The 68918-nt window shown below is 52.9% G+C and overlaps 3 protein-coding genes across 6 annotated transcripts; 2 read left to right on the top strand and 1 right to left on the bottom strand.

The window, feature by feature from the left end:
• Window positions 1-4007: 4007 nt before the first annotated feature.
• Window positions 4008-17820, bottom strand: MRPL14 (mitochondrial ribosomal protein L14). 3 transcript variants are annotated; one of them, XM_046004065.1, is made up of 3 exons: window positions 17715-17820; window positions 7066-7144; window positions 4008-4474 (listed from the first exon to the last, which is right to left on the bottom strand). In XM_046004065.1, exons 2-3 carry the CDS (start codon window positions 7134-7136, stop codon window positions 4108-4110), a joined length of 438 nt encoding a protein of 145 aa, XP_045860021.1. In that variant the 5' UTR covers window positions 7137-7144; window positions 17715-17820; the 3' UTR covers window positions 4008-4107. The 3 variants fall into 3 exon arrangements, with proteins under 3 accessions (XP_045860021.1, XP_045860022.1, XP_045860023.1); XM_046004066.1 differs by lacking the exon at window positions 17715-17820 and adding an exon at window positions 10007-10121; XM_046004067.1 differs by lacking the exon at window positions 17715-17820 and adding an exon at window positions 10034-10082.
• A 115-nt stretch (window positions 17821-17935) lies between these two features.
• On the top strand, window positions 17936-40146 carry TMEM63B (transmembrane protein 63B). Of its 2 annotated transcripts, XM_046005165.1 has the most exons (24): window positions 17936-18067; window positions 23952-24134; window positions 24420-24499; window positions 24736-24777; window positions 25697-25787; window positions 27246-27283; window positions 28213-28355; window positions 28463-28514; window positions 29001-29109; window positions 29712-29782; window positions 31644-31724; window positions 32106-32229; window positions 32836-32969; window positions 33090-33227; window positions 33345-33498; window positions 34482-34588; window positions 34836-34922; window positions 35126-35191; window positions 36420-36582; window positions 37184-37289; window positions 38285-38452; window positions 38721-38836; window positions 39017-39097; window positions 39355-40146. In XM_046005165.1, exons 2-24 carry the CDS (start codon window positions 23976-23978, stop codon window positions 39544-39546), a joined length of 2502 nt encoding a protein of 833 aa, XP_045861121.1. In that variant the 5' UTR covers window positions 17936-18067; window positions 23952-23975; the 3' UTR covers window positions 39547-40146. The 2 variants fall into 2 exon arrangements, with proteins under 2 accessions (XP_045861121.1, XP_045861122.1); XM_046005166.1 differs by lacking the exon at window positions 24736-24777.
• An 11159-nt stretch (window positions 40147-51305) lies between these two features.
• On the top strand, window positions 51306-62948 carry CAPN11 (calpain 11). The gene is made up of 21 exons (XM_046006030.1): window positions 51306-51542; window positions 51900-51969; window positions 53737-53855; window positions 54830-54963; window positions 55149-55317; window positions 57629-57712; window positions 57810-57895; window positions 58103-58177; window positions 58349-58509; window positions 58634-58809; window positions 59757-59768; window positions 60074-60285; window positions 60581-60620; window positions 60718-60786; window positions 60869-60926; window positions 61059-61123; window positions 61381-61449; window positions 62043-62121; window positions 62216-62332; window positions 62763-62821; window positions 62922-62948. The coding sequence occupies exons 1-21, from the start codon at window positions 51315-51317 to the stop codon at window positions 62946-62948; spliced, it is 2109 nt and encodes a 702-aa protein (XP_045861986.1). The 5' UTR covers window positions 51306-51314.
• The last annotated feature ends 5970 nt before the right edge of the window (window positions 62949-68918 follow it).

Genomic DNA, 68918 nt, shown 5'->3' on the forward strand with positions numbered 1-68918 from the left:
CAAGGAGCTTGTGCCCAGGCAAGACCTGAGCCCATGGGCCCCACAGGAGGTGCACCCTGGGGCTCTTCCCCACCCCTCAGGCCTCAGATGAATTCTGCCTCCTGATGGACTGACTCTCACTGCCCGCCCTTGCTAAAGCGAGGCTGGGCTGGGGTCTCAGAAGGGACCTGCCTGTCACCTAGGAAGAGGCCACCCTGCACAGGGGCTCAGCCTGTCTTCCAAGAATGCTGGTGGTAACAGGACGATCTCTGCACATTCTTTGGCCAGGCCCCACCTGCAGCCAACGGCACGTCCTTCAAAGTGGCTGGGGCAAGGGCTACAGCCAGAAGCATGCCTGGACTACTCCAGAGGCCCCCCCACCAGCTGGGTCCCCTGAGCACCCAGCCCCCGTGCAATTCCACTGAGGCTGTGGCTTGTCCAACACAACTAGGCAGCAGCACACGCCCACCGGGCACTCAGGCCTCCCGGCTACAACCACGGACCTACTAACCCTCCACCACATTTCTGTGGCACTGCCGAAACAGAGAGAGGAAAACTACAGGTAGAGCCGGACACCACAGGAGACATGGCGGTGAAGCCTATGAACGGAGAGACACACGGCGCTCTGACCTGTCGGGGGCAGCTTCTTAAGGGTGCAGAAGGGAAAAAACAAAAGCCAGCTTAGACTCATAAGGAAACATAATCTGTGATTATAAATATTTCATGAGCAAAGAAAGTGGTACTGGTTGTGACACTGGGCGGGGCGGGTGGACAGCAAATTAGATCCCAGTTTGCAAAGTGATAGGGCAGCTGGAAAAGCAGCAAAGCTGAGGCTATTCTGGGCTGTGCGCTGGGAAGGCCTGCGTCATAGACGGAGAGCAGGCTCCAGCCACTCGGCTTTGTGGAAACCACAGCCTTCCAGTGGTCAGCAGAGAACACCTTGGGAGGGGTGTTTAACCCCACGGAAGACAGAGGGGGGACAGTGAGGACAGTCATTTGAAAGACGTGGGTAAGCCTCAGTGGCATGGGTGGCTCAGAAAATGCGGCAGAGAGGCAGGACCCCGCTTGCTCTTGAAAGGATCCACACGCTGTATGCTGACTAAAGGCACAGGAAGGCAAGTGACCCGCCATGCAAGAGGCAGCTCAGGAAAGAGCAAAGGCCCAGCCCTTGAGCAGGTGGTGCCTGGCTGAGAATCACAATTGTGCCTGCTTTTCCAGGACAAGGGCCTCTTCCCCCTGAACCTTTGGGAAGCAGCCTGGAAAGCAGAGAAACGAGGAGCCTGCTAAGTACCAGCCACTGCAGCTGGACAGACACTCACCACTGACAAAGGAGGTCCTGGTATGGGTGGGAGTCCTCCTCCTCAGCCACAGTCAGCCGCTGCAGCAGAGCGGGCCAGCCACAGACTCCAGCAGCCCTTCTGGAGGGCCAGATGGAGAAGGACATTAGCTCCTGAAGCACCCAGGCTCTCTTGACTCAAGTTTAGTTGGATGAACCTGGAGCGGGGGAAGCAGCGCCCGCCTCACCCGGGAAGAAAGAAAACTACTAGCCCTTGCTTCCTTGCAGCCAGGACTTAGCAGGCAACGGGCCCTGGGGGGTAACCCACCGACTTCAGGAAACTCAAATTCTCTTCTACGATCACAGCTGGACAATCAATTCAAGGTGGAGAGGACTCATCAACCTCAAAAGACAGACCCCATAATCTTGTGGGAAGACCCCTCAGGATCTGACTTCAAGGCCAGCTTTACCACCTATTAGTTTTAAGACTCCATGAAATTACATTACCTCGGAAACTCAGCTCCTCATCTAAAACACGGACCAGTGCCTACCAAACTTAAGGGCTAGGAGGGACCCAAATAGAGACAGATACATAAATACTTTCAAAACAGATACTAAATGCTGCTCCAATTATGAGATCATTTGCAGCCAGCTACCTACTTGATACCTCTTGGAAGTCTCAAAGGCACCCCCATGCAGAGGCCCCTAACTGCTCCCTGCCCCACCCAGACCTCTCCTAGGGCCCTACCCCCTCGATGCCTGGTAGGAACAACCATCCACGCATGGAAGCCAGAAACCTGGGACCCATTCCTGGCCTTCCGCACCATCTAAATGCACCGCCAAGCCCAGGGAACTGCGCCTCCTAAATACTTCAACTCCCCTCCCTCACCACCACGCCCATCCAACTCGTCCTCATCTTCATAGATCTGTTGCAAAGCCTATGCTACCCATTCTGGCCTCCCTTGGCCTCTGTCCACAGAGCAAATCTAAGCAGATGTCCTCTCCCACCACCTCTACCCCACATGCCAAATACCCCACAATAGTATGCCAATGCCCACAGGGACTAGCAAAGCTGCCTGGGGCTTACAAGGCCCTAAACAGCCTGGCCCTGCTTCTCTCCTCCCCTCATCCTACACCATGCTCCAGCCACACTGGCTTCTTCAAGTCCCTGGTATATATCCCATTCACTGCTGCCACAGGGTTTTTGCACATGCTCTTCCCTCTCCCTGGAATATTTTTCCCTCCTCTCTTGCCTAACTAATGCTTATCCATTTATTTTTGCTAAGGTATAAGGTACATAGAGAGCACTCGTATACACTCCCTAAGTCCCGCCTAGATCTAGATTGAGAACATTTCCAACACCCTTACATTTTCCCTTTTCCGCTTTCCAGTCTGTACTCCTCTCCAGCCCCAGGTCACCAGTATGCTTCTGTCACTTCTATTCATTCCTCAGAAAGCAGCCGATGAAACCCTTTCTGGGGGAAGCTGCCTCCAATCCCTCAGGAAAAAAAGTCTAATCCTGCTATTGCAGGCACTTTCCCACTTGAAGATGTGCATCTGAGTACTTAGACGATCTGAGTGATTCTCCCTGGGAACACTACAAGCTCCAAGAGGGCAAGGACCTTATCTGCTTGCATTCTCCACTATTCTTGGGGGCTGGCGCATGCAGAGTAATAACAGAAATTAGCTAATACCTCCTGAGTGCTTATTACTGCCAGGCACTGAGAGATACTAAGCATCATTCCTACCAAGTAGTGCCATTATTATATCCCCATTTTACAGAGGAGGAACCAGAGGGACAGAGAAGTTAAAAAACTTGCCCAAAGTCAGTAAGTGGTAAGTGGTGGGAGTCAGGATTCAAACCCAGGCAGTCTGGCTACAGAGCCTGTGTTCTTAATCATTATGCTACTTTGCCTCTCAGAGGCCACTGGAACATACACAGGATATTCTGAATGAATAAAATATTTTTTAAAAAAGATTATTTATTTATTTGACAAAGAGAGAGATCACAAGTAGGCAGAGAGAGAGGGGGAAGCAGGCTCCCTGCTGAGCAGAGAGCCCGATGTGGGGCTTGATTCTAGGACCCTAAGACCTAACCTGAGCCGAACACAGAGGCTTAACCCACTGAGCCACCCAGGTGCCCGAATGAATAAAGGATTTATAAATGAGTTGATGTGATCTCATTAAAGAACTATGGGAGCCCCCAAGTCTCCCCCAGATCGACAAATAAATGGACTCACCTGCACAGGCCCAAGATCAGGTCATCTGCAAAAGAGAAAGGCTAATCCATTCCCCCAGCAGTCCTTCCACTACTGAACACACAGGAGTGTTCTGGTCCCTAGCAGAGAGTACTTCACAGCAAAGAAAGGATCACTGCCTGGGCTCCACAGAAGCCAGAAGGCAATATTCCACCAAATGAAATTAGTTCCTCTGGCCTTATTCGTGCTAACCTGTAATCTTCATACCCATTTAATATCTCAAGCCCTCTGACACAGAAAGAGGATACTCTGAATGGCAAGAAATTAAAATAAAAAAATTAAAAAGTTCGCATGGTTAGAAAGTGACAGAGTCCAACTTCACATTTATGAACTGGCATTTGGTTTGTACCTCCATTTTCCAGAGCCTGATAATCCTGGATGAGCTCACAGGCTACCTCATGCCATTGGTGTGACCAGACAAGAGTCAGCCGCCTTTTAACTGCTTCAGTGCCATTTACCTCATGACCACATCCCAAAAAGCTCAGGAGGAAACATACATGAAAGGGTTTATTTTTTCACCGGACACTGTTCCCCAGCCATGAGCCCCGAGTTCCCTCCCATGATTGCCACCGCAGCCAATGGCCTGAGCCCTGCTCACACAAAGGTCTGAGCAATGGCCAGCACCTTGGAAAATTCACCTTCCCTTTGGCGTAGGCTGCTGGGGATGGGTGTCTTAATTCGGGTCCCCACAGGGTTCCCATTGTCCTCAATGAGGACCACATTGTTGGAGTCAAACCTAGGGGTCATCGGGGGACCGGGCATGCGATGCCCCACAATGAGGGCCTTTTTCTTCTGTCCCTTGATGGCCAGCAGTATCCGGTCGCCCACCTTGCCCACCCCGTTCTTGTTATAGACATGGATGCAACGAGGAGGGCGATGGTACGGGGTATTCCCCAGGGCACTGTTGTCCACCACACGGACCCGTGTCATCTTCTGAATTGCACTGAGGCTCCCCGTGGTGCTGAGGAAAGAGAAAAAAAGTCTGAGGTCTGCATCTCTCTTGGTCAGGGTGCAGAGGCTTCTGAGGGCAAGGCCTGGGAGAGACCACGCATTAGCAACAAAGCACTGAACAGAGCAAAACCCAGGGCCCTGACAGAAAGTTGGGTGCTTGTGAAGACTTCTCTGTGCCCAAGACAGTTTCCTCACAGTCAAAAGTTCCTGCTACTGGGTCAACATCTCGATTTGAAGGGTTTTGTTTTTATTTTTGTTTTAAAGATTTTATTTATTTATTTGACAGAGAGATCACAAGTAGGCAGAGAGGCAGGCAGAGAGGGAAGGAGAAGCAGGCTCCCCACTGAGCAGAGAGCCCTATGTGAGGCTTGATCCCAGAACCCTAAGGAACCCCTGGTGGGGTTTTAAATGGAGCCCAATTTTCTGTTACAATGAACTTCATGGCAGCGTAACTGAAAGCCTTTGGTATCCAAAAGAACTCTGAGCATTAAGGGACTATATTATGGGCCAGGCTTCATCCATTGCCTAGCCTGTAAAACCTGCTCCCCCAGAATATACTGATTCCCAAATTTCCCATCAATGTGTGGCTGGGAACCAGACAATATGAATGAATAGGTTTGCTAAGGGAGTCCCCTGACATAAAAGAAGAAACGAGAAATAAGGTGAGGTAACGATCTTTTGTCTCAATGCATTTTCCCCCACTAGAATGGACTTTTTTTTTTTTTTTTTTTAAGTGTACCTGTACCTATTAAGGAGCCTGGGTGGCTCAGTTGGTTAAGCGGCTGCTTTTGGCTCAGGTCAGGATCCTGGAGTCCCAGGACAGAAACCCACATCAGGCTCCCTACTCAGCAGGGAGTCTGCTTCTCCCTCTGACTCTCCCCCTCTCACCTTCTCTCTCAAATAAATAAAATCTTTAAAAAAATAAATAAATAAAGTGTACCTATTAAAGGCAGATAAGCTATTATTAAGCATCTGATAACAGGGATTTCTGTTTTCCTGATGTGAGCACCGTAAGTGCTAGCATTCTGCAGGGTAACCCTGGGCTCTCCCCTCGCATTCCACAGGCCTATTCTGGGGCAGTTTTATTGATTCCCTTTGCTTCCAACTAGTAAATTCCATCTCCAGCCTCATTTCTTTCCTCTATTCTAGCCCTGCCTTTCCACTCTAAGCTACCCACAGCATGTCCCACTAATACTGCACATTCACTAGATCCCACACTGACCTCATCATCTCCCCTTGCAAACCGCCCCGTGCTGCTGTATTTCTTATTTAGCTAATGGCTTCTCCGGCTCCTAAGCCATAACCCTCTTTCTCCATCAACGTCCGGGCTGCCAAATCCTATTGATACTACCTGTGAGGCCCCTCAGTCCTCTCCCTGCCCCCACCAACACTTCCACAGTTTGGCAGCTTTCTCTTACACCAAGACTTTTAGTGTCTGAACTGGTTCTGTGTGCCTCACGTTGCCAACCAAGAGCTCTCTTTTAGAACATAAAACTGAGGGGCACCTGGGTGGCTTAGTCGTTAAGCATCTGTCTTTGGCTCAGATCATGATCCCAGGGTCCTGGGATCGAGCCCTGCATCAGGCTCCCTGCTCAGCGGGAAGCCTGCTTTTCCCTCTCCCACTCCCTCTGCTTGTGTTCTTTCTCCCCGTCTCTGTCCAAAAAAAAAAAAAAAAAAAAAAAAAACCATAAAACTGAGACCACTCCCCTTAGAACTGTTCAGTGGTCCTCTACTGTCTACATCTACACTGTTTACAACCTTGCCTCCATTTACCTGCCGTCTGAGGGTCACAATCTCTTACCACTGACCACAGAGCGGTCAGAGTAGTCTGTGCCCTTCAGGCACGCCACGCCTCTCAGCCCTCCCTGGAGGCCTGGACAGGGCCTGCTCCCACTTCCCTTCTGGGAAGGCTGCCTCTGTTCTCCCTTCCTCCTCCTCCATTAGCAGCTCCTGTCTCAGGCCATCCAAAGCACCGTACAAACCTCTATTATTATACTGGTCACATTTCCTCAGAATTATTTGTTTCCAAGTTTGCTCCTGTGGCCAACTGTGAAGACTCTTTGAGGACAGGAAGCAATTCTTATTCATCTATGACCAACCCTAGCGCAGTGCTCACTAAACGCCAGGGAGTGAGTGCACGAATGGGGCCAGGAGGCATGTTTGCCAACAATAAGGCACCCATGCTCTGTGTCCTGGCTTAGCATCTAAAAGGAGGGGAGGCTGTCGTACTTCTATCATGCCTGAGTTTTGGTAATATGCATGTAACACTTTTTGAAAAGATTCCGTTTTTAAAAGAGAAGGTTTTCATGCACTGGGGGAATGACAGGGTCGGGAGATGCTGGAGTCACTACAAGAATCCGGCAAGGACCGAAGTTTCCTCTACTTTGGGCCATTCCCTACCCTACCTCCAACAGCAAGGTCACGTCCTTACCAATCCTCTTATCCACCACAACCAAACCCCAGCTGCTCTGGCCTGTTTAGCTTTCCAAGAAGCCAAGCCCACTCCCCTGAGTTCCCACTCCCTTTCTAGTCAGATAATACCCAACCCTGATGGTAGGCTTACTCAGAGACAAAGCTTTAAGAACTGAATGGGAAAATTACCTGAAACTGCGCTGGCTGAGCGCTCTGCTTGCATGGGTGAAGGGGCCCCAGAGCCCAGCACGGAAAGCCATGGCAAATCCTGCAGGAAAAGAAGGGGAAAGGGTTTATTTCTAAGTCAGTGTCCTTACTCAGAGCCAGCCTGTCGGGGACTTGTGTGGGAGATGGTACTTCTAGCATAAGATCATTAGTCACTAAATATAAATCTTAGTGGTTAAAAGATAAGCAGATGATCAGATGGAACTCCAGCTACAGTTCTGCTGATTCATATTCTACCTGGGGTCAGAGAGCTGGAATGGCCCACAGCAGTTCTTGCTACAATAGAATAGCAGGGAGGATGCCTTCCTCACTTCCACAGGCAGGAAGAAAGCAGGAATCCTCGGGTACACACCCGACAGTGACCCCTCCCCAAGTCCTCCACAGAGGAAAGCTTGCAAGCTAGTGCCGCTGCTAACACTCATGTGCCTCCTGAAACCCGAGCTTTTACCCACCCCCCCAGGTAGACTACCTGAGCCATCGGCTGCATTGTTGTGCCACCATGTCACCTTTCCCCAAATGTAAGAGCCAGAACGCCTGGGTACTTCAGGGCTAGCCAAGTAGAGCCAAAAGATACTCCCACTAAGTCACTGACCAAAGCCTCCATTTGGGTCAGTCTCCCAAACAACAATAGAATATGGAAAAACTACATGCTCCACACTGCAGCTGAAAGTGGAATTTGGGAGGGCAAGTTGGAGCTGAAAGGGCAAACACTGACCCAACACCGGGGCCTCCAACTTGCAGAACCCCAGCCCTGCATCTCCCTAGCACCAATACATCCGGCAAGTCCAGTGGCCTACAATACCCAGGCATCAGTTAGGGGCATGTTGAAGAAAACCCTACAACCAGCTGGCAATTCCAGCGGCAAGACACGCCTGTTCTATCCAAATGTCTGGCTGCAGAGGGCCTCATGGAGAAATCTGCTGAGAAAGGCCTCTACCACTGCAGTATTCACACACAGTCTTCCCTCACCTAAGTTCAAAGCACCTTGGATAAGATTTTACTTAATAAGAGTGGGAGGGGGAGCCATTATTTACTTCCAAAGAAATATGCAGACACTTCAGAAATGCTTATTAACTACAATTTAGAGTCAAAAAACAAGCTTAGTCTCCAGTCTTTTCCTTAAGACAACCCAGAAAGCACTGGCCAAAATTAATCAGAAAGTTAAATGCAAAAGAAGGCAGTGAACTTATAGAACTATTAACACCTGACACACCGAATCAAAGACTATCAGATGAGGCCAGCTTTACCTTTATAGCTAGCTAGGTGACCCTGGACAAAGAACTCTGAGCTTCGGTTTCCCCATCTGCAACACCTACTCACAGCTGGTCACAGGATAAACCGAGCAAAGCACGGAGCACAGTGCCTGGCACCCAGTACCTACTGGCTATCTCCGTTGCCATCATTGTCACCCATTCCATCCCATCTTGTCTCACAGATGAGGAAACAGAGATACAGAGAGACGACGTGACTTGTGTGACCCATGGCTAGCCACAGAACCAAAACTGGGGCAGACCCAGAACCAGAACTGGGCCCAGCCTTGGCCCAAGGGTCTCCCCCTGCGCCTTACAATTTCACTCCGCCATTCAAAGCTCATGTCACGCTGGGGGGCTGAGGGTGAGAAGCAGCTTCACGGGTCACCTAGTCTGCTTGTGTTTTCTTTATGAAAATTTAGCTCGATAGTTGTAACACATCTGGCACTAGACCAAGTACCTTACGTTACCATCTCATTTGAGCCTCACAAAAACCTCTAGGAACCAGGCATTAGTATTAGCCTCATTTTACACACGAGGAGTAATTTTCTAACCAGTGAGGTTAGAGAATTCAGCCACGGTCACACAGCCAAGAGTGACAAAGTTGAAATTTGCACCCCAGTACTCAGTTTCCCGAACCCATGAGCTTACTCAACAGCTAACACGGTTTAACTTTAAATATTAATATTTTTCCAACTGTGAAATTATCCTTGTTCCATCACTGATAATCACAGGCACATTTTTCTCATGCCCAACTCAACACTTGCTGAGTCAACCGAAATGTATAAACACCAGGTGAAAATTATTCACTTTAATCCGATTTAAGTTTTGAGCACAATGTGTAGTGTAGGTGGCAAGAAGAGCTCCACGCTTGGAGCAATAACTAAAGATTGCCTTTAGAAAGAAAAAAAAAGGGGGGAGGGTTCTGAAAAGCAGTCTGTCTCGCCCAGGCTACAGTGACCTCCAATCTCAGCCAAGCTTTCCCATCTGACGCTGGTGGGCCCTTGTTCTCATTCCCAGGGAGAAAAGAGGCTCCTCAGCTCCTCCACAGAACCCTCAAGATTAGCCCAGCACCACCCACCCACATTCTCTCTCTGAGAACGGCAACACCCTGCCTCTCCACGCTGCACCTCTTCCTCAATAACACTTCCGTTAGCCAAGGACTGCTGAAGTGCTGGGGGCTTCCCAGAACTTTCCTGACTTGGGTACAACAAACCCACGATTCAAGGCACCTCTCTAAAATCTGCTGGGCAGCCTGGGCACAAACCCAAACCCAGACCTCCTCTCCGTGCCTTGTTCACAAGCCACCCCCACAACCTATGCCCATCTCCACCCAGCTAAATCTAACGACGCCCAACGTGTCTCCCCCAGGAAGACTCGTATAAAACTACAGTTACACCACCTGCACACTGAGGACATCTGGGGATCCCGGGGCAGAGGAACTCTCACAGCTCCAACGTTCGTTATCCAAACCCAGTCAACTGCATACATTTGGATACTTTTTTTTCAGATAAGGCTGATAACCCTTAACATCCTAATTCTTGTTACTCATTTGTCAAAACTCAGGAGCCAGGGGTCTTGGTAACCTGGCACCTGATCTCACACTGGAATTCAGAGATCACAGAGATGCAGATTATGAGGATTCTGTGTACTACCTTCAGACGCAGGAGCAATACACTCACTTCTCCAGGGGTACTTCCATTTTCACAAGACAAGGTCCAATCCAGACTTTTCGTAGCTCCTTAGTGGATCTGATAGTGACCTCCACACCCAAAGGACTTAAGACATCAAATGGTCAGCAATAAGCATTCCCATGAACATGAAAGCACAGAAAAACCAAATATATTCACTTACTGTATACATGTCCCTTTTTTTTTTTTTTAAGATTTTATTTATTTGTTTGACAGAGAGAGTGAACAAGCACAAGCAGGGGGAGCAGCAGGCAGAGGGAGAGGGAGAAGCAGGCTCCCCACAGAGCAAGGAGCTCAATTCCTTCCGGTGGAGGTCCCAGGATCCTGGGATCATGACCTGAGCCGAAGACAGATGCTTAACCAACTGAGCCACCCAGGTGCCCCATGTCCCTCTTTCGTAAAACAACAACAAAAAATCTGTGGTCCCCTCCATTCACATCCCAGCAGGTCCTGACAGAGTAGAAATGCAAAGAAAATTTGTTTAATAAAATAAATGTGGCAGTCAACAGAAAACGATTCCCCTCACTCAGGGCTCTACACAGAAGGAAAGCTGGACCCTGCAGAGCTCTTATCTCTGTTATCAGGAACCAGGACATCACATGCAAACATACTTTAGGAGAATCGCAGTACCAGTCATGGGAGGATTGGCCCATGCCATGTTTACAAGCCCCTGGAATCATCTCTTGAGCCTGGTGCCTACAATGCCCACTATGGAAAAGCACCTCATCCCACCACGAAATAACTGGTTTGGATCGGGCCAGAGGAATGGAGGCAGCAATTTACTTCAAAGCAACTCCGACTGACCTTGATGTTATTTCCCAGCATAAATCCATCAGCAGACATAGGCCCTGATTCACTTCAGAGCAGTCTATATATAATGCTTGGTTTCACAAGCAATGTCATTCTGAGTCTTGTGTTTGCACAGGAAACTAACCCCCGTGATATTTCCTCCTCCACAACACTCTCACTCAGAGGCCAGGTATTCTGGAGACTCCAGTGCCAGAGATGGCTTTTCATGCCACTTCCCGGTCGGCACCAAGAACTACCCTCCAGGCTCAGAGTATGAATCACAACCTCTCCGGAGAGGGTGAAGGGGAAGCAAGAGAAGTAGGAGGGAGGAAGGGAATGAAAGAGATTACTTAACACAATCCAAGAATTGTGCTCACTTTCCAACCTGGTTGAGCTTTAAGATATCCCTTCCATTTTGGCCAGGGAGGGCTGTAAGTTTCAGGGACACACAGATGAGTGTTTTACTTGACATTTAACAGGTCCCACTGGAAGGTCCCACCTTACAGGTCCCATGGGAAATACAGCAGGGGCCAGGCCTGCACAGCTCAGTGCTGCACACTCAGAGGACTCAGCACAATGCACACGAATGGAGTTGACTAAGTATCTGTTAAATGAATGCAATTCAACCTGCAATTGCAATTCATGCTCCAGCTCCAAAGAGGCTCCGTGCTGGGGGGGCTGGTGGTCTTTCAGACTCTTAGTAACTTGGGGAAGCCTTCTAGACACAGGGAACTCATGTTTAATGAATTTTAATACACAGAGACTGAGCTGGAAAAGCAGACAGAGTCTATATCTCTATTGCTTTGTAGAAAGCAGAAATGTACTACTTGAGCAAGGATCAGCAAAATGGCATACTTCCTGCATGTATTCATTGTTTCCACCTTATGTGGATTTATTGTTTGTGGATTCATTATTTCCATCTTTAAGTGCCTGATATGTCATGTACATTTTTAAAGGCCTCTCAAGAGGATGGGCTCCAAAGGGGGGAAAAAAAAAAAAAAAATCAAAAGTTCAGCACAATCACAAAGGCATGTTCAAAGGACATTGTCAATAACTGGAAAAAAACGCCATACAAATGCAGGGCCGAATCACAAAAAGGAAAAACACCTAGGGTAAGGATACAAGTGTCCTTCTTAATCAAAGGAGGGAAAAACAAGCCTATCAGCTTCCAGGAATCAAAAAAGGCACTCTTTGACCCTCTGCCCTATCATGCAGACACAGCCCCTTCCATCCCCTGCAGGTGTTGCACCAATCTTTCTGTACCAATAAGTACTCTTATTTGCTCCTTAAAAATTCATTACTGAGGGCACCTGGGTGGCTCAGTCGTTAGGCACCTGCCCTCGGCTCGGGTCATGATCCCAGGGTCCTATGATCGAGCTCTGCATCGGGCTCCCTGCTCGGTGGGAAGCCTGCTTCTCCCTCACCCACTCCCCCTGGTTGATTCCCTCTCTCACTGTCTCTCAGTCAAATAAATAAATAACATTAAAAAAAAAAAAAACCCTCATTATTGTTTTGGTGTACAATTAGTCTCTTTTAGGAAGTTTTAGGATTTTTTTTAACCTCACACAAGTAGAACATGTTACAATTCTTGAAGTACTTTCATAGATCATTTTGTTGGATGACTCCTTTTTTTTCTTGTTTACGATTTTATTCAGGGGAGACTGAGTGGCTCAGTGGGTTAAGCCTCTGCCTTCAGCTCAGGTCATGGTCTCAGGGTCCTGGGATAGAGTCCCGCATAGGTCTCTCTGCTCAGCGGGGAGTCTGCTTTCCTCTCTCTCTCTCTGCCTGCCTCTCTGCCTATCTGTAATCTCTCTCTGTCAAATAAATAAATAAAATCTTTAAAAAAAAGATTTTATTCATTTATTTTTTAAGACTTTATTAATTTGACAAAGAGACAAAGCGGGCGAGGAAATACAAGCAGGAGGAGTGGGAGAGGGAGAAGCAGGCTTCCTGCTGAGCAGGGAGCCCAAGGCAGGACTCCATCCCACAGCCCTGGGATCATGACCTGAGACGAAGGCAGACACTCAGCCGACTTAGCCACCCAGGCGCCCCAGGATTTTATTTTTAAGTAATATCTACACCTAAAGTAGGGCTCAAACTCACAACCGCAAGATCAGGAGTTGCATGCTCTACTGACTGAGCCCGCCAGGCACCCCTGGACGACTCTTTTCATGAGCACCCAACAGAAACCTCCAGAAAAATAACAAACAGCAGCAGTCTACAAGGGGCTGAATCTGCTAAGGGTTTTGAGTAGTTCTGGGGGCTCAAGAAAGCACCATTTTGTAGATGAAGAAATGAAGTCCAAATCGTTAACCAACCTGTTGCCTGTCCAAGGTCAGAAGTCTGTTTCTATTGCACCCTACACAGCTAAGAGGGCTCCTTTAACCACAATAAACTTCACAGAAACAAATATGCCAACAGAGGGCAAGCTCTCTTTCTCCTCTGTCGAATCTTTTAAAACTCGGGAATTAAAAAGGTTTTTTTTGTTGTTGTTTTTTTTTTCTAAATTAAATTTTACTTAGTTAACATACAGGGCAATAGAGGTTTCTGGAGTAGAGTTCAGTGATTCATCACCTACATACAACACCCAGTGCTCATCACAAGTGCCTTCCTTAATACCCATCTAGCCAATCCCCCACCCACATAGAAAGGGTGTTTTTTTTTTTTAAGATTTATTTTTAGATGTTGAGAGAGTGTGCATGTGTGAGGGAGGGGAGAGGGCAGAGGGAGAGAATCTCAAGCCAGAACCTGGGAGCCCCATACGGGGCTCAAACCCAGGACCTTGAGATCATGACCGAGAGCCAAAACCAAGAGTCCAATGCTTAACTGACTGAGCCACCCAGGTGCCCGTGTCTTTCCAATAAATATCTGCACTATACCCAGACCAGCCTAGGACCAAAGCTGAAACCGATCTGATTCACCTGCCAAAGTGTCAGTTTTCACAGCATCACTATCAATAAGCAAAGCATCCCAGCACAGCACAGTGGGCTCTTTCCACCAAGGTTACCAGTGAGGACCCCATTTCTCAATTTGATTCACAAAAATAAAATGTTTCCAGGGTCTTGTCCCATGCTTGTTTATTTACCTTATGCTCCACCTTGTTACAAATATTTTAAATAGTAATTCTTTAACACACAATGCCAATTCTCAATTACTCAAATTGGTTTTTCAATGTGTGGATTGCATCTATTTTAGCTTTGCTCCCCCTCCATCCCTACCTCACAGGTGTGCCAACACCCCCAGTGCTGGAAGTAAGTCTGTAGCAATCTTTGCATGGTCAAACTCAGAAAAACTATACAAGGCAAAGTTGACTTCGACTTAATCACATACACATTTCCTTCCCATTAGTACCTCTACTGGGCCACTGGCAAGAAGCCAGGTTTATGGAGATGGCAGCTGGGCAGGTGGGCAGTAGAGAAAAGGAAAATCCTAGGAGAGCCCCTGGATGCTGCTGATGAAAAGCATATCTCGGGGCGCCTGGGTGGCTCAGTGGGTTAAGCCTCTGCCTTTGGCTCAGGTCATGATCTCAGGGTCCTGGGATCAAGCCCCGCATAGGGCTCTCTGCTCAGCAGGGAGCCCGCTTCCCCCTCTCTCTCTGCCTGCCTCTCTGCCTACTTGTGATCTCTCTCTCTCTGTGTCAAATAAATAAAAAAATCTTTAAAAAAAAAAAAAAGTGTATCTCTTCCATCCCCATTCTTTAGGACCTCAGCAACTCTCTGTCAAGCAGGGGTCCAAGGGAAGAGCAAAGAGACATGCAAATGAAAATGCTCTGGCTTCCCTCATGAAAGGGGTTGTCTTCAAGTGGGGAATCCCTCCCTGAACAAACCAGTAGGGACTAGATCTGCAGCATAAGCAGTTTGTTTCCCAGATGTTGACCAGGAAGAAGAGCTTCACTCCCTGATTCTCAGGGTAGCCCCACAGGTATATCTTTAAAGATCCCTCACTCCAAGGGGAACCTGGTGGCTTGGTCATTTAAACCTTGCCTTCGGCTCAGGTCAAGATCAGGAGGATCCAGGTCCCCCCCCCCCAACTCCCCCCACATCCATTGGGCTCCCTGCTCCCCAGGGTGTCTGCTTCTCCCTCCCTCTCTGCCCCTCCCCTTACTCATGCTCTCTCACTCTCTCCCAAATAATTACATAAAATCCTTAAAAATAAATAAATAAAAATAAAGATCCCTCACTCCTAAAAGTGTTTTTCACATGTTAAAGTAGATGTGGCGAAGTGCTCCTTCCCTCTTCTAAAGACACAAATGATTTTTAGAAAGTTCTGACAGGGGGACTTTCCCACTCTGAGTTGTGTTTCACTAATAAATAAGCTGCCTGGTGCCTTTCTTAACAAGAAAGCATATTATCTGACCCATAGCAACACTGTCGGACTCTGTTTCAGTCCTCTCTTACAAACCTGCTGTCACTGCTAATACACATGTACAATCACACCAGGGTGAGCTATAACCCAAAACAAACCATCAGCCTCTAAAATAAAGGCTAACTTGGAACCTGATTTTTGAGACTCTCAAAAAGAGACCTTTGGGGGCTCCAAGTCCCCCACAGACATTTTATGTGGGTCCCCCAACACAAAAATAGGACAAGATAGGCTTAAAAGGACTATTACATCGTCTAAGACTCTAACTGTTCAGTTGAGTCTAATCCCATTCAGTGCCCAGCAGAGTACCACCTGAAAAATGACCTCCATGCCAAAGTTTTTATTCCTGATATTCAGAAGCAATAATAAAATATTTTGCCCACTGTTTCTTCATGGATTTCACAGTGTTTTGATTCAATTACTATTTCAGGCTTTTTGAAAAGTTCCCTCTTCTTTCTGTCTGTTAATATGTGGTAATCTTAATCAGGCACAGGCAGAAATATACCAGGAATCCCCCCACATGTTCAGATTAAAAAATAGTATTATAGGGGTGCCTGGGTGGCTCAGTGGGTTAAAGCCTCTGCCTTCGGCTCAGATCATGATCCCAGTGAGCCCCCCCCCCCCACCCCGCACTGGGCTCTCTGCTCAGCAGGGAGCCTGCTTCCTCCTCTCTCTCTCTGCCTGCTTCTCTGCCTACTTGTGATCTCTGTCAAATAAATAAAATCTTTAAAAAAAATGTTTTAAATAAATAAATAAAAATAGTATTACATAAGAAATACCTTGCAGTGATCCTCAGTGACCCACTTCCATCATAAATGCTATTGGCAGTGGATCACACCAGCTTTACAATCACAAAATCAACACAATATGCAAAAAGCTCCACAGGAAATATACATCCAAGAAGCTCTAAGGGTTGAATGGCCAATTCCATCTAAGAAAAGTAAAAACAAACAAACAAAAAAAACAGGGCAGATCCCTGTCCACCTCAACTGCTTGTTCCTACCCAAAACAACTCCCAGAATCCAAATCTACTACGACTTTTCCCACCACGGACTCTACCAAAGATAATTTCACCCCATCTCCTTTCTATCCTTCCTAAGTAAGCCAACCCACTTCCCACTCCAACAAAATACTTGTTCTTCAATTCCATGTATTTCCATGAGTGAAGAGTAAACTATCTTTCTTCTTGGGCAGTACCTCCCTAAAAAAAGAGACACCCCCTGTTCTTTACTGTATGTTCCTAGTGTGCTGAGTCCTTCTATACAATTTTAAATGACTGAACACTTAGACTGAAGAAAGCAAGAAGGCAAACAGGAGGATATGGAAGACCCAATGCATTTCTAAGTTTTCTGTGATACACCAAAAACGCACATGGTATAACACCTAACGCATTCACATACATATGTATACCTGAAGCAAGCATCAAGAAACAATACTTGGTCTTATTAAGCACAATGCACTCTGTTATCTTTTTTTTTTTTAATGATGGCCGTGATCCACTAAACTGGATTCCAGCTATCCAATGGGACTCAGTTTGAATGGGAGTTCAGTTTGCACTGCAATAAATCAAACCTCACAGTTGCATTCCATAAGCCACTAATAAACCCTTTAAAAGGCCAGGAGACAGCAGAGACAATGACCAATCACAAGAACCAGACACAACCAGGTAGGCAATGCCCTTTCTCTATCCAGCAGCCAGGGTTTAAGTAGCTCCCAATATCCCAGCTTTTCCTATGTGGTTCTCCATCCACATGCTCTTTTGTTAATCTATTTATAAATTCAGTCCATCCAATCTCCTAGGATGGCAAAGTTCATTTAGGGCCCACTATGGAAAGCAATACTTCCTTTTTGTCCCCAGACCAACCACCTTCAAGGGTTCCTTCCAGGAACCCTAAATTCAATGAACAAGTTGGTACTCTGCGTGCCTTTGTGATCTCTGTGGGTGCCACACAGAAGTATGCACACACATGTCTGTACCTCTCTTTCCCTCTCTCTTCATCTCTCCAGTCTTAGTCCCTGGCTGATGTAGCCTCTGGTGAAATGAGAAACCTGGGAACCCCCTGAAGTCGGGGGAGCCACTCATTGGCATGATAGTAAAAGCAGTGGACTCATTCTCCACACCACAGAAGCTCCTGGCAAACGAGTCACAAAGTCATCTGAAAACCCAGGCTAGGAAACAGGAAAGACGACAGAAGTAGACAAACTCGAGGAGCCACTGCAGGGCGACCGGCTGAGGCCACCTCGCAAAGGCTGGACCGCAGTCCACCCCTCCCCAGGCCGGCCCCAGAACCCTGGGAAGGCAGGTGAGTGCAGGCGGGGGTCGTGGGGTGCCCCGTCGCCCTTGGGGGCTGGGAGGGTCGGGTCGGGATCAGGGGCCGCCCTTCTGCCCCCAAGAGGCCCAGTAACCTCCCACTCCAGCTTCTCCCCACCCACCCCGGGGACTGCGCCTTCCCTGCTGCAGGGAAGAAAAAGCGGAGAAAAAGGAGCGTGACACCCATTCCCCCCTGCCACCCTGCCATACCGCTCTCGCCGCCCGGAAATATCCCGCCTGGCGGGCCTCCCTGGCCCAGCGCCGCCTTCTCCCCCCCCCCCCCCACACGACCTCCCCACTGCGCCTGCGCGCCCGACCCAGCCGGGCGAGTAGCGATCTGAGAGTGCGCGCGCGCCTTGCGTGCGCTGGCGTGGGGGGTGGGACCTGCGCGGCCCCGCCCCTCCTCATTCCCCCTCCCTCCTCCCGTTCCCCCTCCCCCAGACACTGCCGCGGCCGCCGCAGGAGCCCGGAGCTCGAGCCGCCCAGCGACTCCCCTCCCCCTCCCCCAGCCCCGCCCCGCCCCAACCCGGGGCTCCCAGCCGGAGCCGAGTCTACGCCTGGGGGTGAGTACGCGACCCTTCTCTAGCCCCTTCTCTTTTCTTTGAGGATCCCACCACCACCCAAAGAAAACCCCGGACTCAGCTGCGTGTCCCCTCCCTTCAACCTCCTGCGGGACCCAGAGGTGCCCGGGCCCGAGGGACCCAGCGGTGCCGCGCGCTGCCCCTATCCCCGCACCATCCTGAGCCAAATGCGAGTCCTCCGAATCCTGCCCTAAGGTCCAGATGTTCACCGCCGTTTGTCCCCACCCCGGGGGAGATCCCGAGGGGTGGTTCCCCCCGCCCCCGGCCCCCTAGCGCCACTCTTCTCCCACCTGCCCGATCCAGGTGCGCGTCCCCCGCGCGCCCCTCCAGGGTTCCAGCTGCGCCCCCATCAGCTCGCCGCCGCTGTGGGGAACCTGCCGCCCCCGCCCCCGAGTTTTGGATTCCAGGGTCGCCAAGTCCAGTGCCCTCGGTCTCTTTTATCTTTTCTCCTGTTTCCGGGGCTGAGTACCCCAGAAACCGACCCGGGGCAGGGGTTCGGGCTCGGACAAGGGCACGGTTCGCGGGAGCTGGCGTGAGGCCGGCCGCTGCCCCCGGCCCGTCTGGGGACTGGTCGCGGGTTGGGGAGGCGATTGGCCCCGGGAGCGTGTCCTCTCCTTGCGCCCCACACAGTGCAGTTCATTCATGAGCCGCCCGGGCCTGCGTTGGAGGGTGCGGTGGGGAGAGGTTTCAGACCGAACCAGGAGTGGGGCAAAGGCCCCGTTGGGGGGAGGGGGCGCGCTTTGTCCCTCCTGGCCTTCTTGACCGTCTAGAGAGGACAGTCCCAGAGATTTGGCGCCTTGTTCCTCCGAAGAGAAGGTCGCTTGGGAAGTGGAGAGGAGAGGTCAGAGGGGCCGGCTGCCCTTGGGGCTCTGTGCTGCCACCTGCCTGGGTCCCCTGGGGGGATGTCTGGCCGCCCAGCCCTCCACTTCCCTGGGGGTAGGCAGGAGAGTCCCAGCTTCTCTACCCAGTACTACTCTCTAGCCTTTCCCTGGGTCAGTCCAGGAAAAATGTGGCTGTGCCCAACCCCTCTTGAGGATAGACCCTAGTCTTGCCTCCCAGGCGCATGTGAGGAGAGGAGTGGGAGTGTCTACCAGGCTTCCAGCCCTAATGTGCTGGCAGCATGACTGTCCTCCAGGGCACCAGAGGGTCCAGGCCCTGGCTTGCTCCAGGTGGCACATGCTGGGACCTGCTGTTGGCTCACCCAACTCAGTCTTGGCATATGGGTGGGTAGGTGGGGATGTGGCAAGGCAGAAGGCAGGTGGTGGGTAGTTAAAGGTAGCTAAGCTGGCTAATCCCCTTTCGGACATCCTGCGAGTTCTCTCCAATGATAACGGCTTCTTAGAGACCTCAGTTCAAATTCCAGTTCTGCCATTCTTTAGCTGTGTGACCTTGACAAGTTACTTAACCTGTCTGAACCTTAATTTTAATTTAAAAGTGTGTTTACTACCACCTCCTTACATGATTTATCATAGGGACCAGCTAGATAACAGGTAAAGAACCTGGCACCCTGCCTGGTTGCTGATCAATAACAGGTTCTCTTCTCTGAACTCCTGACCCATCCTGGCATAACATCACTCTCCTGTACCCCCCCCCCCACCTTTCTGGCCTGCTGCAAATGGATTCGGTATGTTTGAAGAGTTTGGGGCCACTCCCTGCCACTTAGTGGCAGAGTCCTGAATGGCCGTATAAGCCCTTGGGTCTAGAAAAGAAGCCCATCCTGACTGAGGGGCTCTATCATTAAAGTCTGTTTTCCTTTATTTTTATTTTTACCAGTTTCCTCCACTAAACCAACCCTTTTATGCTTCTCTTTATCAATAACATTAGCTGATTTTTTTAAGAATATATCATATGCCTTGAACTGTATTAAGAGCTTTACATAAGTCATCTTGTTTAGTTCTCAAAACAAACCACACATCTGAACTATTATTCCCATTTTCAGATGAAGAAACTGAGGCCGAGGGTGGTGAAATGTATTTTCCTAGGTCAGTAGCCAGATCTGTCTCATCCTAGAGCCTGAACTCTTAGCCCCCAGGCTCTGCCACCTGTCTTCTGTACTTCTTTCAGAACCTGGAATCACAAATGCAAGGTCTGAGTGGAGGGTCTCACAGCAGGCAAGAAGGAGGGCAATCAGAAATAGGATGTGGCATTTCTCCAGAGCTGTAGCAGGCACTCCGTGGCCCCCAACTCCCAGGCCCCTGGTAGAAGCTGCTCTGTTGGCCAGGGCAGCAAAATGCAGTGGCCAAGAGCATATACTTAGGCCAGGCTACCTGGGTCCATATGTGGATCTGTGACAGACTGGCTGTGTGACATTGGGCAGGTTGTGTACCTTCTCTGTACCTCAGTGTCTTCTCTGGGTCCTGATGGCCAGGAAATGAGACAACGCGTGTAAAGCGCTTAGAACAGTACCTGGCACAAAATCAGAGTAAAATAAATATTTGAGAATGCATCCTTTTCCTACCGCTTTTATCCTCACTCAGTGATACTTTTTGCCCTTCCCTGTGAAGTTGGGGGTGTGGGGTGAGGCAAGGATATTAATACATCTTTGCTACAGTTTGGAAGACTGATGCCCAGGTTACATAGTAGCAGAGTGGGCCTCCATTGTCCTTTCCTCCCTTCAGACCACACCACCTTCCTAGGAGCGCAGGCCCTAAATGAAATCTTCCCGAATAAATCTGGAAGGAAAAAGCTTTTAACTTACAACTCCCCAGCCCTCACAGCGCACACACTTCTTAATGGTAAAATAACAACCTTTCAATAGCTGGAAATAAAATCCTCTACCACCCTCTACACACTGCCAGCTAAAGCCTCAGTGTCAGGCTAGAGAAATTCCAGGATACAGCTGGCTGAGTGGATGAACTGCCCCCCCCAACTTCTCCCCCCCCCCCATATTGGGCCTCAGTCTCTTCCCTCCAACCACCCACTCTCACTAAAAGTTTTGAGCAGCTGCTCTAGGTGAACTTCAGCCCAGCAGCCCCGCCCCACAGACCCCACAGTTTGGAACTCCGAGGAGGAACCCAGTCCACCTGAAGAGCCACCAGCCCTGGCTCCACCCTTTACCTGCCCTGTGACCTCTTGTGAGTTGCTTCTGCTCCCTGGGTCCCTGCTTCCTCCCCTGTGAAGTGGGTAATAATGATCTGATCCAGCAAGTGTGCCCTGCCTTCCTTAGGTTTAGGGGGCGGTATAAGATCAATGCATTTGTGAAGGGGAGAAGGCTTTGTGACTGTAAAGAAGGAGGCAGCAGATGGATATGGTCATTTCAGTTACTAAGCATCTGCCTGGACCTTCACCCACCCTATGGGGTCCCCTTAAAAGCTCCCGGAATATTCCACCTTCCTTTGGTGTGGAGAGGACTAGAGTTGGGGGGCAGCGGATGCCAGGGGTTTGTACCCATTACATTCTGGCCTGATGGAGCCTTGGAGTTAGGGAAACAGTAGAATCTGTCTTGATTGCCAGAGTGCATTGGAGTTGGGAGTTTGGGAGAGGAGCCGCTCCTGCAGAGGGCCCCCAACTACCACAGACCCAAGCTACCTCTACCTACCTTTAACCTCAACTTTAACCATAGTGCCCCAGAGTTCTTTGCGTCTTATGTTTACATACCCCGGCTCCCAGACACACCCCCACCCACATCCCAACTTAGAGATCAGTCACCTACCTCTCCCCTACACACACACACACATCGCACACATGTACACACCTGAACGTACACATTGCCTCAGTGCTCTGGTGTTTTCTAGCTGGAGAGCATTTAATGGGCATGTACAAAGCTTCCATGTTACGCAGAGCCCTGTCCTAGGCACAAAAGAAGAGCATGGTGCCCTGAACACTGTTCTAGCTTTAAAAAGAGGTTGATGTAGGTTTGAACCCCATGTTTTTCTTTTTAAAGAATTTATTTATTTATTTATTTATTTATTTGACACAGAGAGACAAGCGAGAGAGACAGCAAGCACAAGCAGGGGGAATGGCAGGCGGGAGAGAAGCAGGCTCCCTGCTCAATAAGGAATCCCATGTGGGGCTGGGTCCCAGGACCCCGGGAGCCAAAAGCAGCCTATTAACCAACTGAGCCACCCAGGCGCCCCAACCCCATTGTTTTATTAGCAGCGTGACTTAGGGAAAGTTACTTAACCTCTCTAAGCCTCTGCGCCCTTATCATAAAATGGTAATAATATCCAACTCAGGATTGTCAAGGATTAAATAAAACACGTGTGTATTATTCTTGAAATGGTGGGCACTTGGTAAATGGTGCCTGTTGCAATCACTGAAATAATGGAGTTTTGGGGTTTTTTTGGTTTGGGGTTTTTTAAGGCAACTTGAGCCGGCAGGGAAGAGGGAGGCATAACACATCAGGCAGGTACTACCTTAGCCTTCCTAACATAGGCTTTCCAGAGACTCCCTGGGACCAAGTGAAACATATAAACAACCACAGCTTCCCCCTCCATCCGAGAGCTGGTGACTCTTGCCCTGTAATTGAAGTGTTAGGAAGAGGCTGGGGAAAACCAGGGATCAGTGGGCAGGAGAAACCCTGAGTCGTTCCCCCCTCCCCCCGCCGGGGGCTGGAGGGTGCTTGCTCCCAGAGTTATTGTCACTGATTCTAGGTTTGTTGTTCTCTCTCTTTGTCTGGTTTCCTCCTTCCCTGGGGAGCCCCCCCTCAAGGCAGAGTTTCAGTGTTGTCAGCAGAAGGGGTCCCCAGGGGCCCCCCAATAGGACGCGGGTGGGGCAGCAGTGCCTCGGCCACATTTCTCCTCCACCCTAGGAGCCTCCCCAGAGCCCTGCTAGGCTTCGTCCCCAGGCAGTCCCAGAACCCAGGTATCCGGGCTGGCTGGCCCTTCCCTCCTCCTCCCCCGTCCCATCTACCCAGACCACAAAAGGCTGGACAGCCACGCAGTGGTGGGGATCGTGGATGGAGGGTAGTACCCTGGCTGCAGGGCGCTTGGGCGGGGGAAGAGGCCACGCCCACCCTCTCTTTCCCTTTGCCAATGGGAAAAACTCGCTGGAGGGCAGGCGTTCCCAGCCTGCCCTACTCCGGAGGCAGGAGCAGGGCACTCTGGGAGTTGTAGTCCTCACACCACTCAGGTGACCCCTGTGCTAAGATCATTGAAGAGGTGAGGAAGCTGGCGGGAAGGTGGGTGTAGCTGCTTCCAAGGCAGGGGGAAAGCAACGAGAGTAAGCAGGAGTGACTGGGACCAGGCAGATCACACAAACCCAGAAGCCTTACTCTTTCACTGACTTCCCACTCTGACCCCATCCTTGGGTCCCTACTCTGAGCACAGTGGACCAGCTTGGAACCTAAACATCTTTTTCTTTTTCTTTTTTTCTTAAGCCAATTGTATTGAGAAAGTAATTAACAGAGTTGAAAACTCTAAGCAGACGAAACCATGCCATTTTTCTAAGAGGTTGGAAGAAAAGATCAGGAGAAGCTAGCTGGCTCCTGACCCATCCTCCTAGGCTTGAATCCTCAGACCTAAGACTTTCCCCATCTTCCCTCATACTCAGTTTCCAGGGAAAAAGAGAAAGAGAGGCAGAGAAAGAGAAAGCAAATATGTGAGTGTGAGCGTGTGTGTGTGTGTGGGTGGGTGTGTATGGAGGCGGTGGGAGGCAGATATTAGAGACTCACAACTTCCAGCTTAGAAAAACCAGTCTCCCCAGTCCAGATCTGGGCCAAGTTCCCCAGACCCAGCCTTACAGCCAATGAAGGTAAATCCATGTGACTCAACTCTCCCCTCCCCAGGCCCTTATCTCTGGAAGCCAGCGCTTCCACCCACCCAGGCTGCCGGGCAGATCTGCCCTCACTCCCTGTCCTCATGGTCCCACGGGGAGCCATGATGGGGATCAGGGACAAGCCCAGCTGACCCCTGTTCTCTCCGCCCAGGAGGACCATGCGGCAGTAGCAGCCATGCTGCCCTTCCTTCTGGCCACTCTGGGCACCACGGCCCTCAACAACAGCAACCCCAAGGACTACTGCTACAGTGCCCGGATCCGCAGCACCGTCCTGCAGGGCCTGCCCTTTGGGGGTGTCCCCACCGTGCTGGCTCTTGACTTCATGTGCTTCCTTGTGAGTGCCCACACACTATCCCCCCACCAACCCCACACTTGGCATCCACACCCTGTACATAGCTCGCTAACACCTGCTACCCTAACTACTCCACCTGACTCTGACTCCCCAGGCTTAACTACGGGAGGGGTCCACATCACCCAGCCCAAGCCTAGCCCCTGACCGTCCACCCAAGCCAGTCATCCCTTTCTAAAACAAAAATCCCAGCCCCTCCGCCCCTGCTCTCCTGGCTAGTCCAGTGGGTAGACAGACTGTCTGCCTGCCAACCATTTCCTCTGCCCTCAGGCACTGCTGTTCTTGTTCTCCATCCTCCGGAAGGTGGCTTGGGACTACGGGCGGCTGGCCTTGGTGACAGATGCAGACAGGTAAGGCTTTGGGACTCTCCCTTACCTGTACACACACACACGCACACACACACACACACACTTACTTCTCAGGGATAAGAGCCAGCCCTCTCTCATCCCCCTTTGTTGGGGGGATGAAGAGGGACCAGTCCCAGAATGGACATGGGGGACATGAGGGCATGGGCCTCTGTCCTTTGCCAGTCCCCGGGGACCCTCCCCCACCACCCCTGTTAACCCTGTCTGTTCTCTGTCCCCAGGCGTCGGCGGCAGCAGGAGAGGGAGCGAGTGGAACAGGAATAGTATGTGGGGCACCTGCCCCCTCATCCCCACTAAACCAGCTTTCTCTTTTCTTCTCTCATGCTTCTCTTCTCTTCCTGCCAAGTTACTGGTTTCTCTTTGCAGTTTTCTCCTCTGCAGGCTCGTGTTTCGGGTTAACGCAGGCGGTGCGCTTTGCAGAGCAGGGGGCTCCCCAACTTGTCTCTGCCTCACTCCCCCATCTTCCCATCTGGCTTTCAGCCTGAGAGAAGCCCCTCCCTGTGTGCCCTGCTCTCCTGGTGACTGGGCTGGAGGGGCGGTCCTCCAGGGAACTTACAGTACACTCACCTGTTGGTCACGGAGACAAGAGGGGGAGTCACCAGTGGCTTGCCATCCTCTAACAACTAGTTCTTCATATTTCAGGGTTCCCTGCTCACCCCTTCTGGAGGGCTGGGAGGGGGGCTTTCCATGGAGCCCCAAGTCTGGCCTTTCAGGTCATATCATTGTCTCTGCCTGTAGGACTGGCGTTGGAGTTTCGGCAGCTGCTGGGGTCAGGAAAAGGGGAGGGTAGGGGCCCACCAGGGGAACATCCCCCAGCCCCCAATACCCCATTGCCCTGTGCATGATATTGGCTCTCTTGCCCCCCCATCCCATCCCCTGCTGGTCAGCTCCAGAACTGCAGCGCCTGCTCACATTCTTACTTCAGCCTCGGGGTCAACGATGAAGACACTGTCCTCCCTGCTCACTGCCCTGCGCTGGTACCCCCCCCAGGGCTCCTGAAGCAAAGAGGCGGATTTCAGAGAGGCAGGGAGAAGGCAGTCATTCCTCCCCGCTTCAGCCTCTGCGCTTTCTGTGCCTTGTCTAGCCCCTGGAGACCTGGAGTGGGAGCCCCCCACTTCAACCCTGCTCTCCAGGAACTCAGACTCACCAGGCTCTCTGATCTCTCACCTCCCCAACCCCCAGTGTGGCCTCAGCTATGCACGGGGACAGTCATGACCGGTATGAGCGTCTCACGTCTGTCTCCAGCTCCGTCGACTTTGACCAAAGAGACAATGTGAGTGCCCTCCCCCAGACCTGTTCGCCTCCTGCTCCTCCTCAAGGGTGGGGGGCTCAGCAGCCTTGGCCTCCAGAGGTACAGGGTCAAGGACCTATGGAATGTGACCTTCTCCTCAGCAAGGGTAACGCTTGTCTAAGAGCTGCAGGAAACCCACCCAGACTTGGAACTCCTGCCTCTGGGCCCCATGCTGACCCCCAAGCTAGCACCAACCTAGCATCACACATCCTGAACTTTGTCCCACATAGAACTCTGTGCCTGTCCCCCCATCCCCAATAATCCTAAGGACCTCTTTTCCCTTAGGGTTTTAGAAGTAACAACAGCCTTTCTGGTTCATCGAGCAAACATAGACTTCGTGTTGCTCAGAGATGGCAGGCTAGTGGCCTGGTGGCCCTCAGCGGGGTGGGGCCAGTTGTGGGTCATAGCTGAGTGACAGAGGCCCCTGTGGACAAGGCATGTACCTGGAGATTCTCAGCAGTCCCCAGACCTTCATTCACGTCAGGCCCAGCGCTTAGGCATTACTTGCCTGGCCCCTGTCACTCAGCCGGCATGGGGGTCCTAGACAGAACTCTAATCTTTAGGCCCCAGGATGGCCCTGGTCAGTCCAGCTTGGGCTGGGGGCCCTGGGGACAGCAGCTCTTATAGCAGCCACAGTAGAAGAAGCCAGTCAGCCTCCTGAGTTGGACTCCTACTGGTGAGTGGCAAAGCAAAGGTATCACCCCTGCCCACCCAGAGGTCCTGGATGGTCCCCAGACTCAGGTGATGTCCGCTACAGGGAGCAGTCCTGCATCTTAGCTGGAAGGCGCCTCTCTCCCCGATCCTGGGTTAAGTCCGGCCCTTCTACTAGGAGGAAGGTGGGGGAGGATTCTCTCCATCTGGCCCTCCCCCATATGTCCCCAGCCTGCTCTCAGGGGGGTGAGTTTCTGGCTGAAGGCAGGCCTGGGGGCTTGAGGGTAGGAATTGCAGCTCACAGGGTTGCGGGGTCTGGTCCTTCTGGGGTGTGCTGGAAGAAAGGCGGCAGGAACTCAGGCAGTTTGGCCCGCCCCTCTGCTGTTGGCAGCCATGTTGCAAACGCTTGTTAGCTACAGGTCTGGAGGTCCCCACTGCCCTTGCTAGAACCCTGAGTCCCACCCGTCCCTCCCCTGACCCACACAGCTTCAGGCCTTCCTCTGTTGGCGCCGCCCCATTGGCTTTTTGCAGGGATGTACAGCTCTGGGCACGAGATCCACAGATAGCCCAGTTTGCCCTTAGTCCTTCTCTCCTTTGAGGGCTGGCACCTTCCCTCTTGCCCTCTGGGATGCGCTGCTTTTGTGGGGAGGGGAGGGAGATGTGGAAATTGTGCCAAGGTGGGCCACATCCCAGAGGTGGTCACGAGCATGGGGTGGCTGGGATTCAAGGGGGAAGTGGGGGTTGGGTTGGAGGGGAAGGGACTCCAGCTGACAGCCCTCTGTCCCCTAGGGTTTCTGTTCCTGGCTGACAGCCATCTTCAGGATAAAGTAAGTGAACAGTCTTCAGACTCTAAGGAGAGAGAGAAACAGAGAAATTTGAGAACCTGTCACTTCCCCCACAAAGTCCAGCTGCCAGCAGCTTTGAGGGCCTTTAGTGCTCCCAGCCAGCCCAGCAGCCTGCTCCCTACTCCAGGAGGCCAGGCCCTGGGGTCCCAGCCTCCGTTGTCCCCTGAGTTCGCCTCACCTTATCCCCACCCCGTCTCCTGTGTGCCCCCTGCCTGGTGGGCCCACTCTGCCCGCAGCTGTCCGAGCCCCTGCCGCCCCCCGCCCCGAGGGCAGAGGCTGGAGCCCCCCCACCTCAGAGCCTCGTGCAGCCAGCGGGTGGGGGCAGCAGGCAGGCTGGGAGCAGCCAGCAACAGGCAGGAGCCAGTATCCAGCAGGCAGAAGTCAGGAGATGGAGCCCGAGTGCAGCAGGCAGGCAGTGAGCGCTGAGAGAGGCAGGAGGCCCGGACAGGTCAGCACCACCACTGCCCCGGCCCCGGCCCCAGGGCCCCTGCCCCGGTGCCCCATACCTGTGCTTCTCCAGCACCCATAAGGCACCACTGTGGCCCCAACCCAGGTCCTCCCTCCCGTTTCTACCTCTCCCACCAACCTGCCTCTCCCTCCTCACCTGCCCTTTCCATATACCCTTCTGCTTCACATCTCTCACCCGTCTTCCTCTCTCTGCGGCCTTCCCCATCGCCCATCTATTCCTCTCCTCTCTCTGTCTTCTTCTTCCTTCCTTCCCCTTCCCTCTCCCTTTCTCCCCACTCCCTTCCCAAAAGATAGAGGGCCCAGAGACCCCACCCCACCCCCACAGTGGTGCCAGACCAGCAGGGGCTGGGGGAACATGGGGTGGGGGCGGGCAAGGCAGGTAAGCTGTGGCCCCTCGGCTGCCCTGGGCCTCACCTACGTCCTCTGCCGCCCCTCACCTGCAGGGATGATGAGATCCGGGACAAATGTGGGGGCGATGCCGTGCACTACCTGTCCTTCCAGCGGCACATCATCGGGCTGCTGGTCGTCGTGGGTGTCCTCTCTGTGGGCATCGTGCTGCCTGTCAACTTCTCAGGGGACCTGCTGGGTCAGTGAGGGCCAGGATGGGGGGTGGTGGGAGCAGAGGATCGGGGGCAAGAGGACCCATGTTCTTACCCCAGCATCGTCCTCTCCCTCTTCTTACCCCCTCCCCAGAGAACAATGCCTACAGCTTTGGGAGAACCACCATTGCCAACCTGAAATCAGGGTAAGGTGGGGAAGCCGGTCAGGGAGGTCAGGGTCTGCACCAGAGTCTAGCCATGACAGGGGTGCAAGGGGGCACACAGTAGGGAGAGGTGGCGGAGGCTGTCGACGAGGCTGTGGGGCCCTGAGGATTTGGACTGGAGACAGAGGAGGTGGAGGTCTGTCGGGGAGCCCCAGGGATGACCAGACCCAGAAGTAGCTGTGTGACCGCAGGCCAAGGAAAGATGGCAGCGGGCAGTTGGAGTGGGAGGCAGTGTAGTCAGTGGGCAGGGCAGCGAGATGACCCCGTGGGGCCATTTCAGCTGTAGTGGAATAATCTTGGGGCCTGGACAACGTGGAGTGTGGGGCCTGCCCCGGGAGGGGGTCCGTGCCCAAAGACCAGGGCCAGGAGGGGGGCCCCGTACCAGGGCTGAATTCACAGCGGGAGCTTGGGGGCTGTCTGAGTGCGTTGCCATCCCCAGTGGCTCCGTGTCCCCCTCTGCCCTTCCAGGAACAACCTGCTGTGGCTACACACCTCCTTCGCCTTCCTGTACCTGCTGCTCACCGTCTACAGCATGCGGAGACACACCTCCAAGATGCGCTACAAGGAGGACGACCTGGTGAGTGGAGCAGAGCCCCAGCCTGCCCCACCCCAGCCTCTTCCCTTCCGTCCTCCTTGCTTGCCTCAGCCCTAAGGGGCACCTGTGCCGGGAGGAGGCCACCTGGGTTCCCATCCTGGCCCCGCAGCTCGAGAGCCCCTATCCACATTAAGTGATCTCCCTAAGCCTCAGCTTCCCTGTCTGTAAAATGGGACAACAGAACCTTCCTGAGGTCGGAGGGAAGGGGAAGTGATGGACCGGTGGAAAGCACCTGTGCTGTGCCTGGCCCCCAGGAAATAGCCGTGGGGATGCTGTGGTAGTGACAAACACTGTCTGCATTCGGCACCAGGCCAGCCATGGAGCCGGGCCCTTATGGCCTGAGGGTCAAGAGAGCCAGCCCCCCTTTCCTCTCCCCCAATGACCGCTCGGGAGCAAGAGGCCAGATGGCTCTTTCATTAAGCTTGTTGCCTGATTTCAATGGGATACACTCTCCTGGCTTGCCCTGGGACCTGGCTTATCCCGAAGGCCTCCTCCCACCCTTCAGCTCCTTGTTCCCCACACCCTCCTGGCACATTCTTGAACCTCCTCCTCCAGAAGGCAGACCCATTCCCCTCTCACCCCAGGTGAAGCGGACTCTTTTCATCAACGGAATCTCCAAATATGCAGAGTCAGAAAAGATCAAGAAGCATTTTGAGTGAGTGGCTACTCCTACCCCCAACCCCAGGTCCTGTGGGCCCTTCTTCACCGTTCAGCCCCTTAGACTCCTCCTGCCCTCGCACTGAGGTCTGGGGCTGATGCAGGGATGGAGGTGAGAATGACATGAGTCCAGGGTATTCCAGCACTTGGGCTGGGTGAGAGGCACCTGCCAGAACAGCAGAAATACAAGAAATACTTGAAAAGTGAAAAAAGTGGGGTCCATCCCCTCCCCTGCCACCCCCACCCAGCTTGAACTGGGTCATGGGTTGTTGATTCGGGTCCATGGGCCCTTTGAGGTGTGTGGCTTCAGACTTCGATGTGACATTCTGAGGTTTATGTGCAGACCAAGAGGAAGGAGCTCCTTGGCCTTCGTGGATACTGAGGGAGCCCAGGTGTGCATGTTTGCCGAGGCTCTTTCCAGCTCTGGGGCTCTATCTTCTGGGGAGGGGCATACCCTCCTCTAGGAGTGCCATGTGACCGGGACAATGTGTGGATAGGGTTAGGGATCCTGTCATACATTCACCTGTACACTGAGCAGACTTTCTCAGATGATGCCAGACCAAAGCACAGTGGTGGGCCTTGGGGCCATAAAAATGAATGAAAGGTCATTATGCTCTTGGAGGTTCCCCTGGGAAAAGTGGGCCTTAGGAGCCGGTGCAGGGTCTGATGAGAGTTTGGTCTGAGGTTGGTCTGTGGCCAAAATTAGGAGTTGGCCAGTGGCCTTGATAAGGGACCTTCGTGATCAGGATCAGGACTTGGAGAGGTCTGGATCCACCATTAAGTGGCCTGGATCGGAAGTCAGTTGTTCTGGATCAGAACCGGACTGGGAGGCAGTGTCTGGCCAGGGTCAGACTGCAGACCCCTTGGCGGCCCACCAATGAGTGGTTTGTGATCAGTATCCAGCGGATGGATACTCATTCATTCAACACACCTGTCTTGTCACCTTCGATACCCCACACGTAAACAAATTAGAAACAGGCCCTGCCCTCCCAAAAGTTACAGAACAGCGGTCAAAATTAGATCATCCTCAGTCAGTACAAGAGCGACTTGGGATCCTATCTCGAGTCCGAGCCGTGATCAGCATTAGGGGGCAGTCTGGGTCAGGATTAAGGACAGTGTGTGCTCAGAATTAGGTGACATCTGAATATTACTGTCCTGTTGGAATCAGCTGTCAGCTTGGACTGGTAAGCCTTTAACAACCCATACTTACTGAGTACCTGTGGTGCGGCTGCGCTGGAGTCGGGCTGGGGTTTCAGCAGCATACACAAAAAAGAAGCAGCCTCTTCCCTCACCTCCTATCCCGGTGGACGAGGCAGATAATAAACGAACTAGTGACAGCCATGGCGTCAAGCAGGGGTAGGCGCCGAGAAGAAAACCAAAGCAGTGTTTGGTTCAGTGAAGGAGTCAGGAAGGGGTGCTGTTCCCAGTAGGGTGGTCTGGGGGGACTCTGACAGGGTCCTGCCTGCAGTGAGGAAGTAAATCCCGAGAACCAGGCATCCATTCAGCACACGGGTGCTGTACATGTACTGTGTGTTTCATACCAGACCCGATGGGTGTCCGTGGGGAGCTCGGAGTTCAGCTTGTCTGTTTCAGGAGTCAGCTTGTGATTTTGTTTAAGAAGCAGACTGTGATTAAATTTAGTGGCCAGCCTTTAAGCAGGAGTGGGGAAGACTGTGGTCCAGATTGGGGTTTGGGGGATCGAGGGGGTGAGCATGAGGGAATGACCGTCTCATAGATCCATTCGTTCAGTACGTGTTTACTGAGCAGCTACTAGGTCTAAGCTGTTGGCCCAGGCCTGATGTATGGCGGCAGGCAGGTGGGTGGGGTCCCTACAGAGATGATGGTGGACTGTGTTTCAGGGAGGCCTATCCCAACTGCACGGTTCTTGAAGCTCGCCCATGTTACAACGTGGCTCGTCTTATGTTCCTTGATGCCGAGAGGTAATGGGGGGAGGGGATGACACAGGAGGGGCCCCTGCCTTTTGCAGGGGGCATGCTGGCTACCCCACAGGAACCCAGCTTCCCTTCCTGGTGTTTCCCAGGGCATGTGATTTTAATCTGAGGACATACCCTACTTCAGCTGCAGTATAAGAAACTCAGGCCAAATCATAGAAAGAATTTCTGGCCCTTAAGGGATGGGCGGGAAGACCCTTGAATAGAGGCGTATCTGAACCATGTGTTCTAAGCTGATCCAATTGTAAGCTCACCCCTGTCCTTAGGGAGTGGACATAGACGACCCCTGAGCTGAGCTCCCTACCCGCCCTCCCTGCCATTCCTGGCCCTAGTTGGGCCAGTGGGTGACTGGGCACCTGGGTCTCACAGGAAGAAGGCCGAGCGGGGGAAACTCTACTTCACAAACCTCCAGAGCAAGGAGAATGTCCCCACCATGATCAACCCCAAACCCTGCGGCCACCTCTGCTGCTGCGTGGTACGAGGCTGTGAGCAGGTATGAGGGGACCCCGGGCTCTCAGAGCTCCAGCTGGGTATGGGGAAGAGGTGGACAGATCCCAGAAAGACCAGCCACAGTAGAGATGGACACATTCCAGACTTGGGTCCCCTGACCCCAGGAACATGCACATGGGCCTTGCACATGGTAAACAGACTCCCAGAGCAGGCTAGGCCCCGAGGTGGGGTAGGGTTGGGGGGCCCAGGACTAGGAGCAGAGTGCAGCCCTGCTCTCAGGGCCCCCACCTGTCCCTGCAGTCCTTGTTCCGGGTTCCCCTATTGGGTTCCCCATCCATGCAGTGACCCAAGTTTACAAACCCCAAATCAGAAGGGCTCAGCCAAGAGAATAGCCTTGCGCTGTATTTACCAACTCTGTGGCTTTCAGAGAAGTTTCTCGACTGCTCTGTGCCTCAGTCTCCTCCTCTGTAAGACGGAGCTAATGGTACCTACCTCCAGATTGCCATGAAGGTTACATGAGTTAATGCATAGAAAGGCTAGAGCAGCACCTGGCCTGGAGTAAGGCCCAGGTCAGTGCCACCAAGCGTGCCGGGGAGCGGCCTGGCTCCCTGACCAGAGCCCCACCCCCCGGCTCACTTGCTCTTGGCAGGTGGAGGCCATCGAGTACTACACGAAGCTGGAGCAGAAGCTGAAGGAGGATTACAAGCGGGAGAAGGAGAAGGTGAACGAGAAGCCTCTTGGCATGGCCTTTGTCACCTTCCACAATGAGACCATCACCGCCATGTGAGCCCCTGTCCTGCAGCCCATCCCCATCCTGGTGCCCTGGGGACTGGCGGGGCTCCTGGGTCCTCGAGCTCATGGCCAGCCCTTGGCAGTAACCAGCGCCCCCCACCCCCACCCCAGCATCCTCAAGGACTTCAACGTGTGTAAGTGCCAGGGCTGCACCTGCCGTGGGGAGCCGCGCGCCTCGTCCTGCAGCGAGTCCCTGCACATCTCCAACTGGACTGTGTCCTACGCCCCCGACCCCCAGAACATCTACTGGTGAGCACTGCGGGGCGGCCGGGACAGGCTTCGTGTGGCCTGGTGGCTGCAGCGGGGACAGGGGAATGGAGGCAGGGCTGGGGTATCCCTAGAATGACCCTCACCTCTGCCTTCCAGGGAGCACCTCTCCATCCGAGGCTTCATCTGGTGGCTGCGCTGCCTGGTCATCAATGTCGTCCTCTTCATCCTCCTCTTCTTCCTCACCACCCCTGCCATCATCATTACCACGATGGACAAGTTCAATGTCACCAAGCCTGTGGAGTACCTCAATGTGAGACTCAAGCCCCAGACCACCCCCTCCGTGCTGGGTCTCGAGACACAGATACCAGGACTCGGAGCCCTCTTTTCCGGAGGTGGAGGGGGAAGCCAGAATGCCCTCTGGCCCGGGCTAGCTCCGGTTCTGCTTGGCCAGCCCAGGCCCATCAAGAGCTCCCTGTGACCACAGGCTGCAGAGCCCTCTGGGAATGCCCTTGCCACCTTCCCCCGAGAGACACCACCCTTGGGTTTGCACAGCCCTAGAAAGATACCAGAGAAGAGAGTGAGCCCGGGCCAGTTTTAACTGACCATGTGACAAGTCTCCTTCTCCTCATCCCCACCCCACCCCATCTCTCCAACAGAAGAACAGAGGTTCAGACTTCAACACTGGCTTCCAAGCTTAGATTCTGATGCCTTTATCAAAAGGACTCTTAGGTGAACCCCAGTGTGGAAAAGCACGACTGCTCAGATGGCCATAGAGTGAGGGGTTATTTCCACCAGCTCCTCCCTCGCTCCTCCTGCCATGCACACAGCATACCATCTTGGAGCCTTAAAGTCCAAAGTCAGACAAGTTGAAAATTCCCGAGTGATAAGAGCAAAATACACCAGACCCAGTTGGCCTGGGTTCCCATCCCCACGCCACTGCTCACCCAGCTGGGTAACCTGCTGAATCTCTCTTTCCCTTAGTTTGCTCTTCTGTAAAATGGGCCAATAGCATTGTTCAAAAGATCCATACACATAAAGCCCATGGTCAGTGCCCAGCACTTAGGAGGTACTCAGCCAATGCTAACCATGACAGTAACTCCCCCTGAAGTGGTATTCGTGAGCCCGGCCCCCACCCTCGCTCTGGCCCTGCAATGTTCTGGATTTCTGCCACGGGGCCCCAGGAGCCATGGGGCCTGGGGCTTAGAGGGGGAGGGGGGCAGGTAAGCCAAGCACGCTAGACAGGGGCTTGCTAGACAGCACCCGCCTGAAACACCCCTCTGTGCTCCACCGCAGAACCCCATCATCACTCAGTTCTTCCCCACCCTGCTGCTGTGGTGCTTCTCGGCCCTGCTCCCCACCATCGTCTACTACTCGGCCTTCTTCGAAGCTCACTGGACACGGTGAGACACCGCACATGCCCTGTGCTCTGGGCCTCCTAGGTGTCTGGCCGTCCCTGCTGGGAAGCCCTCTCCCCTGTGGCCTCCCTGCCCCAGGCAGTCCCAGAGCTGCCAGGGAAGGGAGGCTGGCCAGCATCTCACACTGGGAGGCCCCCATCCCAGCAGATACCATATTGGCTGGGGGAGCAGCCCTGGGGGGGGGGGGCGGTGCTGGTTCACTTGACCTCTGCCCTTGTGCCCCCTGCCCCAGCTCTGGGGAGAACAGGACCACCATGCACAAGTGCTACACCTTTCTCATCTTCATGGTGCTGCTCCTGCCCTCGCTGGGACTGAGCAGGTGGGTTGCAGAGGACGGAATCAGAGCTGGGGACGGTGGGGAGGGGCAGGATGTTCAAGGGGAGCAGTTCAGGCTCCCATGTCCCTCACAGAGCTGCGGGACCCTTGTCTGGGGGGCATCCCCAGAGGCTCATGGACTACATCTCCCCTGGTGTTCTGGGCCGTTCCAGCCCCCCACCACACCTCTCTACTCCTCCTCTCCAGCCTGGACCTCTTCTTCCGCTGGCTCTTTGACAAGAAATTCTTGGCTGAGGCAGCTATTCGGTTTGAGTGAGTTACCTGGGCCCCCAGGGAAAAAGACCGGGGGTGGGGTATGTGCCCAAGACACACCGGGGGGGGGGGGGGTAGGGGGCTCAGATGGCAGGGCAGAGTCATCCCAAGATGACACCACAGCGCTCAGGTATAAGACGTGGGAGATGTCCCTGGGGTCTGTGTTGGGGCTCATTCTCTGGGAACCCATGTAGAGGGTACCTTCAAGGTATATTTGGGGCTCTGGAGCCCACACTGGGGGATTTCTGTGAAATACAAGCCTATAGAGCTTGTATTTTCCGATTAACTCTAGCAGTCAGATTTCACACAGGAGACGTGTAGTAGGATCTTGGTCATAATTTGGGAATGACTTGGGGGTACCCCTGAAGGTCCTTGGAGCCCACACTTTTAAATATCTGTGGAAATCTTGGGCTCACAACTCCAGAGTATTTATGGGGAACTATGGGGCTCATACTTGGGGGGTTTATGGGACACAAGTCATGGGAAGACCTCTGCAGTTTCAGGCTCTTATCCAGAAGTGTGACTGTGGAGTTCCTTATGCAGTACCTTTTCTGGGAAGCCCTAGGAGGCTGTTCAGGGGTGAGGGGATGGAGGGCCACGTACCATGACTGTATATATGGGCACAAGGTCTAGGGGTCTTGCTATAAGCCATCTGTAAAAATCTTGGGCTGACACTTGGGTTGTCACAGGCTTTGACAAAGGTTCTGGGGCTCCCCACCCTAGAGATCTCTGAGGAAGGGTCTGTGGAGCTTGCATTCTGGAGGTGTCTGAGGCTCACACTCTGGGGGTAACTGTGGCTTAATTTAAAGTCTAAGGGAGTACATTCTGGGTATTCTTAGGGCTCACACTCTTAGGGGTCTTTTAGGGTCTCACAACCTCTGTGGGGATCTCAGGCAGTTATACCCTGAACATTGGTGGTCTTAGGCGTCCGAAGCACTCTTCATGGTCTTTATAGGGCACAAGATTTCCCGGCACCTCTGGGCTCACACCCTTGGGTTGGATCCACTCACACTGAGGGTGTTGGACGTGTCTGTGGACAGTCTGTCGTCTGCCCTGGGGCTCATGCTCTGGGGGGCACCGGGCCATGGGTGCTTGCGGGCTGAGCTGGGGTGTCCCCACGAAGGAAGGCGCGTCGGGGGCGGAGGTGTGGCGTGCTGGCATGCTGGCCGTGGGCAGGCGGCCGCTGGGTCGCCCGAGAGGGCAGCCCTGGAGCACTTGGTGCCCGCAGGTGCGTGTTCCTGCCCGACAACGGCGCTTTCTTCGTGAACTACGTCATTGCCTCCGCCTTTATCGGCAACGCCATGGACCTGCTGCGCATCCCAGGCCTGCTCATGTACATGATCCGGCTCTGCCTGGCGCGCTCTGCCGCGGAGAGGCGCAACGTGAAGCGGGTACGGCCGCCCGGGGCCGCAGCGGCCCACGCAGCGCCCCCTGGTGGGCCCAGTCTGAAACAGTGGTGGCCATGCTAGGGTGTGGGGGCACAGGGGTGCTGGAATTTGGGGGACCCATTTCCGTGGCCCTGGGCTATCCCCTTCCTATCTGGAGCCTCAGTTTTCCCATATGTGCAGCGATGGATCAACATAGATAACCCAGCCAGTCCTGACAGTCTAGGGTTCTGATGGGAGTTGGGGGAGGTCCGGGTCCCTAGACCTAGGGTCTTTGCAACCTAACCCCACACGAGGGCCCTGGACATCCCATCCCCCAGGCCTAGCCACCTGCCAGCCCCTGATCTCTCAAAGGTGCCCCGCCCCTCAACCCATGGCCCATCACTGTACCCGCCCTGAACTCCCCCTCAGCCTCAGCCCCTCTTTCCATCCCCTTCGCCCTGCCCCACCCTGGATACTGGGTTCCTTTTCCCCACGGCTTCGTTCCTGGCCTCCTGCCCCCTCCTACCTGCCCTGCGCCCTTCTAGCCTGTCCCTCCCTCCCTCCCTGTGCCCTTCTAGCCTGTCCTTCCCTCCCTGAGCCGCCCTCCTGCCCCTCTCCCCCCCAGCATCAGGCCTACGAGTTCCAGTTTGGCGCAGCCTACGCCTGGATGATGTGCGTCTTCACGGTGGTCATGACCTACAGTATCACCTGCCCCATCATCGTGCCCTTCGGTAGGCACCGCCGCGCCGGGACCTGGGCCCTGCTCGGGGGGACCCAGGACCTCACCCGCTTCACTCTAGTAAGGCAGGCCGCCCCGAGTGGACAGGGCCCTGGCTGGGAGACCGGCCCCTCCGGCCTCCCGCCCGGTCCCTGCCTCAGTCTGGGGCCCGGCCTGGGGGGGTGGAGGGGGAAAGCCATCTCAGCTCAGGCTGGCCCCAGCTGGTGTGCCAGGCCCCTGGGCAAAGTCACCCCGACATGGCCATACTCATCCACACCAAGTGCCTTCACTCAGCTGACATACTCAGACATACATCACATGTCCCCAGTGGTGTTCCCACACGTGCACACACTCACACTTCTACACGGGGTCTGCCACTATACTTGGAGACAGTCCCATAAGCTCAGGAATGACCTTTGGAGTCCGGGGCAGGGCTGGGCTCTCACTGCTCACAGAGGTACCCCGTGGTAGCTGAGCTGTGCACCTCAGACTAAGCAGCTCCTCCTCCTGAAATCTAGCAGTTTCTCTGCAGCCGTCACCCTACTAGTTCCCTCCGCTGTCCGCCCCATCAGACCCTGACCCCTTAACCACTCTCCCTGGTTATCAAAGGCTCCAAACTCCAAAACTAACCTCCCCATCCTTTCAAAAGCTCCCGTTCCCTCAGGCCCCAGAAAAACAGAACTTACCACCTAATTTATACTCCTCTGTGTAGAGACAGGGTAGAAAAAAAAAAAAAAATTAAGGGTTTCAAGAAGCTCATTGACCCAAAGAACGGACTTCTAACAGTAGGATTTTCAGTGAGGGGCCGTGGAAGGAGGCAAGGAGCCTGAGGAAGGGGACACTGTGTGCTCCTGCAGTGGGCTTGGGGCTCTTCCTGGACTGGGGTTGGGACAGGAGGAGGGAGGCCAGCCTCTCAGCTGTCTGGAAAGGACGAGGACGAGCTGGGACGAACACACAGAGGCCCCGCGGCACTGGTTCCAAGGTCAGGGCCCGTGTGGCTTCCCCCAGGGCTCATGTACATGCTGCTGAAACACCTGGTAGACAGGTACAATCTCTACTACGCCTACCTGCCGGCCAAGCTGGACAAGAAGATCCACTCAGGGGCTGTGAACCAGGTGGTGGCCGCACCCATCCTCTGCCTCTTCTGGCTGCTCTTCTTCTCCACCATGCGCACCGGTGAGGGCCGCCCCCCACACACACCGCCCCGGGGGGCGGCAGGGCAGGGTGATGGAGGGTGCCATCCAGAGTGAGACAGAGGAAGCCATGGGAGAGCCCGTGGTGGCCAAGGGCTGCAGGCAAGGAGCCCAGGAGAAGCCAGGTCAGGCCACGGCACGTAGGAATGCAGGACTGCATTCAGAAGGTAGCCAAAGTGGGGTGGTGGGCCCCCGGGAGGGGGTGCCCAGAGGAGAGGTAGCAGCCCCATCCTTTGCGTCCCCCCCACCAGGGTTCCTAGCCCCCACGTCCATGTTCACATTCGTGGTCCTGGTCATCACCATCGTCATCTGTCTCTGCCACGTCTGCTTCGGACACTTCAAATACCTCAGTGCCCACAACTACAAGGTGTGGGGCGAGGGGGGCAGGGGATGGCTGAGGGCAGAAGGTCAAGGGGGTGCAGTGGAGCAGGGGGCTGGGTGGGAGCTGAGGGCGGGGCAGCAAGGGGATCAGGAAGGCATGAGGTCGTGATGGCGACTGAGGGCAAGGACAGCGCCCCACTCCCTGACTCATTCTGGACCCCTCAAGATTGAGCACACGGAGACAGATGCTGTGGACCCCAGAAGCAATGGACGGCCCCCCACTGCTGCTGCTGTCCCCAAATCTGCAGTGAGTACCTGGGTTCATCGTGGCAGAGGGGGGCGAGGGGAGGAGTTGCTGACTGAGGCTCCACCAGTCCTCCAGGAAGTGGAGCCTGTTCCAGCCCCTGGGACAGGGAGACATCCGGCTTCACTGAGGGAGCTGCCCACCTCTCCCTCTGGGAGGCTCACTGTCCTGCTCCCCAGAGACTCTGAGATCCCCCCAGTCAGTCCCTCGCCATGGGGAGCAGCTGTCCACCCTCACCCTCTGCTCCTTTCCCCCTTCAGAAATACATCGCTCAGGTGCTGCAGGACTCGGAGGTGGACGTGGATGGGGATGGGGGTCCTGGGAGCTCGGGGGATGAGCCCCAGTTGTCCTCGTCCCAAGATGAGGAGCTGCTGATGCCGCCTGATGGCCTCACGGACACAGACTTCCAGTCTTATGAGGACAGCCTCATAGAGAATGAGATCCACCAGTAAGGGGAGGGAGGGGCCCTGGAGGCCACGCCCTGCCCCCACCCCACCCGCCCCCACGGACACTAAAAAAAAAACAAAAAACGCTAATAATTTATTAGATCTAAAGCCCCTTTGTCCCCCATCCCCTGCTTTCATTAAGGTATTTAAACCTGGGGATCTCACCACTCTCCCCCACCATGGAGGGAGGGAGGGAACCCCCAACCTCAGTGAGAAGAGCCCCGAGCCGGACCCGGGGCAAAGAGGGGTGCGGACAGGGTTCCCCCAGATCGGTGCCCCCCACGCTAGTAGTGTGGTCAGGAAAGGGTTATTGAGAGCCAAGAGGGGTACCTGGTGCCGTGGCTGGAGACCTGGGGGGGTGGCCCCCACCCAGTTCTTTCCTCCCTCCTGAGCCCCCCTGGGATCTGGCACTCCAGGGAAGTGGAGCCTCCAGCCCCATGTGGATTGCATGAGGGGGAGGGGCTGCAGAGTGGGAGGAAAAGTCAGGCCCCCAGTCAGGGAGGTGACCTAGGGGTGGGGGGTGGGCATGGCTGACACTGGACAATGGGTTTTTGCACTGTTTTTTTTTTGTTTTTTTTTTCCTTTAAAATAAAAATGAAAAGAAAAGCTCTGAGTCAGGTGTCTGATTTGTGCTGCTGCCCTGGGCATGTGGGCTGGGGACTGAGCACCCTGCTCCATATCTGGAGGACTTGTCCAGTGCCTTGGCAGAGACTTCTGGTGCGGGACCTCAGTTTCTCCAGGGAGAGGAGAGAACAGGCCCAGGAGACTTAAGGGGAGTCTTGGGTAGGAGGGGCCTGCTGCGGTCACACTGGCACCCCCATCCGGTATCAGCCCCCTCAGCTCTATCACTACCCCCTGCCCTGAGGAAATGGTGGGACTGCTCACAGGGACATAAACCCACTTTCTGAATCCCCAAAAGCCACACAAACGGGATGGACATTCAGGGAGAAAGGCCTGGCAAAACCACAGGTTCTCCACTGGTCTAGGAAGATGGCTTCCTGGAGGAGGAAGGTCCCAGGAGGGCTACTTCTAGAAGACTCGGCAGGTGGTTCCCAAGGGAAGAGGCAAGAAAATGGGGCGACAGTAATCCACCAAACAATATTATTTGTTGTCATTGTTGCTACAACTTCTTGAGCAGGCGTTATGTTTCTGGGATTATGCTAAGTGGCTGTATTATGTGTTCTAAGGCATTTACTCCTCAGGGAGTTGGCTTTAGGGTCAGGCGTGGGTTTGCTGTGAGGATTACATGAGATAAGATATGCAAGTGCCCACTTCGCCCAGCACCTGGTCCATGGAAAACACCCAATAAATGTCAACTATAATTAATGCTATGATCATTAATAGTACCTACAAAGCGAGTGTGGTTTCCCTCTTCTTATGGAGGCTCAGGCAGGCGGCTTTGGGGTTTGTCCAAGATTACCAGCCTGTAAGGAGTCTTGGGAAAAGCCCAGGCCCCCCCCCCACCCATCTGTCAAGATGTGCCTGAGGCCCCTCAGGAGTGCCTGAGGCCTCGAGAAGCCTGCTGGACAAGTTTCCTACCCAGCCAAATCTTGCCCAGTCCCAGACCCAACTGTAATCCACCCTCTGTAAGAAATTTTCTGTGGCCACTCTCGCCCATCCCCCAGAGGCCCTCCCAGCCACGTGGCCACATGCAGTGTCTCCTGCATGTCCAGTGGGTCTCCCGAGAGCCAGGAACTCCAGTCCCAGGTCTGCCACTACAGCGCTGTGCAACCTGGGGAAAGCCACCCCTCCTGTCTGCACCCATCTGCTCATCCATAAAACCAAGGAGTAAGGGCGCCTGGGTGGCTCAGTGGGTTAAGCCGCTGCCTTCAGCTCAGGTCATGATCTCAGGGTCCTGGGATCGAGTCCCACATCGGGCTCTCTGCTCAGCGGAGAGCCTGCTTCCCTTCCTCTCTCTCTGCCTGCCTCTCTTGTGATTTCTGTCAAATAAATAAATAAAATCTTTAAAAAAAAAAAAAACCAAGGAGTAAGACCAAGTAGCCTGAAAGTCCCTGAAGTGCTCTGCCCACCCATCACCCACCACCCATCAGCAGGACCCAGAGAAGAAAGGGAGTCAAGGGACTCGCAGAGGAGGAAAAAGGAGAGATCCCAGGGGCAGGAATATGAGGGGGAAGAAAAAAAACAGGTATCACAAAGGCTTGCAGACAGGTAACCAGAAATGACCAACAGCAGGGACAGCAAACATGGCACAGAGGGGCGCCTGGGTGGCTCAGTGGGTTAAAGCCACTGCCTTCAGCTCAGGTCACGATCTCAGGGTCCTGGGATGGAGCCCTGCATCGGACACTCTGCTCGGCGGGGAGCCTGCTTCTCTTTCTCTCTGCCTGCCTCTATGCCTGCTTGTAATCTCTGTCAAAGAAATAAATAAAAAATCTTTAAAAACAAAAAAAACACGGCACAGAGCCTGTCAAAGATTGCCCATGCACTGACAAGGTGTGGGAGGTGCATGGTGTGCAGGGTTCGCCCACCCCAGCCTGCGGAGAGATGCCCTCTGCCCAACACACGTGGCTTGGAAGGCCCATGTTCCCTGGTGGGTAGCTGTGGGCAGCTCGGTCCAGGCCTCAGCCTTCACATGTACGACAGAGCCAGAGCCACAGCCTTTTTTTTTTCTTTTAAGATTTTATTTATTCGTTTGAGACAGAGCGTGAGAGCACGAGCAGGGGGAGGGGCAGAGGGAGAGAGAACAGCAGACCCCCTTCTGAGCCAGGACACTCCCCCCACCCCGAGGCTACATGGGGCTCAATCCCAGGACCCTGAGAATATGACCTGAGCCAGAGGCAGATACCTAACCATTTGAGCAACCCATGCCCCCCACGACAGACAGTCTTGTGAGATATGGACCTGCAGGCGGAGTCTCCAAAGTGCCAGCCGGTGGGTGGGCAGAAAGTGGCTGTGAATTTGGAGCAGGGAGCACACACAACAAACAGGCCCCAGAGGGTGCAAGCAGCAGTCTGGCCCTTGATCCCTCCATGAAACCCACTCAAACTTCTAACTGTTCAGCCAAGAAAGTTGACATCCAAAGAGGGAGGAATGACAACACTCCACAATTATCAAGGTCAAAGTGACCAAAGACCTTCCCTAAGGTCATTGGATTAAACCGGAAACATTCCATCATCAGCTCTGAGGCCGGGAATAAGGTGTGGGCAGTGAGGTGACCCTTCCTCAGGTCAGATGGAAAAGTCCAGAAGGGCAAATAAGCCTGGGGAACTGGGTTAAGGGGCAGCGAACAGACAGGGAAGGGTGGGAGCCCAGGTAAGGGCTAGCTGGCACAGGCAGAACCCAGGTCAGAAAGGGGAAATTAGGGGCACCTGGTGGCTCAGTCGTTAAGCATCTGCCTTCAGCTCAGGTCATGATGCCGGGATTCTGGGATGGAGCCCCTCATCGGGCTCCCTGCTCGGTGGGGAGCCTGCGTCTCCCTCTCCCACTCCCCCTGCTGGTGTTCCCTCTCTCACTCTATCTTTCTCTCTCTGTCAAATAAATAAATAAAATCTTAAAAAAAAAAAAAAAAAAAAAAGAATGGAAAGGGGAATTTCAGCATGCTCATTTGATGCACATTTCCTGAACTAGGACTGAATGTCCAGCTCCACGCTGAGTGCTGGAAAGGATCTCAGCGGGTATCGGTGGAATCGGGGAAGGAGGAGGGAGGCCACAGGGAACCCCAAAGTCCATCTCTCTTCCTCCCTTTACAGCTGAGGCCAACAGAAGATCATGGACAAGAGCTGAGGATTTAGGTTCAAATCCCAGCTCTGCCACTCACCAGCTGGGTGACTCTGACCAAGTTGTGCCATACCTTCTGAACAGGAAAACTACTGTCCTCACACACAAAATAGTCCAACACCAAATGAGGGAAAGGGGGCTTTTCCCACACCAACCAGTTCTCCAGAGCTCCAGGCACCAGCTGAGTGTGCGATGATTCCAGTTAGTTCTGACACTGTCCAGCTGGAGTCGGCATTAAATCCCACAAGGGCTCCATCCCACAAGACTGCCCCCACAGCAGATGCCCATCATGAGTCCCAGGCTGTCACCTGGATCGAAATCAGGGCTCTCGCAATCCCCTGTCAGGTTTTGCAATGGGCTATGACAACACAGAATTCTGGGAAACACATCTCTGAGTTTCTTGGAAAAGGATGTGTTAAAGGATACCAATGACTAGCCAGAGGAGGAAAGACTTAGAGTGAGATCAGAAGGGTCCCAAGCACAGTCACTTTCATCCCTGTGGTGTGGGGGTACACCACCCTCCCAGTGCATAAATGTGTTCATCAACCCAGAAGCTCTCTAGATCCCATATTTAGGGATGCTTCTGGAGGCTTCCTCATATGGGCATGATTGCTTATTAACCTAATCTCCAGCCCTTCTCCCCTCCCTGGAGAATGAGGAGTGGGGCTGAAAGTTCTAGGCTTTTAACAATGGCTTGGTCTCCCTGGCCACCAGCCCCATCCCAAGGCTATCCCGAAGTCCTCCAGGAATGACCTCATTAGAACAAAAGATACCGTTATCTCTCACAAAATTCCAAGGGTTTAGGAACTCTGTGTCAGGAACCAGGAGCAGAGACCAAGGACATATTTCTTATTATGTCACCTCTGGCCCTCACCTTTCTCCTTTGTAATGTGAGGATAAATGATACCATGTCCTGGAGCTGTTTTAAGGATTAAATAAGCAGAAAGTTCTTAGCCCAGTGTTCAGCACATAGTAAGAACTTAATTAACTGTAATTAATGTTCTTAGAGATGAGGAAGTTGAGACCCAGAAAGGGGGGTGGAGAGGACTTGTCCAAAGTTGGCTTACAAGATCGGTGACGCCATTCAGTGGCCTGAGCATCTGCTCTGTGGCCAACGCTCGGCCAGGGTGGCAGAAGATCACCCGGATGACCTTTACAGTTCCCACCTTCAATGGCCATACACTATACTGTAGGGCGGGTTTCTCAGGTCAGAGAGTTCATGCTTTCCCCTGGACAGATGTGATAGCCAGCCAGTGGCCTGGCCTTACCAAGGAGAGTGTTACGGGTTGAATTGTACCCCCCCTCCAAAGATATGTTGAAATCCTAATTCCCAGTACCTCGGCTTGGGACCTTATTTGGAAATGCGGTCCCTGCAGAAGTAAATAGTTGAGATGAAGTCATGCTAGGATAGGGTGGGTCCCTGATCCAATACAGCTGGTGTTGGTATGAGAAGAGGAAAGAGGAAAGACACAGAGAAGGCTGCGTGAAGACACAGAGCCACACAGGGAGAGCACCCTGTCAGTGGGAAGGTGTCTTTTGGAAATGAAGAAGCTCTTAGGATAAAAGGGTCAAGTTGGGGTGTCAGGGACAATCCCTTCCTAGAAGCCTTGGGCTGAAAGAAGGGGACTAAGATTCATCCTGATTGGAGTACAGTGAGGACAACCAGCCTGGTAGAGGTGTCCCCGAATAGGGGTGGTGGGACTCCTGTCCCCTCAGGGAGAGGGCCCTTGGACTGGTGAGGGGGGACCAGGCAAATCAAAAGAGGCTAGGTTGCTGACCTCGCCAGCCTATGGGGGACAGTAAGAAGGAAGACAGAAGAGGCAGCTATTAGAATATGCCACTGCCCAAGGACTCCCACTGCAATTGGAGAGTTCTGGGTGGGGGTGGGGGTTCTCCTCCCCCGCCCTCCAGAACCTTCAACTGTCAAGCTCCGCACTAACCACCATCATGCTGTACTCCCCAGGTAGGCGCTGATGGGCCTTGTACCCCTGTACCTCTGTAGACAAGGGTCTCCCCCTGGGGAAGGGCCTGTGCTCCCTGGAGGGTGACTCCTCCATCAGACTGGATGCTCCCTAGGACCAGATGGGCCTCTTCCTCAGACACCCTGCTGGTGGCCAGACACACAGGAGCCCTTCCTCCTATCTCCACGGAGAGGCTGGAGTCAGGGAGAGGAGAGAGACCACTCACCCCACTCTCACAGCTGCCTGGAAGAAAGGCTTGTGTGAGGGAAGCCCCAGCAGCCATGAGAAAACTAAAACTCAGAGAACAGAGAGAACCTCTCCCCGGCCCAGAAAAGTGGGCCTCTTAGTCCAAAAAAGACCAGACCCTAAGAAGGCCACAGGAACAGGACTCTGGAGGCAGGCCTGGGGACCTGACCTCAGGGCCTGAGGGAGACAGTACTGGGGAACAGGGTGCTCCGCAGAGTTGGACTGTTCTGTGGGGTGGGGGCTAAGTGGTGGGGGGCAGCCAGTCCCAGCCAGCAGAAGGGCCCAGCCCTGCACCTCACCCAGCCCAGGGGAGCGGCGGGGAGGCCAGCTGGCCTCTGCTAAGGGGCACCCCAGGTCCTGGCTTCTTGGGCCATCACCATCTTTCCCGGGCCCTGGAAGTGTGGGCCTGGCCCAAAGAGAAGAGCAAAGGCAGTCCTCGCTCTCCAGGAGTCCCCTGAGAAGTCTAAGACAGTATCTTTCTTTGCGGCCAGCTTTAGAAACTCAGCTGTCCCCAAAACTGCAGGCCTCCATCTGGTAGGGACACTGCAGAGCCCCTGCCCTCAGGGACAACTCCCTGCCTGCAGGGGGAACAGGATACACACCTGGGACAGAGAGTTTGCTCATCACACATGGCCATCTGTCTGTCCTTCCCACAGCCAGCCTTGTCTGTCTGTCTCAGCTTGCCCACGTCCCTGGCCCACCTGACAGGGCTCGGGTCTGTCACCCTCTCTGGAGACATTATTGGTGATGACTGTGGTGGAGTGTATGTGCGTGTGTGTGTGTGCGCGCGCACGCGCACACTCCTCCCCTCCCCCCATCAGCCAGCTGAGCAGTGTGTTCAGGCCGAGCCAGCAGAGGCAGAATTTGGAGGCAGGACGGTGAGAAATGACTCCTTGGGGTCAGTGGTGACCAGGGGACAGAGGGCTCCAGAGGGATGAGGAAGCTGAGATTTAACCTTCACAGCTTTGGTCTGCTCTCTGAGGTTCTCCAGTTTTCTTGGGCACAAGCCCCTCCGAGGGCCTTCCAGACTCTGAGCAGAGGCTGGCACAGTCACTCCAAGAGGCAGCCAAGTCAGAGGCCTCCCTGAGGCGGCCCCGGTGGTGGAAGGGCACAGAGTGGTTCATCTCACTACGTGAATGCCCTTGGCCCCTCACTTAACTCAGGTCTCTCAACCTGGGCACCTGGCGTTTGGGGCGGTATAACTCTGTCACGGGGCTGTCCTGAGCATGGTAGCGGCCTCGCCAGCCTCTACCCACCCGATGCCAGGAGCACCCCCTGTTCCCCGGTTATGCCAACCAAATATGTCTCTAGACACTGCCGAATGTTCATTCGCTGGTGGTGTGATCTCCCAGGTTGGGGATCTCTAGCCCTAACGCCTCCGGGTGGGCCCTGGGGTAGGCCTAGGTCACGTGGGACAGTCATTCCTGCCCTGCTGGCGACACGGGGTAAGGAGGAGATGATGAAACAAGACCAGTTCTAATCCTCATCCTCCTTCTGGGATGTTCTGCAGCGAGCCTCTCTAGACCCGCTTCACCTGAAGGGGGCTCCAAGGTTTGTCCCCCACAGGTTTCCTTCCAAGTTGTCCCCTGTTCTTCTTTTTTTTTTTTAAGATTTTTATTTATTTGACAGAGAGAGACACAGCAAGAGAGGTAACACAAGCAGGGGGAATGGGAGAGGGAGAAGTAGGCTTCCCGCCAAGCAGGGAGCCCGATGTGGGGCTCGATCCTAGGACCCTGGGATCATGACCTGAGCCCAAGGCAGCCGCTTAACGCCTGAGCCACCCAGGTACCTACCCCTGTTCTTTGAGCAAAGAAATAAGTCACTTATTCCCCTGTTGCCCCAACACACCCCTTTATTCATTTTCCCTGGGCCTGAGGGAGTGGGGAAGGAGCTCCTCTACCATTTCTAAGAGAAAGCCAGAGAGCCTGGGAAGGGAGAGAGAGGGTGGGACGAAAGGAAGAGGAAAGGGGAAGAAGGCCCAGATTCCAGTTGCACACAACCCCTTCCTTGCCCCCAACCCCGACTCTTCCAGAACCAGGAATTTCTGGTGCACCCCACCCTCAGGAGCCCTTCAGGAAAAAGGGGCCGTCGCTCCCCACCAAGAACCTCTCAGTTATCCCACCCATCTGAGTGGCCTCTCTCCCCGGCCTCTCCTTCCCTCCTCTACAGCCCGCTGTGAAGCTAACCATGAAGGGGGTAGTCTGGGAGGGTCCTCTCAGAGCTCCCCTCAAGTGGCAAGTGAGTGTTCACTTCTGACTCCTCGGGGCCCAGCGCAGAATAAATGCACCTCATAGGTGGTTGCGATGAGTTACGGTTTGCTCTAAGGAGCTCACACCGAAACAGACACACACTGATGATCCCAACACGTTCCTGCCTCCTTACGATCACTGAGTCCTAGAAGGGAGGGGGGCTGCTGTATGATCCCAGTAGGAACTCAAGAAATACTAGTTCTTCAGCCAGGTCCCTGGGGAAAAGGCAACCAACATTTTCTGAGCACCTGCTGAAGGCCAGTTCACGTAGCTTGCATCATTTCATCTGGAAACACCCTTCATGGTAGAATACAGCAGCCTCTTTATGCAGATGAGGAAATCAAAGCTCCCAGACGTAAAGCAACTCGCCCGTGGTCACACAGCTACTCACCCTGGTTCAGTGCAGCCCAGGGCACCAGCTCTGCTAAAGAGGAATCAGCTGCCTTCCAGACCCGTTTTCCAACACCTTATCCAGCCTGAGGGAGGGGAAGGGACTGAACAAACACCTAGGAGGAAGGGAGGGACCCCCCCCCCATCCCTTCCAGTCCAGCCTTGGCCCCTGCACTGTGGCTGCCTCCTGGTGAGGCCACGAGTGATGGGTAGGAGCTCCGAGCAGCCTGCCTAGGTCTGCCCCTGCCTGACTGCTGCACACCAGGCGTGCAGCCTTGAACAAGTTCAACTTCTCAGGGCCTTGGTTCTTCCCTCCCTAGCAGGGAGACAGAGCAATAACAAACCCAGCCCTTGGAGTTGTTGCCATGGGACTTCCCAGAGTTAATGCATGGAAATAATTTAGAACCAGGTTTTGCAGGCAGTCCTCAAACACAGTTAACTAGTATTTTTAGAACAGCTCTGTAAGTGCTAGTCCCTTCTACAACTGGGGGAGACTCCTATTATCATCTCATCACAAACCATAGGCTCCATAGAAGAAGCAAAGGGCAGGATCCCGAGTCTGTCCGGCAAACTCACCCTAATCCTGAAGGCTAATGAACTTTTCTCAGTGGGAACCAGGGGTCTTCAAGCCCCAGGGACCCCAAGTGGACCCCCGAGAAGCCTTTATGCAGGGGCCAGGGCCTTTGCTCATGGCCTACACCAACGCTCCGGCTTTCCTGGGCTGAGGTGAGCTCTTTTTGGTCCCCAGCCCAGTCATGGCCTCTGGGCAGTGCTGGGTTGAGGTCTATAGAGCACCCATTTACCGTGAATCTGGGGGGATAGGAGACTCTCCCTAATGGAACAGAGGATCCCAGGGAGGAGCCCATCTATCCCTTTACAGGGAGAAACTAACTTGCTTAACCCTCCTCCCTTCTAAGAGTGCTGGGGCACGTCATTCAAAACCTCTACTGAGCACTTCCTATGTGCTCGGTGCAGCAGCAAACGGACAGAAATCCCTGTCCTCACAAGTTTTCATTCCAGGGAGGGAAGCAAATAAATAAATAATAATAAATATATGTCTGCCGACGTCTAGTCCATCATGGACCAGAGCGGGACAGGGAGTAGGGAGCAGCGCAGGAGAGAGAAAACAGACTTGCAAACACAGATGAAAAATCACTATAGAGTGCAATGCAAGGCATCCCTCCATTCATGCATTCATTTATTCATCCATCCATGAAAGTATGTCTGCGCCCCTGCTGGGGCCAGGTACTATGTGAGACAGAGGGAACCCAGTGGTGGACAGAGAAGCCCCCTCCTCCACCTTGGGGGGGTCACAGACAAGCCAACTCAGAGCTGGTAGCGATGGGTGTCCCAAGAAAGGAAAGTGCAAGAGCGAGGGCAGCCCCAAACTCTGTGTGGGCAGATTAGGGGAGGGCTTCCCCGAGGAGGTGGCATTGATCAGGACCTGCAAGGCGGAGCAGGACTTTCCCAGTGGACAAGGCATGTGCGTGGAAGCAGAAATGATTCCAGGCAAAGGCACCGAGGCAGAAGTGGTCCAGGATAGTGGAGAAATGGCTGCCTGAGCTCTAAGTTGCTGGGCCTTTCAGTAGCAGCCTGGTTTGGGTTTGTCAGGCTAACAAGGGGAGACCACAGGGGCATTCCTGGACCTAGGGAAGTCCCCAGGAGACACCACTGTGGGACTGGAGAACGGGTGTGCTTGTTTGGGGTCGTGGGATGAGTCAAGGCATCAGAGAAGTTTTGCCACAACCGGCTCATAATCCCCTTAGTTGATGAAGACTGGAAGATGGTGGTAGTCCACAGGACTTCCCGCTGAGGGGAGGTGCCTCCCTCCAGAGGGATTGTCAGGGAAAGGTCACAGGCCTCATCTGGGGTCTGCACTCAGACTCCATCCCACGCACAACCCTCACCCGTGACCTTGGGCATGCTCCTTGACCTCCGGGCCCCTGCTTCCTCTTCTGGTCACTGAGACTATTCCATGGATCTTTCTGGAGGCTGGTGTGCCTCGCATAGAGCAGGCACCCAGTACTGTTAGCTTTGCTAGTGTAATTCTTCTCCTTGTCTGCCAGCTCGAGAGACTGCGAATCACGGAGACCCCCTGCTCTTGCCTCTGTGGAACTCAGCCCTCCGTGGGCTCAATCTGGATCTCCCCCCTAGTCAGCCTAGAACCCTCCCGCCCCTCCCTGGAGCTGCCCCTTCTTTTCCCCACTCTGGATGCCTCCCACACTGCGGCACCAACTGGGCTCTGTTTAACTCAGACCCCATCCTTCCACTACTCTCTGTCTCTATATAGACTGGCCTATTTGGAGAAGTTTACATAAATGGAATCATGTAGTACGTGGTTCTTTGTGACTGCCTTCTGTCACTTAGCACCATGTTTCTGAGATTCATGTATGTTGTGGTGTGGATCAGTACTTCAGACCTTTTCTTCTTGTTGAGAGAGAGAACGCACGTGCGCACACACGCACACACATGCACGCACGCACACACACGCAAGTGGGGTGGGGGCAGAGGGAGAGAGAGAATCTCAAGCAGGCTCCACGCTCAGTGCAGAGCCCTCACGACCTGAGACCATGACCTTTGCCAAAATCAAGAGTCAGACCCTAACTGACTGAGCCCCCCAGGTGCCCCAGAAATTCATTTCTTTTTGAATGATATCCGTGTATGAATGATATTCCATTGTATGTGTGTTTCTCATCTTACTGGGGCATTTATCAGCTGATGAATGCTTGGGGTCTCCTTCCCGCTTTTTGGCTCTTGCGAATAATGCCACGACCATCTGTGTACAAGAGTTTTATAGGGTCATACATTCTCCTTTCTCTTGGGTATATACCTAGAGGAGGAATCGCTGGGTCCTGGGGTCAGGATCCTATGTTTAAGTGTTTGAGGGATGGCCAGGCTATTTTTCAAAGTGGCTTCACCCTTTTATATTCCCACCAGCAACGGATGAAGGTTCCAGTTTCTCCACACCCTCACTGGCCCTCATTATTATCAGTCCTTTTTATTACAGGCATCCTAGAGGGTGCAAAGTGGAGGAACATTGTGATATGTTTGTATTTCGCCTGGCGACTAATGGTGTCGAGCATTTTTGTATATCTTCTTCAGAGAAACTATCTATCCAGACCCCTTGTCCATTTTTGAACTGAGCTATCTGTCTTTTCATTGTGAACCAGAGTCCATTTTCACGGATCAAGGAATGGCGGCCCACATAAGCCAGAACCGGCTCAGGGCCAAGGGCGTAGGCCAACACCACAATGCCGAGAACTTCAACAACCAGAATTATGAGGACCTGCAAGCAGCCTGTCTGAGGAGGGGAGAACTGTTTGAGGACTCCTTTTTCCCCGCCGAACCCAGTTCCCTGGGCTTCCACGATCTGGGCCCCAGCTCCAAAAATGTGCAGAACATCTCCTGGCAGCGGCCTTGTGTGGGTACTGGGAGGGGAGGCAGGGACTCCTCGGCGGAGTGGAAAGGCTGTTTGTCATGACACCCCCATCACTTTGATATTTCCGGTCCCCCGACCTCCTATCCTGACCCTGGATCAGGCCTGGGGACAGTTCTGGCTATGCTTAAGCCAAACCTCTCAGAGAAACCCTGGGAAAGTCACTCATGAACCTTTGCTGTCACGTCCTACAACTCTGCCAAGCTGGTCCCGTGGCCTTCCCCCTCAGGTGCCATGTTTTCCCCTAGAACTTGGACGTGGACGTCGTTCCCCAGGAATGGTGAGAGGGAGGTTGGGAGGGGTTGTCCTGGACCCCCTAAAATCTTTATTCCTTCACCACAGCAAATCACAAGCACTCCCCACTTCATCATGAACGGGCTCAGTCCAACAGATGTGTGCCAAGGCGTACTTGGTGAGTTGGGAGCAAGAAAACCAGTGTGGAAGGAGGGGCTGAATTGAGGAAGAAGGCTGAGGTAGGGGGTGTGCCAGGGTGTCTTTTGAGGCTGGGGAGCTGGGACCCCTAGATTCAGATGATCTCTCTTCCCCTTTCACTCCCCTTCTGAAAAGAGGGTAGCGAGACTGTCAGGAATATTCTCCCTGTTCCCCCTGGTGCGATTCCAATCCTTCCTGCTGCTGTCTGGGTCTGGGGATAAGCTGGGTGGTCTGTTAGTTACCCATTGCTAAATAATCAGTTGCCCCCAGTCTTAGTGATTTAAAGCAATGACACACATCTATCATCTCATAATTTGTGAGGAACATAGCAGGTTGGGTCTGGCTCAGAGTTTCTCATGAGGCTACAGTCAAGATATCAGGCTTCCCTGTAGGACCATCTGAGTGTCCGCACAACTTGTTAGCTGTTGCCCCAGACAGAGTGATCCGAGAGAGAACAGAGAGGAAACCATCATGCCTTTTGCAGCCTCTTCTCAGGAGGACACTAAGGTCACCTCCACCACATTCCATTTGTTCGAAGCAAGCTGGAAATCTGACCCCCACTCCTCACTCGAGGGAAGGAATTAGGCTCCCGCTCCTGAGGGGAGGATTGTCAAAGAGCTTGTGGACATACTTTTAAGCCACTGCAGGTGCCAGGAGTTCCTCAGTCTGACGTATCAAATAAAGGAGCACTGGCTTCCTCGGCCCACTCTCCCACGGGTTCCTATGACAGCCCCAAGGGATAGCCTCCTCCCTCAGGAAGTGTTCCTCCAAATCCTCCTTGTTTCTCCAGGGATAAGACCAGAGCCTGAGTTCTGTCGAATCCGTGGCAGAGAAAATAGCAGGTTGTGGGCAAGGAGGAAGCCAAGGAAACCTTAGGCCCCATGTCTGCCTCTGTGGCTCACTGGGCTGTGGGAGGAGAACCGGCTTCTTCCTGGTTATGTGTCCTTTGGCATTGGAGGATTGGAGTATCCGCAACCTTCCCTCCCCACCCTCTGCCTCCCCTCACCAAGGGTACCCCAGGCAGCCAAGAGGCCAATGGTAATCACAGATGCTTTCCCAGTACCCATGACCTCAGCCTGGCCTGGAACACTCACTCAGGGTACCACCGTGCCCGCAGCCCCACCCAGCAAGGTCTGAGGTACCCAGGAGAGAGAGTTCAATAGATGACCTTGGCCTAGGGATACCGCCGCTAGCCCCCATCAATGCCTAGCCCCAGGGACCAGCTGGGGTACAGACTAAGCATCTTGGATCTCCAGTATTAAGTGGGTGACATCAGGGAGAGGTTTCTTGATTATTATACCAGTGTAATCATAGAGTAGAAGTAGAAGCAGGCGGTATGGGGAAGATGACTGGATTTGTTCAAGGGATGGGAGAAAACTGGCTGTCTCCACAAAGCAGATATCTACAGCAGATCTCGGGGTAAGGAGCAAGATGAAGGCCAAATACCTCCTCCTCAAATCCAAAAACCAAAGTATGTGGCTCTAATTTGTGACTCTCTTACCTAATAGGAAAGGTAAAGAGGCTCACGCACAACCACCCCGCACCCCCCCCCCCAGTCTGTTGCTTCTGCCCAGTTTCTCCCTACTAGACTCCTTCCTGAACATTTCTCAGGGGGAGGGTCAAAGGAGGTGCATCTCTGTGGGGGAGGGGCCACAGAGGCTGTTCCTGCTCCTTTAGGGCTTGGATTCTGGGACCCACACTCACCTATGGGAGGGCTTGAGAGACAACCCCCTTCCTGTCTTTCCAGGGGACTGCTGGCTGCTGGCTGCCATTGGCTCCCTTACCACATGCCCCAAACTGCTGTATCGTGTGGTACCCAGGGGGCAGAGCTTCAGGAAAAACTATGCTGGCATTTTCCATTTTCAGGTGAAGGATGATTTGAAAGCCGGAGTTGTGTTGTACTGTGTGTGTGTGTGTGTGTGTGTGTGTGAGAGAGAGAGAGAGAGAGAGAGAGAGAGAGAGACAAAAAAAAAGGGGAGGGAGGAAGAAGAAGAATAATATGTGCTTGGAAGTTACCTTTCTTTTCTTTTTGAAAAATGACATTTATTAGGGTGGGCTTTTGTCTAATTATCAGAGAAATGTCTGCTCACTAAAGAAATCATGTAAGCTGATTTTTTAAAGCCCAGAAAGAAAATAATTGTTATCAGTTTGTGGCTCTCCTTCTCCTGCTTCTCTCTCTCTCTTTCTCTCCCTCTCTGTCTCTCTTTCTCTTGGCAGAAGTGTGTGTGTGTGCATGTGTGTGTGTTTGTGTTTATGTGTGTTGTGTATATGACACTGGGAGTCAACAGTCAGTCAGGGTCACATTATTTTTGTAATCTGCTCCTTAAGTTTAGTGACATGTGGACAAATTCCTCACATCACAAAAATGTTTCTGAGAATCACAAGAGTTTTTTTAAAACCTCAGAAATCCTGAAGCCCAGCCAAGGTCAAAACGCGGGTGGTATCCCTCTGGAGGCCCCGGCAGAAACTGGAGATGAGGCTGGGGGCAAGCTTCAGGCTTTTCATTGCCTTTCCCACACGCCTCAGCCATTCTGGGGAGTGGGCTGTCTGCCGCGGGCGTGTCCTTGATCCTGGCCACCAGGAGGTGCCCGTGTAACACGGTTTTTATACAAGGAGTGTGTGTGTGTGTGTGTGTGTGTGTGTGTGTGTGGTGTCTGTGCAAGCGCGCACACGCGCCCGCGCCCGGGGAAGAGTGAGGGATGTGGGGGTGGGTGCGTGCGTGGGGGGAGTGGAGGTGGGGGTGTGAGGGTGTGTGGGAGGGGGTGCATGCCTGTGCTTGGAGGAAGGCCTGGGCAGACAGATGCCCTAAGCCCCACTGAGGTCCACCTTGCTGCCCACAGATTTGGCAGTTTGGGCAGTGGGTGGACGTGGTGGTGGACGACCGGCTGCCCACAAAGAATGGCAAGCTGGTGTTCGTGCATTCCGCCGAGCGCAATGAGTTCTGGAGCGCCCTGCTGGAGAAGGCATATGCCAAGTGAGTGTCCCAAGCTAGGCATGCCTCCAAGCCTGCCCTGAGAGCTGGCAGCTATGGCGGCAACTGGAATCAGGGGGGAAAGCAGACGGAGGTCAGGGCATCCCTACCTTCCCTCCCCTCACCCTCCTATGCCCAAGCTAACCTCTCTATCCTGGAGCACAAAAGTGCCCTGTCTGTGCCCACAGGCTGAACGGGTCTTATGAAGCACTGTCAGGGGGCAACACCGTGGAGGGCTTTGAGGACTTCACGGGGGGTGTGACCTATAGCCTCCAACTCCAGAAGCCCCCTCGGAACCTGCTGAGGATGCTTAGGAAGGCCATTGAGCGATCCTCCCTCATGGGCTGCTCCATCGAAGTAAGCCAAACCTGGTCCTGCCTCAGGGCCTTTGCACCTGCTGTGGCTTTCACCTAGAAGGATTTTTCCCCCAGAAAGCTGCATGACTAGCTCCTTCTCATTTACATTTCAGTTCAAATGCCCTTTCTTTGGCTTTTCTTCTCTACCTCCAAATCTAAATCAGTTGCTCCTAACCTCATTTGCTCTCTACTTTGTTTTTATTTTCACCTCAACATTTATGGTGCTTTGTCATGGTCTTACTTATCAATGTCATTATTCACAGTCTATCTTCTCCTGGCTGTTTCAGTCAGTGAGGGCAGTGACTTGTCTCATTCACTGCTGTATGCCGGGACTCAGGGTGCTGCTTGGCATACTGTAGACGCCCAGCAAATATTTATTCAAATAAATAAATGAACCCAGACTACAGCCGTATGACTCCACAGTTGCATTCTTGGGCTTTTATCCCAGAGAAATGAAGACTTATGTCCACACAAAATCCCCCACACAAATGCTCACAGTGGCTTTATTCATCATGGTCAGAAACTGGGAACAGTTTAAATGTCCTTCAGTGAGTGAATCATTAAACTGTGGTGCACATATGCCATAGGCCATGACTCAGCAATAAAAGGAAATGAACTATTGATACATGCAACTACTTGGATGAATCCCAAGAGAATTATGCTGAATGAAAAAAGCCAAGAGAGTTCCACGCTGTATGATTCCATTTCCCTGATGGTCTTGAAATGACAAAATTTTTTAAAGATTTTATTTTATTTATTATTATTATTATTATTATTATTATTTAGAGACACACAGAGAGAGAGAATCCCAAGTGGGTTCCACACTCATCACAGAGCCCGACTCGGGCTCGATCTCACCACCCTGAGATCATGACCTGAACTGAAGTCAAGAGTCAGACATTTAACCAACTGAACCACCCAGGCACCCCTTTTAAGATTTTTTTTTTGAGGGTGCCTGGGTGGCTCAGTCATTAAGCCTTCAGCTTGGGTCATGAGCCCAGTATCCTGGGGTCGAGCCCTACGTTGGGCTCCCTGCTCAGCAGGAAGCCTGCTTCTCCCTCTCCCACTCCCCCTGCCTATGTTCCCTTTCTCACTGTGTCTCTCTCTGTCAAATAAATGGAAAAAAATTTTGAAAGATATTATTTTTAAGTAATCTCTGCACCCAACATGGGGTTCAAACTCACCACCCCGAGGCCAAGAGTGACACACTCTACCAACCGAGCCAGCCAGGTGCCCCAAAATGACAAAACATTTTTAAAATGAAAAACAGGGGTGCCTGCGTGGCTCCGTCATTTGAGTGTCTGACTCTGGATTTTGGCTCAGGTCAAGATCTCAGATCCTGGGATCTGCCGGGCTCAGGTTCCGTACTCAGCAGGGGTCAGGGATCTACTTGAAGATTCTCTCCCTCTGCTCCTCTCCCCCTCTGCCCCTGTACTTACACACTCTCTATCTCCGAACTGAATAAATAAATAAATATAAAACATAATAAAATAAAAATAAAATGGAAGTGGAGAACAGATGAGCTGCTGTGAGAGGGCAGGGAGGAGTGTAGCCAGAAGAGGCAGGCATGGTCATAAGAGGGCAGCACAGGGGACGTGTCTGGTGCTGGGACGGTCTTGTGGTGGGACCCTGGTGGTGGGGCAGGGTACTACCCACGTGGTACAATTGCACAGAACATATACAAAGGACGACTGGCAAGAGTGGGGACATTTGTAGAAGACACATTACGTCAACCTCAACATCCCGGTATGGATATTGTACTACAGATTTGCCAGATGTTACCACGGGGGCTTTCGGGGGGGGGGGGCCTACTGGAAACAGGATGCGCAGGATCTCTCTGGATTGTTTCTTTTTTTCCCGTAGGCTTCCTGCCCAGTGCGAGGCTTGAACTCATGACCCCAAGACCAAGAGTCGCCTGCTATACTGGCTGAGCCAACCAGGTGCCCCTCCCTGGATTATTTCTTACAACTGCATGGGAATCTACAATTCTTTGCAAATACCAGGTTTAATTTAAAAACAAACAAACAAACAAAACTGAATCCCAGGGCGCCTGGATGGCTCAGTCAGTTAAGCATCTGCCTTTGGCTCAGGTCATCATCCTGGGGTCCTGGGATCAAGTCCTGCATCAGGCTCCTTGCTCAGTGGTGAGTCTGCTTCTCCCTCTCCCTCTGCCCCTTCCCCCTGGTCGTGCTCTCTCTCTCAAATAAATAAAATCTTTTAAAAAAAACTGAATCCCGAGAATGCTCACATCTCTTTGCGGGCCCCAGTGCCTCTGACCGGATCCTGAATTCCTCTCCTTCTCTATTCTGCAGGTCACCAGCAATAGCGAGTTGGAGACCTTGACCCAGAAGATGCTGGTGAGAGGGCATGCTTATTCTGTGACCGGCATCCAGGATGTGAGTCTGCCAACCACACCCTCCCCTGAGGCCCAGGAGAAGGCAGAGAATCCCTCCTGCCTGAGGTCCCTGACCTTGGGCCACATCCTCCCACCAGGTCTTGTACCAAGGCCAGGCAGAAACCCTGATTCGGGTCCGGAATCCCTGGGGCCGGATCGAGTGGAATGGAGCCTGGAGTGACAAGTAAGCGTCCCTGACCAGCACTGTCAGGGGTAAGGGGCAAAGCGAGACAGCGCCACCGACGAACTGACCAAGCCCTCCCCAGGAGATTCTCCATTTAACTCAGGAGCCCCACAAGGCAGGCATTCAGGGGTGCGGGATTCCCTTGGGGAGGAACAAAATGCCTCCTGAGCCCTGCCCCTGTCCCTCCATTGCCTGTCTCTGCTCCAGCGCCAGGGAGTGGGAAAGTGTGTCTCCGGACCTCCAGAACCAGCTCCTGCTCCGGAAGGAGGACGGGGAGTTCTGGTCAGTACAGCTTGGGGTGGGCTTCCTTCTGCCCCCCTGCCCTGTTCCTTCCTTTCCTCTGCCACCTTCCCACGTGTGCCTTTGATGGAGAGGCTCCTCGGGCGGGGGGTGGGGCGCTATGGGGATGGGGATGCCTCAGGCTCCAGCTGTCGCCCGCTGTCCCCCCCACAGGATGTCCTACGAAGACTTCCTGGACAACTTCACGCTGCTGGAGATCTGCCACCTGACGCCCGATGCCCTCTCCGGGGACTACAAGACGTGTTGGCACACCACCTTCTATGAGGGCAGCTGGCGGCATGGCAGCACCGCCGGGGGCTGCAGGAACCACCCAGGTGGGGAGGGGACACAGGGGCCCCACGGATCCCACCCAGCCCTGTCGAGGAGGCAGGCCCGGGATTGGGCAGCCCATCCACCCCCAGGGAAGGGCAGAGCCATGCTGACCTACTTCGTCCACAGACACATTCTGGAGCAACCCCCAGTTTAGGATCTCTCTCCCTGAGGAGGATGACGAGGACGACCCAGAGAACGACCAAGCCGTGTGCACCTGCCTGGTGGCCCTTATGCAGAAGAACTGGCGACGGGCACGGCCCCAGGGAGCCCAGCTGCAGACCATCGGCTTTGTCATCTACGAGGTGGGCACTCCGGCGGGTCTCCCGGCCAGTCTTGCTCCTTCTCCTGACCTCACCCCTGCAACACCCTTCCAAAGGCCTTATGAATAGGAATGAGGAAGGAGATGGAGCGTCAGGGAGATGAGGTTACTTGCCCAAGTTCGCACCCCCAAGGCTGTGTTCTGACACCCCAGAGCCTGTGTCCTGATTCCCAGACCCTCTGAGCCTTTTCTGCACCATCCCCAAGTCTCCCCCGAGATACCCCACACCGAACACTGACTCCAGCAGCCAAGACAAATCCCTCACAATGTTTCCAAAATTACTATAAATGACCATTTGTTCAAATAGTTATGGAGCCCCCGCTATGTGCCAGGTCCCAGTCCAGTCTCCACTGGGGCAGTAGTGAACAAACGTAGACACAAGTCTTGCCCTCCTTCTAGGCTGTGAACCCACCAGGTTAACAGACATCAGACATTCCTCCAGATATTTCCAAGGTTAGATGTGGTCCTTGGGGAAAGGCTATATTCTCTGCTTCCCACCTGGAGATCTATAGGGCATCAGCGTGTTAAAGGCTCTGGTCATCCCTATAGGAGAACAACCCATTTATCTTCGTCTAACCCACACTTTTACAGAAATATGTTCAATGCTCAATTTCAGTAATCACCTATGAGCTTCCTGCAGGGTAGGGGTGTTCCCGTGGAAAATGCTTGCGTTCAGGAAAATGCTCTCCCTTTTCCTTTGTATAAACTGTACCTTGCTCTGCCAAACTTAGGGACCATCAGTACTGACACTAGGACTCTGAGCTATTCAAGCCCACGCCCCATCCCACCACCAGTGTCCCAGTGCCCTTAACTTCCCCCAACACACACACACACACACACACACACACATCCAACCTGGCTTCTACTGGCCTGAGCCCCTTCACCTTCACCATCCTGGGAGTCTGACCTCTCTCTCTCTTCACTTCCTAGGTCCCAAAGGAGGTACAGAAGACGTGGGGCATGATTCTGGGCAGGCGCTGCCCCACCTCTGGCAAAGGGTGGAATTCAGCCAAGGGCTCTCAGGGCCGCTGGGGGCCGCTGGGTTAGGATTCCAGTGCCCTGGGGCCCCGAATGGGAGTTGGGGCAGGAGATCTTCCTGGGATTGCCTGCCAGTTGGGTGGTGTCCAGGACTGGTCAGTTTGTGGCGACGCCTCCCACAAACCTTGCCCAGTGCAGCTTCACTTTTGGGGTCTGCCTCTCCTTACCCTCCCATGCCAGCCCTGTGCCCACCTCCAAGACTCATATAGTTTCAGAACATCCAGGATTTTCGCTTGAAGAAGGACTTCTTCATCAAGTATCAGGACCACGGCTTCTCGGAGATCTTCACTAACTCACGGGAGGTGACCAGCCATCTCCGGCTGCCTCCAGGGGAATATGTCATCATTCCCTCCACCTTTGAGCCCCACAAGGATGCTGACTTCCTGCTTCGGGTCTTCACAGAGAAGCACAGCGAGTCCTGGTGAGGAGCCCTACCTTGGTGCTCCAAGACCATCTGCCCAAGAGCTCCAGGATGTCACGCTTAGGGAGCAGTCATCTGGTCCTCCCCAACTCCACCCTTATTTTAAGTCAGGGAAACTGAGGCACAACGAGGGGGGAGTCCCAGCTGGGAGCAAACCAGAATCAGGACCCGGATCCCATGCAGCCTGTTCCACGTTGCTTCAGAAACATGACATGACCTCCTCACGACCACCCCACTAAAATCCCTGTCTCCCTGATCCCGGATAACCTCCAAGGCTTCCTTCACTTTTGTTCAGGGAACTGGATGAAACCAACTATGCTGAGCTACTCCAGGAGGTGAGGGGATGCTGTGGGTGGAGGGAGGAGAGGAAGCACCTGGGGAGTGTGAAGGAACCTTCTAGAATGGGTTCCTTTCCCACTCCTTTCCCTGCAGGAGAAATTCTCTGAGAAGGACATAGATCCGGACTTCAAACATTTGTTTGAGATAGTGGCAGGAGGAGAGGTGAGAGGCTGAGGGCTGGGTGCCCGAAGGAGGTGGCCAGGGTGAAGGTGTCAGAGTAGAGGTTTACTGTCCCCCTTCCTAGGACAAGGAGATAGGCATGTATGAGCTACAGAAGCTACTCAACAAGGTGGTCACCAAACGTGAGTCTTCCAACCACCAGCCCCCACTCACAACTTTTCCCTGCAGCTTCCTCCTCCCCTCGACCACTCCCTGCATTCCCCACAATGCCCCGCTCACTCCTTCTGTCTTCCCGCCCCTTCCCTCCCTCACAGTCAGAAACTTCAGGACCGAGGGCTTCGGCCTAGATGTGTGCCGCTGTATGGTCAACCTCATGGATGTATCTTCTTATTCAGCGGTCTCCCACCCCTGACCCCCACCCCCAAGCTTGGCCCCCCAGAGGTGGCCCCTCTCTGGCCATCCATGCCCTCCTTCCTGCTGGGGATTCGGCTCTGAGGTAGCAAAAGGAGCCCATTCTGGCTAGTGCTCACACAGGAACCCCTGGTCTCATGGTCCCCCACTCAGAGAGTCCCTCTACGTCCCCAGCCCCAGTTTCCCTCTTTTCTCCCTCCGCTGGCATCCTTGACCACCCCCCAGAAAGATGGCTCTGGCAAGCTGGGGCTTCCTGAGTTCCAGATCCTGTGGAAAAAAATCAAGAAATGGACGGTAAAAAAAAAAAAAAGAAATTGCAAGGGCAGTTTATGGTGGGCAGAAAGGGAGGTCCTTAAGAGCGATGGGATTGGTAAGGATGATGCTAGAACAGGAGCCCCCAACTAGACACACGCATAGACAGGACAGGACAGGATCTTTTTTCAAGATTTTATTTATTTATTTGAACAGTGAGGGAGAGAGCACAAGCAGGGGGAGCAGGCAGGCAGGCAGGCAGAGGGAGAGGGAGGAGGAGGCTCCCCACCGAGCAAGGAGCTGATGTGGGGCAACAGGACAAGGTCTGTTGAAGTGCTGGTGTACTGGCCAGTCAGAATATTTAACAACCAGTATAACCCAGGCATCAGCTAGCTTAAAGGGTACATGTGGAGGGCCCAGCTGGGAGTGGGTCTTTCAGAACACTGACTCGGTTTCCAATCCCCTCTCCTTGCCAGACGTGCCCTACAGTCACGAGACTGGGCACTCAGGGAGTGGACCCAGGCAGGCAGCCCTGGGTCTTGGGCAGCCCTTGTAGGTTACCTGTTCCAAAGCAATTCATTATTTCCACCGCCCCTCCATGCACACGGCCCGATCTCACCTGTCCGTCCCTTCAGGACATCTTCCGAGAGTGTGACGAGGACAACTCGGGCAGCTTGAACTCCTATGAGATGCGCTTGGCGCTCGAGAAGGCAGGTTAGCAGGGGGTCAGGAGAGGGTTTGGGGGCAAGGGGGGAGGAAGCGGTGACCAGAGGGCTGGACTCCCCCTCCGCACTCCCCTCTCTCCCAGGCATCAAGCTGAATAACAAGGTGACGCAGGTGCTGGTGGCCAGGTACGCAAACGACGACATGATCGTGGATTTTGACAGCTTCATCTGCTGTTTCCTGAGGCTGAAGGCCATGTTCAGTGAGTCAGTCCTCTGCCCGCTCCCCACCCTGGGCTAAGGACCAGGGGCTGCCTCCTAAACACACCCACACGAGTAGCAGGGCTCCCAGACCACGCCATCTTAAGAGCACGGGTGATATGGGTTCAAATCCCAGCTCTGCCGCTTGGTGGCTCTGTGCCTTGAGCAAGTCATTTATGTCTCTGTGTCTCTGTCCTCTGTTCTCATCTATAAAATGTGGGCAACAATAGTATTGCCCTCCTAGGGTGGAGGTCCTGAATTTAGGGGTTTGCATATGGCTCATGGCAAAGCCATGAGATGTTCTCCTTAATCCCTTTCCGGGCAGAGGGTTACCTGGGAAGCAGCAAGGAACAGCTTCTTCCTCCCTTTCATCCTGCCTCTTGGGAAATGGGTCGCTCCCAAACCCCTCCCCTTGCCTCTTCTCCGAAACAGCATACTTTTTATCCATGGACCCCAAGAATACTGGCTATATTCGCTTGAATCTGAACCAGGTACATGGAAGGGATCTTCTGGCGCCCACCCCCACTCACGGCTCCCTCAGCCATCCTGCCCACGCCCCTCCCATCCTTGGATCTGCTTTTCTCCCCATAGTGGCTGCAGACCACCATGTGGGGATAGAGGAACCCCGAGGAGCCTGGCTCCCACCACCCCCAGCTCCCCCACTACTGTGGGGCTTCTGGCCCCAGAGCAGGGGCCTCCTTGCTGCTCTGGGCTCTGCCATCTCTGCGGATGGAATGGGCTCCAGCTAGTGGCCCCAGATGCCGAGCTTTTCTCCAGCGCCAAGCCCTCCAGCATCCACCTTCTCAGCCCATCGTGTTTCCCTTTCTCCCCAGCCTGCTTCTGGTGGCTGGATTCCCCCATCGCCCTCCCTATTTCTCTCTCTGAGTATATTTTACCGAGATTGTCACTTCCCTAGTGGCTGTGGAAGCTCTCCACACTTTCCTGCTCACACCTACCCCGCTGACTATCCCTCCTGGCACAGCTCCCCTTGTCTCTGCCTCACGGGGGGAGGGGGGAGTCGTTATTATAATAAACAGTCCATGCCACTGGCTTCCGTGTCTCCGTATATCTATGCCAAGAGAATTCTGAGCGGGGGTGGAAATCACTTCCCCAGCCCCAAAGAGGGGCCCCAGGAGCTCTCAAGGTGTCACCCTACTTCCAGGGAAGAAGGCAGGACTGTCACGAAACTAGAGGGCGCTGTTGACGGCTTTATGTACTGTCCCAGGGTTGCTTAAAGCACAGCTGTCCCTCCCAGCTGACTGTACGGAGCAGGGTACCAAGTGGCAGCATCAGGGGGAGACAGCACTGGGCAAAGTGAGGGACCCACAGGGCCCTAACCTCTTCTCTTCTTTGGGGCCTGCAAAGGTGTTAGTGTGGGCCTCTCAAAGGTCAAAAATCCAACACCCACACCAGCTAGCTGATGGTAGAAATGAACCAACCCTTCTGGGTGTGAGGCCCATAGGGTTGAGAACTGTGGCAACATGTGAGCTCCTTCCCGCCTGAAAGGTGTTCTGTTTCAAATAATTTTTATGCTTAGAGACTTGCTGCCTGCCAAACTACTGCCCTGGAAGGAAGGATCAAGGACCTTGGAGTCTCTACCCCAGATCCCTCCTCCCCCAGCCTCCAGCCTCTCCCTGCAGTGAGAAGCCCAGACCACCTACAGCAGCCCCTCAATTACACATCGCCCACCATCCTTCCAGATCTTTCCATGGTTTCCCCTCTGGTATCTCTGGCCTGGGCACCCAGTCCTGTGTTTGCAAGCTTTTTAGCCTCTTGGACAGAGACTGCCTCCAGATCCCCTTAGCTTGGGGACCTGTTGACCTTAAATGCATCTAGATCCTTCCTGTGTCTGTGTGCACTTTTGTCCTGGGCAGGGGGAGGGTGCGGGGCTGGCTTTGAATTCCTCCTGCAGCCCTGCACTGAGGCTTCTTTCCATTTGCACGGACATCCACCCACCCCACTTATGCTTAGCTGGGGGCTGGGATTCCAACCCCCCCCCCAACCCTTGGCCCCTGCCATCTAGTGATTGATTTCTCTGCCCCAGCCCTGCCCTCTGCCTCCTTTGTGGCCTCAAAAATGAAACTGTGTCAGCCACCCTCTCCCTCCCCTGCTGCTCCCACCACTTCCCAGAAATCTTCTCCACAGGCCACACCCCTCTTCCTTCCTCTGCTCCCTACAAATCCTGTCTGAGAGGTCACGCTCTTTTAAGGAGCCTCTTAAAGTTGGGTTCCTGCGCCCCACCTTCTGCCACCTTTTCTCCCCAGAAATGCTCTCTAGGGAGCAAAGAAAGAGGGCAGGGCAGGGCAGGGATCATTTGGGGTGGCCTGGAAACTAGCAGGTCCTTTGAGGATTGGAGAGGTTCTGGGGAGTCCCAGCGGGTTCTGGGAAGCCTGGCAAGATGCTGACCGCACCTCTTGTTCCTTGCCCTAGTGCAAGATGCTGCCAACTTTGGTCTGGGTGGTTTTCGGCAACATACTTTATTTCTCCGACGGTTTCCTTTTCCTCAACTGTGGACTGGCGACGTTAATAAAAAATTTCACTGAGTAGTTTAAAAAATCAAATTGGCTTTATGAAGAGTTCATGAATCCAACAGCATCCCGCCTAGCAAACAGAAAAAAGCTCTATGCAGCTGTAGAAAAGAAAGGTTTGTTAAGGCAGAGAGGAGGGGGAGGGGAGGGAATTATCAGCAAAGAGGGTATTGTTTTAGGTAAGGTCTCCCTTCTAAGGGACACAGGAGGCGCCTATCTGTAAATTTCCTAGTACTGCCCAGGGACTTCCAAGTTGACTGGTTAGAAGTCACTCCTGGGGGGATTGAAATGACAAAGAGGTTAGGTATTAAGTCCTGGTTTGCTGATGTGGGGACTTAACCTAAGTGACTCCATGTGGGGCCTGTGATTTTCTTTTTAGCAATATCTCCTTTTGATTAGATTCTAAGCTTAACTGAGACAGGTGATCAAAATGTAAGGCATTCTACAACTGTGATTAGTCATAGGTTACAACTTCAGGTTCACAAATGTTTTTAAGTAATCTCTACACCCAACATGGGGCTTGAACTTACAACCCAGACATCAAGAATCTCATGCTTTAAAAAAAAAAAAAAAAGTTGCATACTCCACCGACTGAGTCAACAGGTGTCCCAAAGTTCATAATTTTTAAGTTCATTGTCCTCTTCATTGTTTTTCTGACAGTCCAGTCTTCAGGAGATCACATGCTGGGTGGTCAGCAGCTGGGAACAAGCATTTAAAGCTTTAGAGAGAGCACAATGCACAGGGGAGTTTATTGTGATTATTATAAACAGGATAATCCCTAACATCTGGAGTGCACTTCAGACCCAAACCAATGAGAATCAAATAAGGCAAAGGGACACCCCTCGATCTTGTGCCATTGAGTTTCAACTTCCCCAGAAGAGTTAACACTGGTGCAGCAAGTGGGGTTGGCCACAGCTCAGAAACCTCTTTGCTCAGAGGCTATCCTACTGTAAAGAACAGTTTGGGCTGGAGAGCTGGAAGGATTTGTCGGCCACTATCGTCTTAGTGAGTAAGAGTTAAGGAGTTAAGAGTTAACTTCTTTAAGAGTTAAGGAGAGGTTTCTGATCATATTCTTTTTTTTTTTTTTTAAGATTTTATTTATTTATTTGAAAGAAAGAGAGAACACAAGCAGGGGGAGCAGCAGAGGGGGCTGGAGAAGCAGGCTCTCCACTGAGCCGGGGGCCCAATGGGGAGCTCGATCCCAAGACCCCGATATCATGACCCGAGGCGAAGACAGACGCATAACCAACTGAAGCCCCCCAGACACCCCGATCATATTCTTATTTATATTTCCTCCTAACCAGGAAAGTATGGCTCTGTCAAAGGGAGCAAACCCTCAGCTGTGAATGCCTCCTAGTAGGTCTTTTCTAACTGGAAGATGTAAATCCAGAGGAGTCAACCAATGAGATGTCTAATTCCACTTGTAAAAAGTTGGGGGCCCAGTGAGGTGAGAAACCCTGAGAGGCATTGCCTGGCTGTGTCCCAGCCATCTAAACAGTCATAGGCCCACGGATTGTGATAACTACCAAAGACAAAGGACAAACCCGACAGGGACCAAACCACTTTCACTAAAGTGGCGGGGTGAATGGACAGACTGGAGTTTTGGATGTCAAATCCAGCAGTCTGAAAGGCCAAGGTTACCTCCCTCAGCAATGGTCCGAGAGACACTGATGATGTCATCTTTCCAGGCCAGTGCCGGAGTGAAAAAAAGAAAGGTTTCCTATTCAGTTAAAGCATGAGGTCTCCATCAGGCCACTTGGAGGAAGCAGTCTACCTCGATGTGGCTACTTCTCTTCCTCGTCACGTGGATGGGAGGTCTCCTGAGCTGTGTAGGACCCATGTCAGGTGGAGCCTTCTCCAGCTCCAAGAGGCACATCCAAGGTTTAAGCCCTTGAAATTTGGCTGTCATCTGGCTGGTGAGGAGGACCTGCCCTTAGTCCCTTCCAAAGACGTTCAAGGGCAGTCTTTGTTCTTACCAGTTCAGTTGTATGATCAGAACGTTTTCAGAAATCTGTATTTGAGAGTGCTTGTCAGATTCCCTTCCATGAATTCCTCTGAAGATAAAGCACAGTTGCAGGAAATTTTGTAGAAGTCTCTGAGTACAGCAATAACTACTGATAAATGATAAAAGACTTAAAAATGACCTGGGTAGGGGCGCCTGGGTGGCTCAGTGGGTTAAGCCGCTGCCTTCGGCTCAGGTCATGATCTCAGGGTCGTGGGATCGAGTCCCGCATCGGGCTCTCTGCTCAGCGGCGAGCCTGCTTCCCTCTCTCTCTCTCTGCCTGCCTTTCTGTCTACTTGTGATCTCTCTCTGTCAAATAAATAAATAAAATCTTTAAAAAAAAAAATGACCTGGGTAAAGATCTGATGAGAGTTCATTGTAATGCAATTGACAAAGACATGTGGTTATTTTGGGGACATACATTTTAAGATAGTAATTAGAATTACAAGCCCTGACATTATATTAGGTCACATCAGATGTCCAGAAATATTACACAATTTCTGGAACATGTATACAGACATAATATAAAGAAGGCTTAGTATTGCTTCTTATTTGACAATGCTCCCCAGATAATTTAATATATCAAATAAACCTAATTAGTTTGCTATCTCCCTTTTTAAAAGGAGAGAGAACAAATTCTTTGAGGTGTTCTGGAAAACTTCTGAAATAACCCAAAGCTAGGTCAAGGCCAAAAAAACTATTTAGGATTTTATTTGGGGGCGGTTCATCAAAAAATATCAAAAGGTTTTTAAAGCGCTTGATCAAACAGAATCATAGGTTTCACAATACTTAATTATCTAGTTATCAAAGTGACAAGACTCTGCAGGCAAATACAGAGAGTTAAAGAGTTATAAAAAAAAAACTTTGGCTCTTTTAACATTAAAAAGATTCAGGTTTTTTTCTTTTTTTGTAATCAAAGATACAATAAAGGCAAACAGAACCTTTGTGTTTCTAGGCAGATTACATTAAAGGTAAAGAAAAAAACTTTATTTACAATGTCTTATCAAGAGCAGATCAGTAATCTAAAAAGAAAGAGTGAGCAGATCAATAATCTAGAAAACTATCCTTTTTTTTTTTTTTAAAGATTTTGTTTATGTATTTGACAAAGAGAGACACAGCAAGAGAGGGAACACAAGCAGGGGGAGTGGGAGAAGGAGAAGCAGGCTTCCCGCTGAGCAGAGAGCCTGATGTGGGGCTCCATCCCAGGACTCAGGGATCATGACCTGAGCCCAAGGCAGATGCTTAATGACTGAGCCAGCCAGGACCTAGGCACCCTGAAAACTATCCTTTTCTTTTAATTTTTTTTGTTTTTTTGTTTGTTTGTTTTCTTTTAGTAATCTCTAAACCCAATGTGGGGCTCAAGCCCATGACCCTGTGATCTTGAACTCACAACCCTGAGATCAAGATTCACATGCTCTTTCCACTGAACCTGCCATGTGCCCTGAGAAAACTTTCAACAGAGAGAAAAGCTAACTTCTAATTTTGCAGCAGTGTACTTTTGATATTAAAACTCATTTTAATTTTATTTTTTATTTTTTTACATGTGTACAAAGTGAGTATCCAAATAGAAATTCATATAATCTTTTTTTTTAAGATTTTATTTATTTATTTGACAGAGATCACAAGTAGGCAGAGAGAGAGAGGAAGGGAAGCAGGCTCCCTGCTGAGCAGAGAGCCCGATGTGGTGCTCGATCCCATGACCCTGGGATCATGACCTGAGCCAAAACCAGAGGCTTTAACCCACTGAGCCACCCAGGTGCCCCTATTTTTTAATTTTTTTTTAAGAGAAAGAGAGAGAGCGTGTGCGGGGGTGGGGTGGGGGACAGAGGGAGAGGGAGAGAGAATCTTAAGCAGGCTCCATGCTCAACGTGGAGCTAGAGGTTGGTTTTGATCTCACAACCCTGAGATCATGACCTGAGCCGAAATCAAGATTCAGACGCTCAACTGACTGAGCCACCCAGTCCTAAATTTATCTTTAAATAAGTTCATTTTCATCTTAGCCAGCTTGATCACACATTAAAATTCCTTTTCAAAAATTCCTTTTCCACAGATCTACAA

This window comes from Meles meles, chromosome 5 (assembly GCF_922984935.1).
Source record: "Meles meles chromosome 5, mMelMel3.1 paternal haplotype, whole genome shotgun sequence".
Lineage (NCBI taxonomy): Eukaryota > Metazoa > Chordata > Mammalia > Carnivora > Mustelidae > Meles > Meles meles.

Bases quoted from the DNA above. Each gene is read 5' to 3' on its own strand.
- MRPL14 (XM_046004065.1), bottom strand. From the start codon at position 7,136: ATGGCTTTCCGTGCTGGGCTCTGGGGCCCCTTCACCCATGCAAGCAGA. The intron at 4,475-7,065 runs GTAATTTTCCCA...CTCTTTCCTCAG, and splicing joins CTCAGCCAGCGCAGTTTCAG to CACCACGGGGAGCCTCAGTG.
- TMEM63B (XM_046005165.1), top strand. From the start codon at position 23,976: ATGCTGCCCTTCCTTCTGGCCACTCTGGGCACCACGGCCCTCAACAAC. The intron at 31,725-32,105 runs GTAATGGGGGGA...TGGGTCTCACAG, and splicing joins ATGTTCCTTGATGCCGAGAG to GAAGAAGGCCGAGCGGGGGA. The intron at 39,098-39,354 runs GTGAGTACCTGG...TTCCCCCTTCAG, and splicing joins CTGCTGTCCCCAAATCTGCA to AAATACATCGCTCAGGTGCT.
- CAPN11 (XM_046006030.1), top strand. From the start codon at position 51,315: ATGGCGGCCCACATAAGCCAGAACCGGCTCAGGGCCAAGGGCGTAGGC. The intron at 60,927-61,058 runs GTGAGTCTTCCA...CCTCCCTCACAG, and splicing joins CAACAAGGTGGTCACCAAAC to TCAGAAACTTCAGGACCGAG. The intron at 62,333-62,762 runs GTGAGTCAGTCC...TCTCCGAAACAG, and splicing joins GAGGCTGAAGGCCATGTTCA to CATACTTTTTATCCATGGAC.